Below are 55843 nucleotides of genomic sequence, written 5' to 3' on the forward strand. Positions count from 1 at the left end.
AATGTTTAACTTTGAAGTAAATCGCCAGTTCTACTCGAAACACAAATTCGATCAACTGGGGAATAACAAATAATTTTCGTCTGTCAGCCGAAGACAATTAATTGATGAAACTTTCTCCATTTTCCAACTTTGAAAATCTTTGTGTTCCCTTTAACGTACCAGCAGGTTTTTCCAGAATAAGGCAAAAAACCGGTCGTCTGATGGTTTCTCGGGAAAGCAGGACGACTGTCTCCATCAAGTTTCGTAAGTTGTATAAGATTGAATTTAAGCGGCAGTATGTGCATTTATTTTGTTACATCCAGCATATCTTTACTTATGTATTAATTTATAAAACCTTGAATACAAAGGCTTAGTCACAAATAGTTACAATGAAAAGATCATGGAAAAGATCTCGTAGCGCTCTTCTTCTCATTGCGTATATAAATAATTTTTTTGGCCAGGAGTATTGAGTATGATATTTGATATTCGCGAGATATATTAAGTCAGGATTCTTAGTAGTTTTGAATCATTTAAAGATTTTAATTTTTAATTATACATATAATATAAATGATATAATATTTTTTAATATTTTAATATTTTTGACTGTTGTCATAAAATTGTTAACAAAGTTAAATGTATATATTTTTGCTTACTGAAAAAAACTCGTTACTACCATATCTTTCCAACGACGTTTCACTGATTCCTCCTCGCTATCATCGATCGGTTTCGAGGACGTGTCGATACACGAGTCGCACGATTCATTCATGAAATCTTGCGACACGCTTGCGCCGCGTTACATGCTCGATTACATAAAGGCGTCCTAAACGAGTGCTTCGCATAGGTGCGTTTGTTCGTTACAACTACCCACACACACACACACACACACTAGCAATGGTAGCGCACTATGGTACGGTGATAGTGAGTGTGGCGGCGATGTGTACGATGGTGGTGGGCGCGCAAGTAGGACAGCACTTTCCCTGAGTAGATTGCTCGACTCATTCCTTAAGCAGGATTCGCACTGACAAATTCGAGAATTATACAGACGTAAGAAGCATGTAAAAAGTAAGTCTCGAATAAACGCCAAGAAAAAAATTTATCAAGTTCCGAAAACGAAAAAAACTTTAAGTAAATAGAAAATAAACTGCTCACAAAGATGTTAAAATAATTTTAGCAATATATTAATATAATTTAAAGAAATATTTACAAAATTACATTTATATAAATTTCATATGTCATTTAGATAATAATTATATTTTTATAGCGTAATATTTTAAAAATGTAAAATTTTTATTTCTGCTTATTTTAACGATAAATAATTTTTACGATACACACTACATTTAGGTGCCTCATCCATATACACATGGATATTTCAAATCCGATAGTTTTTTAATTTATTTAAATTGATTCAAAAAATCTGTAAAAATTCGTGAAAATACTTTCAAGTTTTTGGAATAAATATCCATAATTTATTTTGGAAAAAAGGAGATAAGAAACGGGCCGCGCTTAGAAGTTTTAAGAAATTTTAATGGATAGAAATCGATCGGACACGAATGAGTACATAAATAGTATTTATATTTTTTGTTAGGTACATAAATTAATTTTACATTCTACATAAAAATATAACATTTATTCTCAAATAAATTAAAATAAGAAAATGATTAGAAAAGAAAATCTCTCTTGTATGAATGCACCTTTAAATTCGTTTGCTCGTTTCGTCTCGAGTATTCACATACACGCATCGACACACGCGTGTGATTGTGGATAAACACACGTACATAGAGCGAGAACGAGAGTTGCTTTAAAGCTCGAGCGAGTTCGATGTAATCGACCCTTCGTCGTGGGAAACGGTTACTTTTCCTTCCGACTGGCTGAACACAACTTTGACCGGGAAACCATTTTCATTGCTCAACCCGTACGCGCCATTAACTGCCTCGTTCCATATCTCGGTAAATGAATTGACGAAAGGCGAGCGCTTTGTCTCGGTCGCGTGCTAATGTGAATTAAACGCGCATAAACCGCTTCTCGATCCTACAAGTATCATGTGCTGCAGACCGTTAACTTATGATTTTAATTAAATTTAACACAATGGGCAGTTTAATTACAAAAACTGAAACATTTGGTGAATTCGTTGCAAAATAGTTACAAAATTAATTGAATTTATTGCTCAGTTATATACAGATATAAGATTGCGTTTTACAGAGAAAGAGTATTAAATTTAGATACCTACATTACTAAATTTTTCGGGTTATCATGAATGCTGAGCAAGAACATTGACCGAAGGATCGAATTGATTTCTAGACGTATACTTTCGTTTGATTTCGCAAGATTTTCACTGCCGTTTCCGCTCTAATTCTACGCGTATCACTCGGTATATTGTGTTTAACTTTTCGCATCGTTAAACTCGAGTATTGAGATTTCGGCCCAATTTCGATGAATCTTATGTGTCTCATATCTATCACATAATCTCGTATTAAAGAGAAAAAAATTAAAGAGACTAATTATATATATTAATATAATTTAAATAACAGCTAAATATATTTTTCTTGCAGAGGTTTTGCAACTTTATTTCACGAAATGTTAACTTATCACTGTTATTTATAATATTTGAAATAAATAATATCTCTGTTTACTTGTAACAATAGTTCTAGAATTGGTGATCTCGCAATTATATCAAATTTGATTAGAATTGACAAATCATTTGATTTTTCTCCTTCGAAGATAAGAAATTAATACAATGAGTTTGTTTATATAATCGTGCGAGAGAGACTTGTTGATATTGCAGAATATAAAAAGATTCATCGCTATTCAAAAAATAAAAAAATTTAACTTATAGTAATAAGCTGTCAACGCGCGAATTATTAAGCTTCGAATATAAAATTCGCATGAGCGGGGCACAATTGTGACATCATCTTTGATTGCATTTTTTCGTCGCATTTCTTTCGCAATACGTCGATTAATTTCGTCTCTCTCAATTGACATAATCGCCACGTCGATAAATGACTGTTTGATATTTTCTCAATGTTTTGTCTTTTTCTCTTTCTTTTTTCCCTCCACTACGTCATTTGGATTTCGATCGATAAACATGCATAATATATTAGCGCATGACAGGGTGATATCGGCGATGCGGACGATGGATACAATTAAGCATGATCGATGATTTGAACGATCGAACGGCCAAGCGGATCCAGAAGTACTTAACTGCTCGACGAGAAGGCTATGTGTTGTTTTGAAGCTGCTCGACAGACCGCCTCGATCGACTCGAATTAAATCTGAGAAGTGTATCGACGTCACATCGGCGTTATTTTTTCACATGTGCAATCTCGTTTGCTTTGATCAAAAAATAAACGATCTTTATTGATATATAACGAATCTCCTTCAATTCCATTGCGTATTGTCACTCGTTCAATTTCAAACATTGTGTATTAGAAATAATTGTTACAGAGATTATAAATAAAATTGTTTCCTTCGAAAATAGCATTATGATAAATGATACTCGTGTGGAATTGATTCCTGAAATATGCTAACTGCACTAATGATTTTAATGATATTTTATAGACGTTTTTACATACATTCTATTTATGATACCTAATATCATGATCACAAAATAAATTTAAAAGCAGTGAATATATTATTAAGATGTGGTTAAAAATAAGATATGATTTCATGGGTTTATACAGTTGCTTATTGCAAAATGATTATTTTTCAATCTTTAATTTATGTTCTAGAAAATTATTTTTGTATGCATCTTTTACGTTTTACTCCAAAAGATTAATTAACACATAATTTCATCGTCAAATATCCGTTGACGAAAAAAGCAAACGGTCATAAAATACATATGCTACGATAAATGGAAGGAAGGACGAAGTTTTGAGTTTAACTTCATTCACGCCTGTTGGCAACGCAGTCGAACAAAGCGAGATTATTTATAAAGTGAGCAAAGTCAAATTCTGTCGTTCTTATAAACGAAGTTATTTTCGAAAGTGACTTTGGGGGTCCCCTTCGAACTTCGAACTAAACGTGCCGAAGTGAGCCTCATGAAATCCCATGAAATCCTTCCAGGCTGTTTCAAATTTCTCTGTTAGAGACAATTATTTTTGTAACTGTGTAAGAAGAAATGTCGCTTGACGTTGCGTGCAATCAATCTCAGGCGCCGACAATATTGTAAGTTTCTCTTTCGCATGAAAGTAAATTTTATGATCGCTGAATATTTCAATTCTGCCGCGATGTCTCGAGGTTATTCCGTTTCATATTTCGCAGTGTTTAGCATTTTTTAACAACAACTTTTTAAACGTAAATAATAAACCGCGCGGTACGATTAGTATTTATCATACGTATATTTGCACATTTTAAAACATTTATTCATCTCAATGTTTGTGAAACATTATGAAGCAAACATTAGCGATAAAAAGTGAAAATTTTACAGATTACTATTTTTTTTTTTGTCAACTTAATATTTATTTGAAAATGCTAGAAGACGCTAATTTTTTAATTTTATATATATTCGATAATTTTTTTATAGTTTAGTTTATACCTCTAGTACTACATTTATAAATTATATTTTTTAGGTTAAATTCAATAATTAATAAATAATAAATAAATTCAATAATATATAATATATAATCAATAATACATTCATTTATATAATTTATTTATATTTATTTATATATATTAAATATTTAATGTTTTTTTAATTAAATTAAATATTTGCAAGAATTATTATATATATAATGGTATTGCCACAATACAAACCTTCAACTCTAGGCCAAAGAAAGCAAGCGAAGCGGAAGTGATTATTGATACCGTATGTGTCTCTAAAATTCTACATCATTTGCGGAAGGAAGTCACGTTCTCAGGAAGTAAACCCAGCCGGAAAGAGGTGCTCGATGCAAAAAGAGCTCGATTAAAACAGCTTCTCGAATGCGATGCAATCAAATTAGAAAATTCGCTACGCGAACTGGGATACGCTTTCATTCCCACACAACCTTGACCTTTTTCGTCGCATTTTTTTCGGTTCCTTTTACAACCTTGAGATTTAACGAATCAGAATTAAATGACTGTGCTTTTAATTTAAAATGAACTTGGCATCGTATTTCTCTCATCGTATTGCGCATCAAAAAATCGCCGTTTAAATATTTATGACGAATTCGAAATTTTTCCAGCGTTTATTTTAATGGCCAACGTTCATTTTAATGAATAAAATAAAATAGTTTAGCGTTGAAAAAACTGTAATGTTGAACTTTTCAACAATAATTAAAATAAATAAAAATTAAAACCTTTATTAATGAAAAGATAATTTCGTTTAAAAGATGATCCGTTATTATATCAGTTCTCTGAAATTTATAATTAAACAAAATTCAAAATTGTAATATAAATTAATTTTGAATATAAGTGATACAAAAATATTTCTCGGATCTACAATCATAATCAGTTTTAATTATTGTGGACTAATTTAAGTGAATTTAAGTTAACTGCGTAATAAATTAATTAATTAAATATTTTAAGAATTAGTGAAATTTTTCTATTTAACGTGAACGTTTCTATGAACGTTTTTAATCTAGACTTCGTAGACATTGAAGAATATCAGTTTGTAATTTGAAATTCTTTTTAAATATTTGCAAAAGTAATTTCCTTACGATTTCTTTAAGATTTAATATAAATATGCAGATGAAAACAATTTTAGAGCATAATATATAAATAATTATAATAAAATTTTAGATAATTAGCATAATAAAATAATTAAATTCGATCTAGTTAAATATAAGTGAAGTAAATATAAACTAATAGTATCAATGAAGAGACTCTAGATTGATATGTTATTTTAAATGATGTTACGAAACAACAGATCTATTCAATTTCTGCTATCAATCTGCAGTCTGCAGTTTTTATCAATAGAATACTAACTTATTGCCGACATAATTAATGTCAATCTGCTACAATTTATTGATTGAATCTACGGCCATATACTGTTAATATATTGCAAACTTTTTACCATGTGGGTATAAAACTGCCTTAATATTTTGTATAACTCTTATATTATGTTATAATACTGTAAAATTCGTTATTCCTTTTTATATTACTTTATATTACTTTCAAATTAGACGTCTTATGACGTCTTGAAGATGATTTATTATCTATTGACGGTACATACATAATATATACGCATACACGTACATCTTACCATGACATAAATAAAATATATCGATATATCTTACACGCTGATGATGAGTGAAAATAAAGTGATTATCCTCTCTTTTGTTTTATTACACTTTGGTAAAATAGTTTATGCCAAAAAGGGGGAAAAGCAGAGAAGGTATTGTATATACATTCGTCATACAAGCTCGAAAAGTACATCTCTTTTTTTTTTATCGTCAATTTTATTTTTTTTCCTTTTTCTATGCAACTCAGTCTGTTTCAATCATCAGTACTGTTTCGACTTGTGACAGTTTCGCCGCATCGAAAGCATATATCGAATTACGAATTATGCTGCGTACATTTCCTATTGGACGGTATATTACGGCACTGTAAATCGTTCCTTTTTGTAATATTTTTCGAGTAGCCATTTCGGGTCTTTTCCATGGGAAAGAACCCGAACCTTCCGCATGAAAAGGTTTTCATGCTTTTGACCATGGAAAATCTTGGTCCTTCGTTCACGATGAGTTGCTTTCGTACGTTCCCTTCGCAGAAGCGTACACTTCTCTGCTCGACATTCATCATCGGATCTTTTGTGACATCGCATATTGCGCGCGTAGACATATTTAAGATATTTAGTTTGATTTTAAGGATATTACGCATATATAGGTACACGCACACAAGTATATCGCCTATAATTATTTATAATCATTTATATTCGATCGTTTATACAATGATGAAACGAAGTAAAATTTTTTTAATAAGAACAAAAATTATAATAAAAGATCAATTACAAAACTATTAATTAAAAAAACCTTTTACTGATTCACGACCGATTATGATATGTGATTATATTGTACATATGTAACGTTCTAATTATTATTTGCATATCATTGAAGAGATCCTAGAAAGAGGGATCGAAAGGTAATTATATTTTGTTATAATAATGTAATTGTATTTTGTTTTTTAATAGAATATAGACTCACTCGCGCTTACATTTGTTGTTTGGTTCTGGTACTGGTCGTTTATTATAATTTTTGTTCTGATTGATATCATTTGATTATGCAAAGTTTTTTCTTTTTCTTTTTTAAATAAATCTATAATTTCAGAGTAGTCCATTCTCTCTCTCGCTTTAGTGTTACATATATATATATATATATATATATATATATATATATATATATATGTATATGTATATATACAGGATGATTCGTATAAAGACCAACGTAAATATTTACAAAAATTCAGGATACATGAAAAAATATGCAAAAAAATATTTAATACGGAAGATGTCATATGATGAAAACGATTTTTTTACACGTGGAAGCATTAAAGAAATCAAGGTCACCTTAATTTTTTTAAACCACTCTGATCCACTTCATTTTTTTTTTTTATATATAAATTGATTCCTCGCAATATATTCGTAAAAAATTATAATAGCCAAAAATTTAAGTTAATGAGATATTTTAATTTGACATAATTTTACATAAACTATGAAATATTTAATAAAATATTCATTTTTCAATTATCTTATCTCAATGCTTTTATACAGAGTTAATTGGTGTAAAAAAACACATTGGCCAGATAAATGAGCGCTGGGTTTATCATTAAAATTTGATCGTACTTCTAAATGTGTTTTTATACACGTGTTCGTATATATTTAGAGACATATTTATTAATGATAGTTATTTTAAAAAAAAAGTACACGAATCACCCTGTGATATATGAAATAAAATAGAGAAACTTTTAAACAAACATATGTTTAATTTTATGTTTTAAATAAAATTTAATCGTATCTCTTGCCTTGATATTTTATATAACTTTTATGTTTCAAAATCTATACTCACTGATTATGCGACATACTGCATACGTGCACGCATACTTTCATAAAAAAAAATACATCTATTTACGTATTATTTGGAAACATTCAAAGATCATTCGCTAGGAGCTCTGTGTAACTACACAAAATTAACTAAAAATAAAATCGAATATTATTTTGCGTTTCTGTGCTGACAATTTTCAGAATTATTGTCAATCAGTATCAAGAAAAGAAAATTTTTGGTACAAAAATATCAGAGTAGCATTTCATTTGCAAAAAAAAAAAAAAAAAAAAAGAAGACTACATGTAAAGATAAATCAGTAAAGTGTCGTATGTAAGAATTTTTGTTTGGATTAATAAAATTAACAAAAATTGTCATAATATTTTAACCAAAAATACGTTGCTCCATTGTTCTCAGAGTTAATTAACCATGTTGATCGTGCAGAGGCACTTGTCCATTAATGTTGTGCATGTCAAACACAATGGTATGAGAAATATTACATATTAGTGCTATCACATACACTGATACGAGAAGGATACGCATTCGCACACATGGAGCATTGAGATGTTGAAAAATGTATGAATGAAAATATATATGTATGAAAACATATTTGAATATTTTTCACCTGATGACAAAAATATCATTCAGCAATCAAGGCGTGAATTGATTCCATCTTCAAAAGATAGAATCTGCTTAAAAAACAGCAGTGTTCATCACGATTAAGCAAATCGTGCAGCGGACGGTATCCTGATGTTGGAAAATCGAAACGTCAGGATAATTCTATTTTTCATCTTTTTAAGAACATAGACGCTACAATGTCTTATCGTCGCAATTAAGTAGATCGTGCGATATCTTCAATTCTAAGCGGCGACATTCTTTTCTCTTCTTTGACTTTGAAGTGCACTTGTAGGAATTATTCGCTCCGGACGGTTTGCTTAATTAACTATCCATTGGAGAACGCTAGTATCAGCGCCGCCAGTCGATACCAATCGGGAATCATCTTGCAAAAATGAGACGTTTGTCACGTGACTCGAGTGACCACCATAAGAATGGTACAGTGACTGAAAAAAATATTCCAATTTATTTAAAAGAATAATGCATATATATTTATTAATGTAGTTCATGTGTCTAACAATTTCGAGATCAGTAAAGCATACAAGTACTAAGATTTACGAGCACATAATATAAAATAAATTAAATACACTACCTTCGGCTGACATGCTGGATGAGAAAATAATTTAACTTTTCCAAAATCGTCGCCTGTAGCTAAGAGCTTGCCGTCGCCACTTCGTGTGCAATTATTCACGTCAGTACCATCGGCACCCTCCGGCCAAATGCCTATCGTCTCGAACGATATTACGCAAGTATGGGTTGCCCAATCAACGTTTCTTAACATTGAAGATTGCGGTATTTGACGACACACGCCTGGATTCCCTGTAAATTATAGAAATTTACCTTATTTATTAAATTTATTTCAAATATGCATAATTAAGTAAACATTGTATTTCTCTCTTCTTAAATTAAAACGATATGATTACCGGTCGATGAATTTATTTTTTCCTATTCTTGTATGTAGTAGATATTATATATTATATTATATATAATACCTATAAAAACTTTTAGAATAATGCAACAGATGAATCTGTGAGAAATTTAAATTATCCAAGCGGGAAGGATCTGCATGGAAATAAAACATTTCAAAGGAGATCTTTCGAGGTACAATAATGCAATAATTGGAGGAAAAAATTAAATCTTTTTAACAATAGGTTTTGCTAATTTCAGAAATATATAAAATATATACCCTTCAATAGCATTCTACATATCAAACATCAATGATTACTTTCCTTGTTTTACTAGCCGACTTCTATCGTTATTTTCCTTCTTTTTTATTTTTGTTAATTTATTATGAATTATGCTTAATTCGATAAATTATTAAAAATAATTTTACTTACAATAGAGCAATTCATAGTCTCCACTGTTACTACGTAGGTACTGACCATCCACGGACCAGTCTAAATGAGTTATAAAACTCGAGTGTCCCTGAAATGAAAAAAAACACATACGTTTATACACGCTATCATATATACATATTATTATAATAAATTGCGAGCATATGTCTTGCGTTCTTTTACCGCTATAAAATACTACATAATTGATGCTATAAAAAATATTAATATTACATAATGTTATACGATAAATTAATACGGTATAATTCTATTACATAATCTATTACATAATCATAATATTTTATGCATAAGCAGTGGCTAAAGATGCGTGCGGGTGCTAGGAAACTAGAAAGTTTAGCTACATAAATGAAATTATTATATTCGTATGTGAAAATAAATAAGTGCATCGCGTTGCGCTGTTTTACGAAAAATTGCAAATATATTTGAAGCGATTTTCATTGCATAAACAACGCGATGTACTTTCTACATTTTCAAGTGGCCGTAACACAAGTCTTACTCCGTGCCTTCGAATCCTCTTTGGCTAAAAATGGAAAAGAATTCAGTATCATTAAAGCTACGTAAGATTTGTGAATCAATTTGCTGATAAAACATATTCGTCATATTTGTATAACTAGTTCTAATAATTATATTAACAGATAATGCTACATATATTTATAGTATTTGTAACAATTATTTACAAATAATTCTTTATTAACACAATTTGACGTAATATATACAATCTAGGATAGAAAAAAAGGCTTATTTTGTAATGAAAGCAAATATAATCGATAATAATATATCTTGTTATATCTTTGTTAACGTTGTTTTGTTAAAGTTATTTTATCAATTTTAAGCTAACGAGTAAGAAAGATTTAGTGATTTATTATTTATTATATAAAAAGTTAAGTACGTGCTGACATTTAATTTTCTTATTTACAACACATATAACAAGTAGTATCAAATATTTTATAATAAAATAAAAAAAAATAAATTTAAAATTAAGATAAGATATATTACAATTTTATAGAATAAAAGAGATTAAAAAAATTTTTTTTAAATAACAATTTTTTTATAATAATACTAGAAACTATAAAACAACATTATTAAAATAAAAAATTAATTTTACTTGAAATATGACATTAAACTTACAAACGATGTGATTATTATCTTTAATATTTAAATTGTTTGATTAAAAAATATTTTATTTATAGAAAAGTTTTATTGATATAACAAGATACATAGGACACATCATTAAAAACTTACCATACACCGTCCAACCCGGCTATACTTGGTCGCATCTTCATTCACCTGATAAATATAAATGTAATTATCTCTGGAACCGAGTGCGAGGAGAGTACCATCGGGTGAGAATTGAACGACCTAAAAAAATCACAATGTGAAATAAGAATACGAAAATGATTTCCCACCATAAGGTTCAATTATATCACATTACATTCATTATGCTCGTATATGTATGTATACGTGAATTAAAAACATGATCAAGTTATTTTCACAGAAATTGATTTCGAATTTTTAAATTGTAATGAGGCATTGTACCTGAATAGGCTCCGAACCATCACTGTGATGTGTGTATAATTCCCGTGTCTCACTATCAATAGCCAGCCATTTTCCGGACATACAGCCGACAACTATGATATTGCCATCCGGTGAGAATGCAATACTTTGTGCTTGTTCCTACATAAAGGATAAAAAGAACAATTAAAGCGATTTTATTTTTATTATATTTTATTTTACTTATTGCTTTTAATTAAAAAAATATTTTACATTATAACTAAACTATATGTTTTTAAAATCTTAATTATTTCCATGGCAAAGATTTTCGTTTCTTGAGAAGAAATAAGAATTAGAGAGAAATGTCTTTTACTCTATTTTATTAAATCGTAATTTATTTTATATATATATTAATTAAAATATATTTTTATATTTTTAAGTTGTTTTGAAACGTGTTTTCTATTTCTATTAAATAAATAAACATTATCTACCCCAATGTCTTTGCTCCACACTACGGTGTGACTCAGACTATCCCACATCTGCAATAATCTGTCATGTCCCGCGGTTGCAAATTGTGGCAAAGTTGGATGAGCCGCGAGTCCCCAGACTTCTTCGGCATGACCTAACATAGCTGGATTGAAACCCATTTCAATGTCGCCGACGAGAATGCAATTTCTCGTCGTGCCGACTAACAACTGAGTACCCCTTCCTTCCGAGAGCGTTCGAATTCCTCCAAAGTGATCTTCAATCTATCAAATAAATCTCGTTTTTCATTTTATATTTTATCAGAAAATATCTTGTATCAAGAAAGCTGAATAAATATTCATGTTACGTTAAATTTAAATTTCTCTGACTTACCTGAGCATTTTCTCCAGTCAAAGTCAAGGATGCGTCAAAATATTGAATCCGACCGTCCTTTCCGCCTCCCGTGATAATGTTGCCATTCTTCAGAACACATATTGAGAAAATTGATCCTTCATGGAGATTCCTCACTAGCCTTGAGATTGTATTAGTGCCTATATATAACATGAAACAAATATCATAAAATGAAATGAAACTTAAGACTTCATATAAATATGCAGAGATATTATTAAAAAATTATCTTTATTTTGAAAGAAAAAAAAACAAATTTAACTATTGCACAAGATTTTTTATGTTTATATTCCTAACATTTTTGAAACCAGGATATCTTTTTTTTCTAAAAAGAAATTAATAAGGATTATTAAGAAATTACCTCGAGCCCAAACGATGATGCTGCCATTGCTGTCGCCGGTGAGAACGTCGCCGTTTTGATTGAAGGCGACACACGTGACGTACCTAGGTTTATCCCTGCTCTCGAAGACGCCCATACGTTTGTACAGCATACCACCATTGTCCAAGGACCAGAACGACACGTGTCCTTTTCCGCAGGAGACGATCTGATTTCGTTCCAACGGATGCCATTCGGCGCAAACCACCGTATCGACAGAGCACTGCAATTGGCAGTCATTGGCCGTTAAATGGCCTGCTTCCGGCCAGAATATACACGAATCGTGATTATTCGCGATATTGTGGATAGGTATATATGTACATGTGTGTGTGTGTGTCACAAGAATTTTTTATCACGTTATTATAATCATTACGTGCGTGTCGAATTGTTGCCTGTTTGTCGCGTACCTTCGTTTCCGTCACTTTGGTGCCACGGTCACTCTTCTGCCAGTCCCAAATCGATATATTGTGATCGGAGGTTTCGTCGATGGCGCATAAATAACTTCCACCGTCAGCCTTGGAAAATGAGAGGCAGCAAATCGACCCATCGAATTCGCCATTGCCGATTACGCTGAGAGTTGTTAGACTGACAGAGTTCCATATTCTGATGTGTGGCTAAAATTCCAGATGTTGATATTATTATTGTATTATAATTTAGACAAATTACATATAAAATTAGAATGTTATTTAATTATTTTATTTATTTATACTTGGTAATATTTTACCATAGCATCTCGACGATCCGTTCCACACACCTGTCCCGTCGCAACGACTAATTTGTTAGGATGAATCGCTAAACTGTAAAAAATATCAAATTAATATTATTTAATATAGATTGCCAGAAAATATCTCTTTTCACATGCACAGATTAATAAAGAATTTAATGTGTATTTCAATTTTTTAACATCAAAAAGAAAGAAAGAAACACTAAATATATCTTTCTTTTGAAATATGAAACTCTTAAACTCACAAAGAAAATAATTTAAAATATAAAATATATAAAATATATAAAGAAGAATATATATAAAATAATATACATATATTAAGAATTCTATATAAAATATATTTGTTATTTTTTTAAAGACCTGTCGACAAATCATGACGACAAATATCTTAATCATTCACATAACATTTATCGCATACTTTTTAATTTCTCACCACTTAACGTCATCCGTATGACCTAAATAATGCCTCTGACTATGTTCTTCCATGTTGTACAAAACAACGACCGCCGCGACAAAGTATACGATCTCGCCAGTCGGCAGCAGGTGTAAATTACTACGGCAGTCCCGGCCTCGGTATCCGTAGACCCAGTCGAGCTTCAATTTACTCTGCGGCGGTGTACTAACTTTGTGAAGATCGTAGGATTCTATCATGGGCGTAGGGACGTAAAGGACGACCGGTCGGCCGCGCAAATACATGCGAACGGTGCCCTCCTCCTCGTTGTACTGCATATCTCTGGTGCTGCGAAAAGATCGTTCATTTTTACATTGGTCTTTCGCTTATTCTTACTTACTTTAGTCTAGTTTTATCTTAGGATCGATTATCTCAAGTTTTAATTTTAATTGCGTCTCAATGAAAAATATAAAATGCAAAGATATTTTTCACAGAGAAATTTTTTCACCAAGAGAAACGAATTCTTGAATAAAATGTGACTCGATTAATGGATTTGCTTCAAATCAGATTTTGCAAGTAAAATTTGGAGAGATTCCTTTTTCTTCATATGATTTCTAACTCATACGTCGTTGCAAGAACGTGATCCCAGGAAACGAAAGCCGGCAGCCTGTTTTTTTTCTCACGTTTTATTGCAAACAGCGGCGACCTGTTCTTCACTCCGTGCGAATTCCCACGAGAGAGCTTCGCGATCGTGTTCGAAAATTCGCAGACCGACCGTACTCTTTGATCGCACTGCTCGCGCTATACTGAGAGAATCCGTCAGACTTTCCGTGTCGATGTGGTCTGGTAAACACGACGAATGACTCATTCCAGCAGTGATGTCGGCATTATTACTTCGCGAAGCGTGTTGCGCCGCTTTACATCGGTTTGCATTCTTTTTTGATTCTTTTGATATCACACCCGTGTCTGCTCGTTACGAGTATGATTAATTCAAGGTCTTTCAGACCTCGTTTTAACGAGCGACTCGATTGGGAACGAGGAGGCCCGCTTCATAAAACTGCGAGTATACAAGCGTCCCTTTCGTGCAAATTTCTAATTAATTTCAATGTTTAGTTCATAAAACGCGTTTCTACGAATTTCGTTTACAATTTCTATTCTGACGGCAACGATCTTGTTTCTCCACGTATTTTCGTAGCACAAAGCATGTACTTGAAGAAAAGATGCAGCAATAGATGAGCAAGCGAGTCATTGCGATGCAAAACTGAAGAAACGAAGGACCTTGACCGAATTTTTCTTCTTTAAATGAGAATTTAATGCCTTCGTTGCTTTTGTCTTTATTGTAATGTTTGCACGAATATAGTTATATAAAATATAGTTATATAAAGTCTTTTATTAATTGACACTTTTAATCATTATTTGTGATGTCAGAAAATGTCATATATATGTATGAGAAAAATTCAAACTGTTCATTATATAAGACTGGAAGACAATATTTTCTCTGATTATATAATTCTAATATTAAAAAGAAGCATATTTTTAGGATGAATCACATTTTTAAAACTAGTCCTAGAAACACACTTTTATAAACTTTTATAGTATGATATCTATGATTTGATCTGATCGATATATTCAAATGAAGTTCGTGTCGTGTTCGCTCGCAATAATGCAACAAGCGGATAAGGGACAAAGTACTCCGGAATACATTTTTGACATTGAACGATGCAAGAAGGCAACAGGTATGATAGACGGATCACGTAGCTCATTTAGCGTTCTAGTGCGAAGCCCGCTATTGTGTTAACGAAGAAAGTGAATCGCAATTCTCGCTGTTGCACAACCATGTGTGTTGCGTTTCCTGGTGCGTACACGACGTCACGGTGTCACGAACACACCGGAAATGTCGACAAAAAAAAAGACGTCGCTTGAAATTGCTCACGAAAATTCTACAATCCATGAATAAATCGTATCAATATGTATATTATATATTACAAGTTTTGCTGGATTATCAAAATTCTATTCTTTTTAGAAAGCATTTATTTTTCATAATTTTTTAAGTAAGTTTTTTAGTAATATGAATTAATAATATATACATAAGAAACTGGAGTAGTTGCACAAAATTGTCATCATAGGTATAGTATCAATAATGAATAATTATTTTAATAAATTATAAAATTGATTTATACACGTAATACTAAAATAAATAAGAGTTACAGAGATAAATCCACTAATATGTATTAAATCTGTTTAATTCATGGAAAATATACACATATATCTCCACATATATCTCCTGTATATAGTATGAAATCATATCAAAATTGCTATTGCTATTTTATTCTCCTTTTCAAAGCAATTCCTATGTAATATTATAGCTTTAATTTGATTTTTGAAATTATATCTCAAAGAGCCTTCATTTGTAATTAATTATTATGTATAGTAATTTAATAATAATATTATTATAATAAGCTTTATTCTGCGTCAATTCTATTCCCAAGAGAAATATCGCAACTACAATATAACACAATTTTACACATATTAATTTTTTACAATAAAATAATTGATTGAATAATTATATCCATATTTTATAGAAATATAGTTAAAATATCAAATAGCCATATCAGTTCTATGAGAATGCGTTTAGAATGTGATTAGTTTCGACCGCGATCCAGATAGGACATGAGACAATTTCAGGCGAGGCATTTAAATTTAAAATGTAGCTTTCACACTTCGCATCAGATATGCACGCCCCTTTGAACTGATGTACTTTTGACGAGCTAAAGGTTCCACAGTCTCATAAGAAAACTCATGCATCATACCAGCGTGATGTTTGCATGCATGAGATCGAAGGTTGGAAGTAACACGTATCGTGATAATTAGCGGCATGCCACTACAGTGATAACACGTGCTATACTACGTACATGCAAACGCGTGTGGCACGGTAACTCCCCGTTTAACGGGCATCTCTCACTACACGTTCGACGAATTGGCAAGCAAATTAGAAATTAGTATTCGTTAGCATAAGCAAATTTTTTACTATTTATATCGTACCAATTATAAATGCGATAAACATTTATTGATTTATTTTTATACAACTTTAAAGAATCTTCCTTTTATCTACAAAAATAATGTGCACGGTATGAATCTTATTTATAAATACTTTAAATATATACAAAGATTTCAATAAAAACTTAACGAAATACTCAGATAGAATCTAGTTACGGCAATAATTTTATGCTAAAAATTAGGGAAGATTTTGCAATAATTAGTATTCAATAATGTTATTACTTAAGTTTATGAATTCTTCTTTGCAACATGCCGTAAAATTCCGGTGTATTTATTATATAAATAGATAATCGCGATTTATTCTACGAGCTTAGGATTAATCGCCGCCGATCGTACATATATTCTACAGAGTATACATGTATGTCTAATGTATATTATATGATAAAGTCTACAGGAAATACTACACATGCGTTTAATTTTCGTCCGTTTTAAGTGAGATTTTACCGTCCGCGCTCACCTGCTTAAAGGCAAAATTACATCTTAAAGCTGTCCTGGTGCGCACGTGGATTGGCAAGTGAGCGCGTGAGTCACTTAAATGTAAGTGCATAAAGCCAAAGAAAAGTACGAAAAAAAAAGTATATATACGTATATATATATATATATATATATATATATATATATATATATATATTTCATCTAAAGTATATATTATACTTGGTATTATTTACCCGTGCTTGACGTTGTTCATCGTCGGTGGCTTGAACAGGTTGAACAGGGACTTGGTGGACGCAGACAATCTATAATGAATGAAAATGCAAACGAAAACCATGCGGTGCAAAAAACAAAACAAGAAAGAAAAAGAGAGAAAAGGAGAGATAGAAAACTGTGTTTTAATGGATTGACATTTTCTTGCTCTGATTGACGGATTGACAAAAAGAGAATTGCTTGAACCGCAATTCGACTGATTCAGAGGCAAATTAATTTTAAAGAACTATGATACTAAATCTTGTTTTTTTCCTAGCAAAATATGCGTTAAGTCTTATTAGATTGCAATTGCAAGTATGAGTTAAATTTATACTTTGCAAATATCATGTTTTAGATATGGTATCAAATTTTAGACTTTGCATATTGTAAAAGCTTATTTTTGCATTTTAAAACCTTTAATTAGGAATTATCATTGAATTGCTCTGCGAGATATTTACAAATTTTATTTTTCACGTATTTTCATGAGCGTACTATTAGCGACTACTACGAAAAAACAATATTCAATAATTTCAATGTATTGCATATATTATGCAAAAAAGAGCGTAATAATTTGTAAAAGACAAGGCAATACATAGTAATTTGTTGGTCAATGAAACACAAGAGGTGGCCGATGGCTTTGACGGGAAAGCGCGCTCAATCACGCGAGAAAGAAAGCAAGAAAACTATGTTTAACAAAAAATTTAACTCGTGTGTAATCAGTGGGATGTGAACAAAATCACAAATAGCAAGCAAACGGTGCGTTTTACTGTTACATCATTAGCCGCGAGCTAACCTGGTGCCGACGAGCTGGGAATTGCTTCCCTGGGTTTGCGGAGAATGTGTAAAATCGCCGGTAGACGACCATCTCTTCGCTCTTCTTAAGCTACTTTGCGGCGGTCCGTTTGATCTTGCCGTGGGCGATCTAAGACATCGAATTCTGTTCTCGTACAACAGCGTCATGCATAACATTTACGCATCGCATAACATCGTAATAACTACATCGAAATATATCAGTACTAATTAATAGAGGTTCATTACTGGTGGCAATGATATTAAAGCACAGACATACATGCGTATACTTATTGCGATACACGCAACATACAATTAATATATAGAAGTGCAAAATTATAATAACCATTAATATAATTTAAGTTGCTGCACAATATCGAATTGAAATTGATTTATGTAAATAGATTTATATACATTTACATTCGGAATTCCTTGGTTTCTACTTTACATAATACGTAACATAATAATAATTTAATTTTTACGATGAATTTACATATTTATGTCAACTTTTAAACTTAGATTCCTCACCTGGCTACAGGCAGTGGTGTAGCTCTAGGGCTTGGCGATGGCACCGGAGAAACACTACTACTACTCGGACTATCCGAATGCAAAGAGCCCGTTGACTGATAATGGACGGATCTCCTGAAACAAGGGATAATTAAAAATTAATTAAAAAGATATTTAATCTTAAAAAATATAACTAAAATATGAAAGATAATTGATAAATAAAATTTTCATTAATCTTTATAAAAAAAGGAAACAGTTGCCTTCTCTTAATCTGTTTGCTATCTAAAAAACTCAATTCATTGTCAGTTTGACATCTCTTGAAAAATTGACTTTTAGGTCAAATACAATTTATAAAATGTATTAATATAGATCACCTTTGAGGAAGTTGTGAGGGATGCACATAACTGGCAGGCCGTCTCGGACTGGACGTCGCGTCGCGGACATCCTGCGACGATCCCGAAGAAGTGGAATTTCTCAGGCCGCCAGTCTGGCGTATCCTCAAATCCTTTTGTGGCACCGAATTTTGACTACCTAAAAAATACCTTTCTCTTTCATTCGGAGCATTTCAGGCAACTGAAAGATATTCTGCCTTATTTGAAACTTTCAAACTTATGTTAGTATTAGTGACATTTTTACATACATATATGCTCATATGTTCTAGCATATTAATGTCTCATTTCTCAAGCACCACGTTATACATATTTCATAGGATCTTTTATGATCTGAAGAGAGAACACGGAATGACGTTCTTCTTTTGAATATTGATTTGTTTATAATATAAATATATTTTCGTTGTATATATACATTGACTTCTAGTTCTCGCGTTAACTTGGAATATTGCAAAAATAACGCGTAACGTGGCTGCGAAACGCAAAACGCATAATTGAGTTTCAATAGCAGTATAACGGTGCGTGATATTTAAAATGTCTTCCGCGTGTATTACTTTCCTGCGTTCATCAATCGCTAAGAGCTAAGAGTGCTGTCGACGTCGTAATTTATGCACGTCAGCAGGTCTCGGTTTCATTTCCTGCAGATCATCTGACAGAAGGCTAGAAGAATATTCACATTGCTTTCGATCTGTGTTGTAGAAATGCATACAACACAGAGAATAATTAGAAAACTATTCATGTTTGCGAGCAGGTAACTTAATTGCACGAGAAAATTAATGAACGTCAAACAACGATTCTTCCGTTTCGTTTTCAATCACACTGCTTTCCCCATCTTAACTATGTTAGCAAAACTTGATTTAGAAGTAAAAATCAAATAATATATAATATAGATATATTACAAAAAATGTTTTACAAAATCATTTTATATTTTTGCAGTGTACATAAAAATTAATCATATATTTATATGACATTTTTATATATATATATATATACATATGTATATATATATATATATATATATATATATATATATATAATATATTTATTTATGTATAATAGAAAGAAAGAGAAAATAGCTTTCTAAAAATTGAAAAGTTTTAAAAAAATATCTACAATAAATTTTCTATGAATTTGAAGAGTAATTAAAGAATATTAAATAAATATAAATTAAACATTACAGATACATTCATTTCACTTTAAAAATTATTTTTTCAACGTTATTACAATCATTGTTAGCTTTGTAAACGTGACTTGCCTATTACTGTATGTCTGCTAGAATTACACTTTTTAATTTAAAATGTGTTTTATAATAATATTCACGAAGTTTATGTTAACTCTTGGAAGAATGAAATATCAATCTTGTCTTAAACTTTTTTCCATACTTTAAAATTACAGAAAAATATTTTAACATTCTATTTCTATTAAAATGTGTTTTAATAGACGAAGGATTAACAAATAATATTTATTTTATTATTATTTTTTATAATATTCGAAATATACATCGAATACTGTCAATGTAATAACGACATTTAATTTAATATATATTATATGTTTCTTCTTTTCATCTCGCCTACAAATTCAAATTCCGATCCGAATATTTTACCTTTTCCCAAGGTTTGCACGAGTGGCGAAGACTGACAAACAATTACGAATCCATTCACGTTTATGAGTGAACTTCTCGACTGCGCTGGACGAAACTGAACGTGACCTTAAAGCCGTCGCGTGCCAACAGGTACAATACGTCGGGCTTGTTACCAGACAATCTCGCAAGGCTTCCTCGCGCCCGCGATTTTTGTCTTAACGATCGAAACTTTAGAAGTACTAACGCGTACAAGTCCGTTAGAAATGCACGCTTGACTTAGGTTGCATGTCGTAGGTATGCGATCGGTGCTCGCACTTACGCTGGCATATTAATTCGCGTCTCGCAACATTGTAATACGTCCGTTTCGTGATCTCGCGAAACCCAATACGACAACACATGTCAAAATAAAATAGTATATTTTTCCGTTGCAGATAAAATCAAGTGAGAGGAAAAAATACATGTCAAAATAAATAGTTTATTTTTTCGTGTAGATAAAATTAAAAGAAGAAAAGGAACAATATTATTCGGATTTTGGACATAAACAAGAAAAAGCATACTTTAAATTTATAGAGAAAAAATAGTAGATATTCTTAACTGAAAGAATAAAATCCAAAATAATTCTCTAGCTCAATAATTATTAAAGTAATAATTATTACAGATGACAAAGTCTTATTGTATAAATCTAATTTTATTAGTAATCTGATTTCTAAAATTAGCAATTATTGATAAAAAGATTTAGTATATAATAATTATCATATCAAACTGTATTATATTCGGTTTTTGTTACTGTGTTTAACTATAATGTAATGCATTAATAAAATAACTGAAATATTCATTTAACGATTATTATGAGACATGAAGTACGCCTTTGTGGCCTGGATATCAGCAAAGGTGCGGTTAATCCGATGTTGTTTACGAGTCACGCATCAATCAATCGAATCAACTTTCCTTTCGTTATTGTGAACGAAACATACGCTTTTAGTCATGCTTGTCAATCATTATCGATTCAAGTTGTGGAGATAAATTCGATGATCAATGTAACTTTTTTTAGCAGAGATTATCAGAAAGACGAAAATAAAATAAGTCATCAGAGTGAAAAATTACTCACTCCAGCAGAGAAGTATTTTAATACTTTATAATAAAATACGATTTTATAGGTAAAATAAAATTAAAAGTTGATAGTATTTCATGTGTGCTTCCAATTTTAAAAAAATTTTATTATATTATTTAGTAACGTTGAAACTTGTTAGAAGAATATGAAATTTTAAGATATATCTTAATATATATTCTCTTCAATAAATCAATATGTATTATCACTCATAAATAATAATTTTAGTTGTGGTTTTAACAGAAATTCACAGAATTATATTCATAATGTAAAACTGCAAATAATGAAATCTAATTATTAGCTAATGTGGTTGATTTTCAAGAAAATTTTATTGCCATAATCAGTAAAACATTGAATAGAAGAAATAAAATTATTACTCATGAACGAATTTTAGTTGTAATTTTAGTCGTAATTCATAGAATTATATTTGTAGCAGAGAACTGCAAATACCTCATAATTATTATAGTTAGTGACATGATACTCAACTGATTTTGAATGAAATTTTATTGTCATAAAACATTGAATAGAGAAGCAAATGAAATATTCACTAATTTTCAATGAAATTGTTGCTTTAATCAGTGACATTTACACTGATTCAGCTTAAGAGAATAAGTTTGAATTATTTTATATTCACACACACACACACATGGAAAGTATTGCAGAAAATATTCATGGACGCGAAAAAAGGATTAAGGCATTTCAACATCAGGCTTCTGTAATCGATGCAACTTTGCCAACTTACTTCTGAGAGGTACATGGCCGTTCCTTAGAGGCGAGGACACCATCCTCTCGTTTCTCCTCTCGTTTCTATCATCCTCCCGCTTCTCTCTTGCTTCGAGCTGGGCGATTCGTCTTAACGCGTCCGCGAGAGTGGCGCGAAGACATACTATCTCGTCCCTCTGCGCCAAGGATTGCCTCTCGAGATCCGCCACTCTGCCCAAAAGAGATCCGGTCTCGCACTCCAGCATCTCATCTGTAAAAGAGGATTGCTATTTACCATATCGCAAAGACGCGGCAATTTGGCTTCAAACCATTTTTTCTTGCTGGATTGATCCCTGGCTAAATCCTTTTAATCTTTCTTCAGAACCAGAATTTCTCAGAACTATTGTTATCAATAAAAGTTAAAAAATACAAATAATTTTGTTTCTATAGAGCAAGAATTTGATAAGAGTAAAATTAATTTGTCAATTATGTTTGACTAAATCAATAGGCTTCTGTCAAGTTGTAAAATAGTAAGCAATTTTAGACGATAATAGAAAAAATATTATATACAAGATTTGTCACTTTTAGGTATAAGAATTACGTGGTACATTATATTTATACATAACACATGTTAATAAGAAAAAGAAATTGTTAATATAACTCATATAATTATTCTCTTTTTGGTGCATGTAATTTTTTGCGTTTACTTTTTCGTATACTTATTCATCAATATGAAGAAATCATATTATTACAAATAGCGAAAATATTTCTTTTCTCTATCACTAGTGTCGCAAAGTAAGAACATTAGCATTGAGCTAAACGCGTTTCGATATCATTCTTATCAATCGCATGACATATATACTAACCAAACCTTGCGCGAATAACATGATGACATTTATAATTTACAATGCCTTGTACGTAGATAGGCTTGAATATTATGGCGTTCACGCAATTCAGTTGGCAAGCGGCAAGCACGCGATTTACTTGATTTTAACTAGCGTGTCAAAAATGTACGCGTTTACGAACTTCTTCATATATTTATATCTATAAATAGAGAGAACTGGGTCATGGTTTCCACGAGTTCTGTCAAGATAAAAATTAAACTCTTTTTTCCGATGTGTCGAGCGAGATACCAGATGAACCACGTGGTACCGACTCATGAATTGTACATGCGTGTGTCGAGCGTTAATTTCGCATGTCTATCGGTCGAATCTTTTATACTTTATACTTTGTGAACAGTGCTAGTAATAAGAAAAAAAACTTTGTCGCACGATTTACTGCCCCGTACTGTGTTGTCTGATGATTTGAAATTCATGGAATATATTAAACGAAAGTTATTGGGATCCATAAGTCAAGAATAAATCATTCCGTTTACGTATTCGCATTTTTATATCGGCAATTAATCATTGCTACAATACATACATATAAATCGACTTATCAGAATGTCGTCTATAACTCCAAACATTATAGAAAACTCATAGAAATTTTGTAAAGTCAAAGATAAATCTTAAAAGAGAGAGAATCTTTAATTATGTTTCATGTTTATACATATTGTATAAAAATTTTACTTTTTTTATAGCGTTATTTGAAAAGTTAAATCGAAAGAGAGTGCTTTTTTCTATTAAATTTATTACGCGTATATAATGATATTAGTTTTCCCCGCGGAAGTCTACTCTAGATTTCACTGATTTCGTCGAAGAATTCATCGTGATTTTTTCGCAGTCTGAAGAGGCGGTATCTAAAAAAAAAGAAAAAAAAACGTCGAATTATTTTTGTACTCACGCCACGCTTGTTCCGCCTCGTCGATGGTATCCATCGTCTCCGGCGTGGACATTGCGATTAACCCTCGCGATGACCCCGGAGTATTAATACGTTATTCAATTGAACTGATTAACGAGCACAAACAGAACCAATACACTCTCCACTAACATGTCTCTTTCGCCGCAATTTCAGCGATTCTTCTTCGAAACAACTAATATCCAGTTCGCTTAGCGCCTTCTTTTAATCTCGACGACTTAGCTCATTCGCTCGCGGGCTATAATGCCTATCTATGTATGTTGCGTATCTATAAGTAAATAAAAGTCGGTAAGATTTGTGAACAGAGATGCGTCTGTCACGCAAAATTTACATGATACAAGGACGAAAGAAATAATGGGAAGATTTCGTATCTAAAGAAATACACGAAACACATATTAAGTTTGGTTCAGTTACGGAAATTCTACAGTGTTTTAAACAAAAGTGAAACATCCTAGACATATTCAATCGATTTATTATTTTTTTATTTCAATAAAAAATAGAAATTTTATTTATAGTTTAAATATAACAATCATTTTTTATATTTTTTTAATCAGAAAGCAGAAGAAATTCTTTAATTGTAAGATTATAAGGTTATATATTTTTTTCGTAAATTTGTAATACACATAACACAACTTGAACAAAGGATAAAAAATTTGGAATATTAATCATAATCTTTTACACACATGTACAATTTTACAACACTAAACACCATCATTAATATAAACATCATCGTTAATTATCAATTGCAGCGTCAATTAACGTTTCGTAATTAGCACGTAGAAGTATTAATGTCATCGAATTAACACGTAGTGACAAGAGCAGAAAAAAATTAAGGTAAGCGCGAGACAGATATTTTGCACGTCATTTCTCACTGCAGATATTGTCGAAACTGAAATGTAGTCGCGAACAGCCAGAATTCGAACATGTTAAGCGTATCACGTGAACTCAGCATGTAGGCATATCTGTAGTTACTAACGTTTTACGCATTTTAAAAGACGTATTCTAAAAGTAAAATAAAAATTTACATTCACGTACGTTTTTATCTAAAAAAAAAGGTATAAAAAATGTATATCACGTTCTATCTATAAATGTGAATTTTCATGTAGATAAAAAAAAGTATAAAGAATATATGCGCTAAAGAACTATCGCGTTTTTTAAATTAAGAAATCTTTGACCAATCGATTTTGGTCGATTTGAATACAATAACATTTTTAATTTGAATAAACAAAAATTGCAATGTCTACAAATACGGATTTATATTAATATGTAGTTTACTATAATAATGCAATAACTAGTATGCCTTTTATATTTAATAAATACAATAAAGGTAATGAAGATATATAGGAAATGAGTATGTATTTAATGATTCAAAGCTATTTCATTTTACGAAACGCGTGATATATGCAAAAATATTGTAAAAATTATGTAGGCGTATCTCTATCCTATTGCCTGAAGAAAAGAACGTGGAATTTCTACTCCTCTCTTCCTTCGCATCAATGCTTTTCTCACTGAAAGATGCGATAACCACTCAGCGAGATAATCGACCGTAAGCTCTTTACCCTCGCATTTACACGACCACTTCTCTTTGTGTCTCGTACCTTCAACGTTTTGTAGAAAAAATGCTTATGATCGATAGACTATTAATACGGAAGTGACTTTTTTTTATAACAAGATATACATTAATGGAAATATCTGCTATATATTTTCAATGTAAAGTATAAGCGAACACTCAAATGAGTTTATTTGCGGAGTTTTGTGATTAAAGAAAAATGTTATCACACGAGAAATTATTATACACAGTCTTTATGCACTTTATGTGCTAATCCCATGCATACATCACATGCATGATGTGATGTTTACTTAACTGGTCTCACATATAAATATTTTACGAGACACATCACAGCTTTGTGGGTGGTGACAGCTGCGTGCGCTGATAAAATTATCCATGACTAGTGTAATATTGCTTACCGATAATTTCTCAAAATTACTGATCAGCACAATTTATATAAAATATAATATCAAAATATTCTCAACAAACGTGGACATAAAAATTAGATTGACGCTAATTAAGCAAAATGTAAAAAATGGAACACATTTGATACACTAATATTTAACAATCTTTAGAAACCAGCCACCCACACCGAAGCCACTTCCGTGGTAAACGACATAGCAGAATTAACCCTGATAACTGCACGACCTTTCACTTATCACATGGATGATAAAAAGCATAAAACGGGGTGAAACGTGCCTAGTCGATGAGCAAAATTTATTTTCACAAACGTTCAACTATTATAGAAGTTAATAAAATCGAGTGGGATTCATCGACGGCGGGAATTTCCGCGACGTGTCTCGCAACCGACGGAAGCGCCGTCGAGATGCTTCCGCCTCGGAAAAACTGTCCGGAAATCATTTATATGAGATTCATACGATCAATATGTATTCACTAGGTTTCAATGATTTTCTTTGTTCATCGAAAGGAACGCCGATTTCGACTCCATCGTGACCGCTACTCGTGTAACACGTGTGTTTTCCGTACGGCCGCCCCAACGTTACTGTCAGAGTACGGCTACAGCTGCTTTGGCCGCGATCAATACGGTCTAGATAGTCAAGATGATCCAGATGACGGCAGGCTACGCCATGCCATTGACTGTGGATAGGACGTACGTACATAGTGCGAGATTGGCCCCGGGTGATAAGCGGTTTGTCAGATTACTCGGCGGAAATCAATCGTCATTTAATTGCAAGTATGGTATTAGACGTTAGATTTTCAATGGATTTATTGTGTCTCTAGATTTTAATTCTCTCCGTATGTATTTTATCATATCTTTATTTTTAAAAGAAATATTTGAATTTCTGTTTTTTTTTTTTTTAAATGTGAATTATTGTTGTGTGATTATAGAATATTTAAAAATTTTTAATAAATTTTTAAAGCATAATGGTATAATAATTAAGATGAATATGCATGAATGTATTTAGACACACACGCGTATGTGTATATTTTCAGAAAATAAGTTTTGTTTCCGCGGATATTTTTTTATTAAACATTTTAAAAAAATATAATAATTTTTAACTTGAAATTATTTTTCAGTTTTTAATTGGACATTGTCTTTTTTCTTTTATTATCTCATCATAATCATCTTCAATATTTTATGCAAACATTTTTTCTCTCGATAAATATGAAACTTTATGTTACATATATTCATATTTATGTTATTTTTAAGTTTTTTTCATATTTTAGTGCATTAATATAATCTTCTTCCGATAAATTTTCTAAAAATTATATTCATGATTTATCAAGATTCGAAACATAAGATGACCATATGGGTTATCTATTAGTTTTAGTTTCGTTCGATTCTCCCTTCGCAAACATAAATGATGATCGTGTCCTCTATAACGGCGCACCCTCGCAATTCTTCGAAATGGATCTATGCTATATTGTATATGGAACTAGCCTTAAAAACATTGCCGTTACATCATCTGTAGGTACGATGTTGGTCGATAAATTGACGCGATATATTATTGCCAGGTGGGGCCTAGGCCTTTGTCACAAAATTGCATTGTATTTGGAGAGAATGATACACTAGAAGAGCGCAAAAATAAGAAATAGGAAAGTAGAAACAAATGACATTTTGTTAATTATCCCTTAAAAAATTCAGAGGAAGAGAATATTATAATAGCGTTATTATTTATAACGTTATATGTATATAATTTTTCGACTGAATTTCAGCGGAGAGATTGAAACATTATTTGTAATGAGAAGCGTCGATGCAAATCTATCCGTTCTTTCCACGATTACTTTAAAACTTTCGGAATAACAAATTATTTGGAAGACAATGCGGTCTTAATTACAACGAGCTACACACAAGCATCTTAATCAATCCTATCTCTTTGGCGCGCTATCGGCTTTCACAAACTTTCAGACTATACAATGATTGCATGCATTATTACGAAAGAGTAAAACTAACAATAAGTAACAAAGCACAGTAATAAATTTTTTGATAAAATATTAATTGTGTTGTGTTAAAAGATAATTTTTTATATTATTTTAACCTAATGTTTATAGTTGAAAAATGTAAACTTATATAGCAAGAACTTTGTATACTTTACATATATAACCATTACATACACATCTCTCTTCTTCTCATATTTTTTAGATCATCTATCAATAATTATTTAACAATAAGTAAAATAATTATGTCATTAATAATTCTACTTTGCGTATTAATGCTGATAAATTATTAGTTATAAATCCGGTTGGTATACTGTATTTTATTTTGTATTTTGTTTTCAAACAAATTACTTTCATTAATTTAAATAATGGTTGGAAGATAGATTACTATTGATATTTTTAGATAGAACTTACAACAGGTGATACGTAGGCGTTCAAGTGCAGCTTAGAATAAAGTTGACAACAGAAAGAACTAAATTGATGATTGTTACGCATAAATTATATTCCATTACTTACTTCCGCAATATGTTAAATTATTATTTTCAGACAATTTTTTTTATATTTGATCAAGCCTAACAATTTTATGTGATGAATAGTTTATGATAATATCTATTTGATCTTCAATTTTTATTGAGTTTCTGAACTTTTTTATCACTTCTTATGTACAACAATCTGTAAATCGAATTATAAATTTTCAAAAATACATTACATTAGTTTTAATTTTTGATTTATAAAATTTAATATTTATTTATTTTATAAATCTAATATATAAATAAATTATATATATATAATATTTAAAAAATGTAATATATTTAATATCAAATATGTGTTTCATCTATTTGATCTTAATCCTCTGCTTTATCAAGTTTAAAATCAACTTTTCACAAAAATATATTCAGAATCGCAATTGTGTGTTTAGCGAAACAATTTTCTGTCGAAAAATCGATTGGCATTTTGCTTGAATAGCTCAACTAATACTAAGCAATGTATGTAATTCTGTGGTATGCGAAGCTATTTGCTGTGCGGAAAATTGAGCCAAAGGAGAAGGCAAGGAATTTCGTGAAATTCCAGAAGGCACCGTTAACTGCGCTTCTCAGAAACAGCAGAGAAGCCGCGCGCGCCGAGGATCGTTATTAATGAAAGAACAGGATGAGCTCTCGGCGCACCTTCGAGTAACGTCATCGTGCCACCTTGAATGGCTTATATAACAAGTGCCATCGTGCCGTAGACAATATGCGCTACGTGACTCGTATGCGAGCATGCACATTGTCTCGTTTCGTCGCAATTTTTTCATCGCCACGCGTCCTTGTACGCGAGGATTCCATCTCGAATACGATATAATGTACTACACCTATGTTTCAATCCGAAGCAATTTGTCATTCGATTAAAAATTGACATATAAATCTCGTGAAAAAAAAAGAGTAGATCTTATTCAATGATTTTTTCCAATTGTTATTTTTTATTTTACATTCTATTCGGTACGTTCGAAGAAAACGTAAAGTGAGATTTTTTTTTAAAACAACAATCTTAGGCCACCTTTCAATTAAATGTGCCTAATAAAAAAAATTTTTATTAATGATTTTTTTCTTTTTCTTCTACATATATTGTAGATCTTATTATGATAAAAAAAGTGCTGAAATAGAAATGCCCTAATTGTTGCGACAAATAAAGCTTCGTAACTTTGTTGCCATTTTTATATACGCGATTCGTTACGATAGTGTTGTTATTGTGGAAAGCATAATCTTACCCATTTCTTGCGTCGCACTGTGTTCTGAATGCCCGTTTACGCGCATCGTCGACTCCGGACTTTCCTTTTCATACTTATGTAGCACCTTGATTGAAGATCCCGCGTCTACAAAAGAAAAACTATTGAAATATATATTTATAGATTATGTGTATTGTGCATCGGATGCACTTGCACTGCGCGCACGTCATATCCCGTTGCACCAAAATATCACACGCGCTACTTCCTGCGTTTCCTTATTAATTGTTTCCGTAATTACCGGAATGGGATACGCTATTGTTTGAAGATAATGATCTTAGCTAAGGATGCAATCGGTGATTATCGATAGTTGAAATTATCAAGCTTGGAAATTATTATTTTATTAAGAACTTTGCTATGCATTAAAAAATCAATTTAATGGTAAATAAATTGAAAGCTAACAATAATTCAATAACTATTACATATATGTTTTGCTTTTTCAGTAATTTAATATTTATGAAGAATATTATTATACATAATATTTATAAAATAATTATAATATTATATAAAATTCAAAATTCTAAATATAATGAAAAATTATTGTATTTAAAATGTATTCCCTCTTAATTTATTTATATTGAAATGATGTAATAATAAAATTTTTATTATAGGAGATTTTACATGTCGTGTAAAATTCCAATATTTTTTACTTCATTAAGTCGACTTTCGAAAATATTGCACATATAAAAATTTGTACACATATGTCTCTCTCTCTCTCTCTCTCTCTCTCTCTCTCTTTCTTTCATACATCATGTCTGTAATTCTCGATTCTCGATACAGACTTTCTGGCAAAAGGCTAACGGGCGTGTTCGGCCTTTACGTAAGCATCGATCGCGGCCATAAGCAACAAATCTCATAACTTTTAAACGCGCGCACGTTTTCCGCACCGGGTTTTTTGCCCGCGAGCGTGAATTGTCGGCAATTTTGTTCCGAACGAGGAACATGAACGTAAAACGACCTTGGTCAATGAAAACGAATTGCGAGACGTGATGGTGTGAGTGCATAAAGAATTACCAGGGAATGTAGGACGCGTTGCACCTTTCATGTTTACAGCTGCTGTAAGAGAAAAGGCAGCGAACTCTTTTATCAATAATTGAATTCCGAAAGTGAAGAATGCAAGTAAGATTTATGCTTCATAAATTCTGTTATGAACGCGATCAAGTACCACGTACATATACATAAACTTATTATTATTGGATATGTATTGGATATATGGATTAATAAAAGAAGAAATTTTTACAAAACACGTTTGCACGGTTTGAAATATTGCTGTAAAAATTGTTCGTGTGAAAAGATAATTATTATCAAATAATATTAATTTGGATACATTGTTTTTACAAATAAATAATTCTTAATTATAAATTTAGTATTAATATATTACGTCCGAAATTTTCCTACGAATTCTCCGAATAATTTTCTTTGATATTTCGCAGAATGGAAACAGATAAATAAAGGTAAATATATTGGCATGTGTTTTTGCACATATTCTTTGTCACGTTCCGCTTTCGCGCAATTTCTCAATTGCTCGAAAGACATCATCTCATCTTGACGTCGTCATCATCGTAGCCGGCTCCATTTTTACGTCTTATGCGCTCTGCTTTTACGCGTTTGCGACTATCAATATCTACTTCGTTCGAGCGAATGTGTGTCGGAAACGCAAAGAGATCTGAAGAGCATTATCGCGAACTGGGACACGGTGAGTATATTACTCAGCGAATATGGCCAGGATATGTGGCAGACTCGGTTTACAATCTCACTTGATGCAGCCTGACACCGACTATCTTGAATCAAAGAAGCTGCTACAAACTCTGAGTCGTCTGTGTGTAATAATAATATATATAGGAGACGTTCATTTTAGGAATCAAGAGTTTTCAGTGCGATTTATTTACTCATAGGATATTTGAGTTTCTCTAAAACAATTTGTTCTTACTAATTATATTATTACTATAATATTGTAAAAATTATTTTCTGCTTTTTCATCATTAAATTTGAATTAACCGATGATGCAGCATCTTCTTTTGAATTTTATATTAAAATTTAGCCATTTACGGTGCAAATTCACATTATTTTTGACATCTTACCACTATAATTAAAATAAAAAATTTTTCTTTTCGGACAAATCGTTTTAACAGCTACATTATATAAATCTGTGATTTCAGAGTTATACATATATTTTTTCATGAGACTAAAGAAGTTGAAAAAATATTCCAAATTCTATAGAAAAGAGTTAAAATTTCCAAATTCTCTTTCTAGATTAATTGTTTCGATATAATTCTACTTCCTCGAAAAAAAAATGAGTGATCTATCAAAAAATATACCAAGTCTATTTTCGGAAAAGGAAAGGCAAAGGAACGGGAGCGCAAAAGGAGTTCTCGAAGGAGCGATTCGAAACAAAACCAGTAAGCATTGACCCGGCCAGAACACTGCCTTATTGGTACGTAAGACTGGACCCCACTGGTGCTTATTTTACGCGATATCGTTTGTGGCACACACACTGAATGTTGTTCGTCGTAAGCACGCCATATATACGCATTATACATATTACACACGACATGGATAATTGGTTCACTGTTCCATCCGTAGGTAGTCCCCCGTGTTGTTGAGAGCTAATGTTAAGACTCTCTCGAGCTGGTCAAGTGACATTAGACTTACATAAATAGTCGCGCCTACGGTCTTATTATATACATATCGTTTTACGATATCTCTCTTGTCCCTCTGTGTCCAGGTAAACGCCGTTAACTTAACCCCATCGAATCGCAAATAATTACACGATGATTGCATTGGGTTGGCGAAATACCGTTATGTTGCAATTATCTACCATTTAATAAATCGTAGAAATTAGCATAAAGAGTAAGAGTCCACATGTGAGTTACGATCGAGAACTGTGAATACGTCTACATAATGTATGATTGGAAGTGAAACGGTATTTAATTTTTATAACACTTTGGTAATCTACAAAAGCTGCATTCTGTGTGTGCAGCGTATTTCTAATAAATTTGAAATATAAAATAGATCTTTTTGAAAACTATCTGTCAAATTAATCATAATATAAAAGAAAGTAATGGACAATCAAATTACAGTAAATTGTGTAACAGTCTGTGTTTTATAAAATTAAATAAGTTCAGAGAGAGAGAGAGAGAGAGAGAGAGAGAGAGGGAGAGATAGAGAGTTATTAATGTAAATAGATGACACATACAAAAGCAATTTAATAAATAAAATAAGATATATTACATACAGTTATTAAGTTAGACTATTTATTGAATTATCCCTGTATTATATATATTTCAATTATTATTATACAGATTGCACGATGGAAAGAGCGAACTAAACTTTCTATTGTGAGAACATTTTTGCAGCTGTATCCGTTAAATTGAATATACACGGCTTGCTCGCGGCAGAATACCTAATAGGGATATGCACGGGTTGCGGAAATAACGACAAGTCAGGAATGCCTTTCGTAGGTGAGGGCGATTGCGCGTTTTACGCGCTATGACAATGCGAAACGAATTTGCATACACGCGAATTAATGCCATGAGACGGCGAACCAACGACGTCCGGGTGGCGATAGAGCTTAGTTGACTCGAATGAGACTCGTTAAACACAGCTGGTAGTTAACAGACAGTCAGCCGACAAAAGTGGACCAACGTTAGATTTATGGCGATGGGAATACTTGAGGTTTCGCAATATTAACCATTTTATGTCTGTCTTCACACAAAGTAGTTCAAAGTAAAATGTTATAAATCTAGTTAAGCTATCTTTCTTGTATTATAGCGCTATTATAGTGTAATTATAAAGTTTTGCTGTACTATTATTTTGTAATAATATGTTGGATAATCTAGATAGAGATACTTGCGTAAGAGATGATTTGCATTACTATTTTTACAAAATTTACGCATGTAATTCATTAATAATTGATAATTATAATCACGATGGATAGAAAGTATCATGTGATAGCCGATTCGTATCTTGGGTAATTATACGATTCTACTGCGAGGTTGGCGCAACACATCACATGGACGCATTACGTCTAACGAAATGACTAGTTAATTAATCTAGGACATCTTATATAAGCGATATGACTCTGTTAAATTGAACATTCTTAATTAGCCTCTTCAAGAACAACAACGTATAAATGAATAAAATATCATTAAGCAAAATAAACGTCAAATATTTCCATATATATTTATTTACATATTTGCCAAGACTGCTCAGAGATTAATAAATATTTATCAATTTCAGTGTTAACAAATATATACATAAAATACAAAAAATTTTTTATTAAAATAATTTAATTATTTTTCTACTTATATATAATTTCATTTTTCTTCAAATGTTTAATAAAAATTTAAGTATATAAAATTGCATATAATAATAATACTATATAATAATATTAAATGTAATTAATATTCTAAATTGAAACAAAATGAATAATAAATTAATAATTTATTATAAATTTTTGTGAAAAAAATATTAAGTAAGTTAGTGTATGTATGTCATAAAATGTATTTTTATAAGCACGGGAAAAATAAAAACATGATAAACTTAATTTTAATATAACATTTTACACACTCTCACAATCTCACAATCAAAACTGCGAAGATGTTTAACTGCAAGGTAGAACTGCTTTACTTTCTCATAGCGCTACAAGGTACCGCAATTCCGTGTGTTTCCCATCTTGTGTTCGCGTTAATTAATTGCGTGCAATGCACTTTCGCGTCAAACATTCCTTTCGCAATTTATAAATAACTCGTTAGAATATTTTACATCATTAATTATACGTAAATGAATAACATTTTTAAGAACAATAAAAGTAGAATAATGGTATTAAAATGGTAATTAATGAAAAAATAAATTGTTATATGGAGCATAAAAATATATAAGTATGAACATTCTGTACCCCTATTACTAGTAAAAAAGATCTGAAAACAGAGTCTATTAATTAAATCTTGTTTAAAAAATATGTGTTACATTATATTTGTAATAATTTGATGTTGTTGTAGATATGTAGTCAGTGACAAAAACTGCAGGAATAAATCGTCAAATATATTGAAAACAAAGACGTATATTATACTCGGAATAATCGATTCATCGCAACTTCTTTGACTTTGACGAGCCTGGTAATAAGTAGCTTCTCGTTTGTGAACTATATAAAATTCAATTTCCGCAGAAATATATTATTTACATACCTATGTATGATCTCTCTCTCGCTCTCTCTCTCTATATATATATATATGTATATAATCTATATCACTTTGTTTTTTTTATTTTTAACGTTTTTAAGTTTATGTAAATTTCACTATGTGTATATATGCAATTTATAATTATTTCTTCTAAAATAAGAGCTTCTAAAATAAATTAGATGAAGTCTATATCTCTAATCTATTCAAAAATATGTAGACTGTACCTATAATAATATAATATATATAAAATAATAAGAATTGATAAATTATTAAGAATTTTAATATTATTTGCGCAAATATTTTTTAGTTTACTTAACTAATAAAAAATAAATTTGTCTGAATTATTATTGGATGAAAGTATATTATATATGAACGCAAAAATTTTACCAGATTACTCTGTCGCAGTTATCAAATTGTGCGGACGATATTATGTAACTTCATTGCTAAGCATTAAGATAATCTCTTCGGCGTACTCACTGAAGTTTCCTTCCAGTAATATGTAGGTAGATGTTATGTAAATTTCGGCAGCTTATCCACAAAGCGCTAATGTCTATGCGCCTAGTCAGCGCTAAATAAAATGATTATGCACATAGAATCCGCGTCTTTTCAGTTTCTAATCACGCATTTCCCCTTTACGCATGCTGCATCCTTGAGAAATATACTGACGATCTTAACTCTAAATTTGACAACGTACATTATATAAAAAAATATATAAACTTTGCTGATTAAAATTATTAAAATATATTATAATTATGAAAATTATATTTTAAATTATTAGATATTTTTTAAATAATTATTAAATATTTTTTTTAAGTACTAATTATTAAATATTTTAATTTTACTTTCTTTCTTTTACGTGATTTATTGTTATAATTATTTTCTATAAATAATGCATTTCAGAAAATGTCATATTAGAGGATTAAAAAGTCATATTAAAAAAAAAGTCACACGAGAAAAAAATACTAAATCAAATTTTTTTAAAAATATTTTTGAAGCTATCATATATCTTCTTTCCATTTTTTTATTGTAAAATCATTATATATTTAAATATTGTTTTATTTCTTTATTTATATTTCTTAATACATTTCTAATAATAATAATGATAAAAAATTGCATTTAAAAATTTCTTAACATTAAAACTTTAATTTTAATTAATACAACTGCTTAATTTTAAAATGCAGAAATTGAAAATAAATAAAATATACGTAATTGTTGCGATTTAATCTCAATCGGCAAATACGAGTACATATTATGGCAATCACATTAAACCATTCGCGTCTCGTGTTTAGAGTTGTTTCCAGTTAACAAGACGTGGGCGGGTATTATGCAAATTTTGGCACAGCATCCTTCGCGTTAATGGTTAGATCGTGAGGGCATGTGAATAGCGTCGAGATAAATAAATAGGAACAGGCACGGACTATTGTTGATTGTTACTGTAAGAAAGTAAAAAACAGCAACAAAAGAAAACAAAATAGAATATGTATATTAATCGATTAATTTTTAAAATAAATAATTTATATGTTTATAAATATCATTAAATTGTTAAATATCTTCAATTGTTGACTTTGTCACTTAAAATTATTTTGAAAATTCTGTTTACTAATCTAAATATTTGTGAAAATATGTTTAATTATCTAAATATTCTTCATTATAAACTCACGGATGATCGCGCAGCAATTAAAAAATGAAAGATTGCAAGACCTGCTGTGATTTATAAAAATGACACGATCGATGTTATCAGCCCGTTGGGATCCCGTTGTGGAGATTCTCCCGTTCCTGTTAGACGTTAAATCTCGTTCTAGATAACGAGCTACAGCATGATATTATGTAGAAAATTTCGCGTTGTACTTTTTTATGCAAATTCACATTCGCGCAGCAGGTATAGCCTTTTCTTATTTGTCGAACAATGCGGAAAAATTAGTTAGCAAAGATAAGCATTTCTGTAGATAATTATATATTAAAAATTCAAATTATGATTAAGATGTAATTTCATGAATTGAATGGTTTCGAAATTACGTCACATCTCGTCTGGACATTTTCTGAAACGCAAAAATAGCGAGTATTCTTCGCGCATCGATAAATTTAACATTTATATATGAATGCAATTATTTACTTTAAATAAATTCATTATATTTTAATGTCAAGGTCGTACAATATTTATTTTGAGACTCCTTGTATAATAATCACAGATGAATGAATGAGAAAGTAAGTCTCTCTCAAATTTTATAAATAGAAAACTCACTCATGCATATACTTCCATTCATTTTAGTTTACTATTTAAACTGCTTTTACAAACATTAGTTAAAGTTGACTGACTGAACAGAAAACTGGTTTAACCATGTATAACTTTAACTAATGTTTATGAAAACAACTATATATCATCTGTTTTAATCACTTGGAAATAGGCTTATGGTCGGTCATTATATTTTCCCCAAGGCATCAATTCTGGATTTTAATCCAGTTTATCTTTCAGGCCTATTCACGTACTTTGTTGTATACATATTAATACATTGCGTTAAGTAATATATACCAATCAGCGAATATAATCTTAGTTATTCCATGCTCGAAATTATGGCTATTTAATGCTTGCTTGTAAAGTATGAATGTTTAATCCATTACTACAGAGTTAATTTGCAATCGTAATTCCCTTTCTGATTTCGTGTGTTATTTTTAATAGTTTTAATTCTTAATTGTTTTAATCAATATTTTTGATAAAAATAAAATAAAAATATATATTTATGGAAAAATAATTATATATCTTTTTATACATGTATTAATTGAGTACATTAATAATAAAATATATAATTACTAAAATTATCATTAATATTTTTCAATAGTTTTAGTTAGTGACAAATTGAAACTAACACTGTAAACAGTAGTCGAATAAAATGCGTTTTTGATAGGAAATGCATTGAAGTGTTATTCGTACAAGTTGTTTATGAGCTGCGCGAATTAATATCGAGAAAGTCGTGACAGTCGTGTAGAAAAGGTTTACGTGTCAATCTCGCACATGCAAACGCATACCTTACATCGTATTGCAGTTGATTGACCTCTTTGTTCACTGATTCACTCTTTCTGCACAGCGTAGTATAAGTATTTGCATCTATCAAACTCGTGCAATTTATGTGTAAGATTTACAACTCTATGTAATACAGTTTTTTATATGCTATATGATTATTTTTACACGTTATATAATTTCTGTAAATTTATACTCAATTACATCATACTATTTCGTTTATAAAAATAATGAAAATATATACCCAAAGTAAGTAATTAAATTTTTGAGTCTACTTATGTGATTTTACTTTATTCCTATTGTAATAATACATATATATGTTACATCCTTGAATTAATAAATTAAATTTCCTTCATATTTCTTAAAATTAGACTACTTGTTTTTCATGCATTAATTATTACGTTATTAACAGAATTTTTTATAGTCTGTTTATTTATATAATCAATTTTATTATAATATAAAAAATGTATGTTGTATATGTGTGGAATCTCTGTGTAGAAATTCGTGCGCACAATTTCTAAGAATATTTTGTTTCTGTTTGAGATCGAGTCAGTTTAAAGGTGAGTGGTGTTGTGTATCAGACAAGAATTTCCTTGTAAAAGAAAATAAAAGTGCTCATTAATAGTCAGGGTCATTAAATTATAACCATGTTAGGTTATATTTAGAATGGAGGTCGAGAATATTTTGCCAAAAGTTTTCTTCTCTTCACTGTATCATGATCATCTTCTCATCATATTAAATCGACTTGACATTATATAAAAATGCATTGCCTATTTTTAAAAAATTATATTTTTTATTTTATGTAAAATTTTATTAATATGATGTCAACAATTTTTAATAACATGCTATATTTTTCTCGGCATCAAAATGTAACTATTGAAAATGTTTTATAGTTTAAGTAGTATATTTAATTTCTAATTACAAGTTTTACAAAATTGAATAATTGCATTAACTTACAAGCAAATGTATAAATTGTTAAATTATCAAACTATATAGGTATATTGTAGATTCGTTCTATTTTTTATATGCATAATTTATCCGTTATTTGATTTATTTTTTTCTAGTTTTTGCATAAGAATTTGCAAAAAATTCCTTCATTCTACGTAAAGAAATAATCAATGCATCTCTAATATTTTTTCCGCTCAAATTCCGACTAATAATAAGTGCAACTAGTTTTTTAACATTTCAATCTTTTTCGAAATCGGCACGTCTAAATCACGGCGATAATTAAGTGCTGCGAACTTTTGACAGAATCCACGACGACCTTGACATTTATGGCAGGCAGATAATGAGCTTCGACACGAAAATGTGCATCTCTTTTTGTTTGAAATTCCCCCTATGTACGATAAGGAAGCGTGATATCACGTCACGATTTCCTCGTAACTTCCGCCGAGCTAATCGCGATCCCGTGGGAACCTCTGCACCCTATCCTGCGAAATAAATTCATAGGTGGCTGTTAAAGTCCACTACGTACACAACAGAACTGGGGAGAAATAAATTTCTTATCTCAAACATCGTCAGCTTTGTTGCACGGTTATGATCAATATACAATTTATTATTTACTTTTGTTACATATTTTTTCTCATATATATTGTGAAATAAAATTTAATAGAACGTTTGTTATAAAAACAGGATGCACACAGTGCGCAAATGAATGTACAACGTTGGTGAAATTGGTGAAAATATTAATTCACAAATTGGTGGAATTATACAATCTCGTTTCATAAATCTATTAATGCAACATTGCACAAATTTTCATTAATTTTACAAAACCGTAACTCAAGTTTATATACTATTAAGTATAGTATTTTTTTTATAGTATTAACAGTATTTTTACTATTATCACCTTTAATTTATACACAATCTCTCTCTCTTTTTCTCTGTATTAGCAATACACAAACAACTTTTAAACAATCAATTGCATTTTACCGATAATATATAAAAATTTTTCTTGCTTTTAAAGCATCTCTAAAATTTTTTTCAAACATAAGCAATTAAACTTGTTTTCCATCTTCGACCATGGTTGTTGTTGTGTAAGGCTAGAAAGCCAGAAGATTACAAGATATCTCGTTGCAGTCTTAAAACGCAAGAACAAATTTATCAAATCGCTATTTCATTTTCTTGTATATAATCGAGATTCACGGATATAAGGTATTTATAACTAAAATACAAGTAAGAGATATCTTCTTAAGAAAATGCCACATTTTTATAATCTGCTATTCAACTTTAACATAATTGTAGCGAATTTGACATCTGATTGAGTCTCGCATTCGTAGACTGAATCGAATTTGTAAATGCAACCAATCACCATTTATTATATTCGATTTGCAACAGTAATGATATTAACTGGTCGAAATTTATCTATTATACTATTTTCTAACAGTATAATCTAACAGTAATAATTCTTATCCACTTAATCTACCGATGTAATTAAAACCGCAAAAATATATAACTATTGATTACAGGAAACTGAAGAAGCTTGAGTACTTCGAATGATAGACAATAAAAAAATCTAAAGAGAGACTTAAGAAAGACAAAAAGAAAAAAATGGGAAAATCTGAAATTTAAATAGACAATGTAATTTGATGAGAAAGAAACTTTTTATATAATTTCAAAGTTTCCTAGATGAAACATTTTTGAAGTAACTTAAAGTTTCTAAAATTTTTATGTAACGTGATATTATTAACATTGGCATTTTCTCAAAACGTGTGGCAAGTGCCAATTGTTTAAAATAGACTAAAGGATAAATCTTTCGTGCTTATGTGATAGAATCGCCTAACCAACTGTAGCACAGTTGTTATATGTCGCTACTAGGACTTTATTAGTTTTCTCTTTTTATTAGTTTTCTCTCGCGACAAGAACGTCATAAACATGTTGTCTGTCGCGTCATTCGCATCATTCCAGCTCGCTCACGCGAACGACACGATGCAAGCATATTGAAAACACGTTTTCCTATCGTCATTCGTACGGTCACTAGCTATAATTAGTCGTTTCGCACGTCGCGTTATCTTGCGCGAGAGCGCGAATAACCGACGTGATTGCGTCGCGTCGCAATGACGAGATAGCTATTTCCGTCGTCGATAACGAAAATCGAGCTTCTTTCGGAATTACGGTAGTGACGTGACCATTTTTCCTCCGGTAAACCGTTATGTTCCGCTTTTTCGTCGCCTCGTGAGAGTCTCATTCTCCGCACGTCACGATTTAGACAATGGCGAGAGAAATTACGCCGATGAATGTTGTGAGAAACCCGGTGAGTGGTGTTGGCTCATTGTCAGAGTAGATCGCATAAATTGGCTCGAGATCTTTGGTTCCGTTTTAATCCTGAATACGCCAAATACGCAAGTGCGAGTTAGGACAATTTGAAACTAGAAAACGCGCGCGATTTCTCCGCAAAAACACATCCGCGTGACCCCTATTTCACCTAATTTTATAGAATTGAAGAAGCGCCAGAAAATAACATTTATGTGTCGACACATTCAGAATTGTGAGCTATAATGGAATGTCATATTTTTTTTGTGTATAAGAGAAAGAACGAAAGATATATTTGTTTGTTTACAAATCCTTTTACACGGACATTTGCGGACTTTATTCTAAAAACAAGGTTCATTGCATTTGCGTAAACAGTTTGCATTTTATTTTACCGCTTATCTGATAAGAAATAAGATAATTGTGCTACAACAGACTTGTCGAAAATATGAATAAATTTTTTTATTATATAATTTTTCTTTCAAGAGTCTGTTTCTTAAAGAATTTAAAAGAAAATTATTATGTTACGAATAATTTATGGGAAATGTTTACTTAAGAAAATTTACTTTATGTGTTTTAACTTTATGTAAAAAGGACTTACCGTTACATTTTCCATCAAAATATTAGCGGAATAATTATTAAAGGGAGGCTATATTGTTTCCCGTAAAGCATTTCGTAACGCTCGCGTGAACAGCTGAGTTTTCTCCTCAGTCTTATCGAATTATCGCGTCGACAGTTTGTAACAACTTTAAAACTCCATCTCATGCAAAGTTTTGCTAAACGATTTCGTGTAAAGAAGAATGCGGCATGCGCAAAGTGCGCAATATGTTAATAATACATATTCGTGATAGAAATAAAATTTTTCATGCTTGTATAATTCCAGATTAAATGTATGTATATAAATTCAATATAATTTGGCGATAAAATCGCAACGTAACGATTTTTTAACATATAATTGTAAATAAATGCAATATTGTGAATAATGAAATAAAATAAAACAATCGATGGAACTTTATATATTTAATGATATTTAAATATTTTTTAAATATTTTTTAATAGAGAGAGAACCAGAAAGAAAGAGAGAGAAGCTGTTCCTCTCTTTCTCTCTTTTTCTCTTTCTCTAGAAAAATTGATTCATAGATAATTCACAGACACGGTAGATCTATATCATTGATATTATTGTATACATATGTATATAGAATACATGTTTTGATATATTTTAGAATTTTTGATTAATGTAAATAAAAAGTTTGCGAAAAGTTAAAAGACTTTTTTATCGAGCGACATGATCAACTTTCTACGATTAACAGCATTGCTGATGCATTACCTGTAATTATCTATGTATATGTACTGCTATAACATCTTGAGGTAGAAACAGTTATTAATCGCAAAGAAAGCACTGTATTATTTTAAATAAATGTGATTAAATATGTTTGGATTTTCTGATGCTTTTTAGCAAGTTTTGATATAAATTATAATTATATACAAAATACAATATTGAAAATCACATCTAAAAAGACTTTCAGTTACAAATTCTTTTATTAATTTTGAAGATAACTTTTTCTTTCAGTTTAGAGTTTCAATCTATTTAATAAAAAATTTAATTTACGATTAGTTAACACAAAATATTTAATAATAAAGATTAAATTATTGCAATTAAAAATAATTTTAAATTGAAAACTTCTATTCAAAGAAATTCAACACTAAATTCAGGAAACAATTTATCATTAGAAAAAAATGTGCATTTTAGATAGATTATTCGTATACATAGCAATTAATTAATTTACATTACCTCATTAAATAACAATTAAAATTGTAAAAATATTTAATAATGAGGATTATAAATCGCATTTAATCATGTTTCCTAATTGCATTTTTGTTATAGAGAGTTCCGTTAGGAAATTTGTCACTAGGAGAAAGTACATTTTTTTCATATCATGTTATCTATGTACACAAACATCGCGTTACCTTCTATAAATTGAATCACCTTTCAAATTCAAACTTATCGCATAAGATCTACTTAAAATATATCAGTTGAATCTCGCTTCTATAAGCCACAGGCGATCTCTTTTTCCATTCTCGTTTCTAATGCTCCAATAAATAGATCATTATACGAGCGATCGGGTTCTCACGCGCGCGACTATCGATCTCGCCTGTCTCTTGCGAAAACGCGCAAATACACGAAGGCAAATTGCGAGAGCAATTTCCACATACGATCGACATACGTACCTGGTTAGAATCGCGAAAATCCACGCGAGCGAAGATTCCTCCTCGGGGAACCGAGGCGACCGAGTTCTCCTGGCCAGCAGCGATCCGCGCGAGGATATTTCCGCGAGTTATTTGCATACAATCCGGAGACGGCGGTTCAGGAATCCGCGGAAAGCGCGACCGACCGGTTAGCTTCCCCGCCTTCCTTCCTTCCTTCCTTCTTCCCTCCTCTTCGTCTCCGTCTGGTGCGGAGCGTCCTGTTTCTCCAGGTCGAGGGCGAGGGGGCCCCGTTTGGAGGATCCCTTCCTTCCGGTTTCTCCTCCCGGATGTAACAGAATTCCTTGACAAGGATGAAACGGAGAATTGGCGAAAATCGTCGACTAGACGCGCGGGCGCGTGAGTGGAAGAATACTTGGAGAACGGAAAGTTGTCGTCGCTTCGTCGGCAACGACGGGCGAAAGGTGCCGCACGGTCGAGAACCCAGCAAGTACTGCTGAGGCCAACAGGTGAGCCATGCCAGCGGTTTACGGCCAGTGGTGTATCACGCTGGTATCCTGCCGAGGGCAAGGTGCGATGCCAGGAGCGTAATCTGCCGCTCTAAACTTCACCTGGCACGTCGCGTCGTTTGCCTGTTTACTGCTTCCGATCGAATTGACAAGAATGAGAGAGGACAGCGTATAAAAGTTGCATTTCTATATCTGAGAAGCAGAAACATGCATGTTTGAAAATCTATTTAGAAGTTTTCAAAATTATGGAATCATATTGTAGATATTGATATTTCAAACAAATTACATAAAATACAAAGATTATGCGCTTTGTGCATTTAGTCTGTGATTGAATTTTATAAATTAATATAATATTTATTAATAATGCAAAAATAATTTCACACAGAAACCATAATCAAATTCAGAAATAAATTAAAAAAAACTAAGATTTCTGGCCATGATCTTTTTTACAATTAAAATTATAAGGAGAAGTTATTTTGAATCGTAACATTTTTATTTATACTTGTATACAATATACTTGTATACAATATAAAATACTTGTCGAATTTGTAAGCTTAAGAGATTAACAAGAATGACAAATAATCAATAAAGACTGACATAATAGGTATATTGAATAATTATGAAATATTATAAAATATTGCAATCCTTGTTGAATCGATCTTGAATTAAGTTGTAGAGCTTTACGGAAGAGAACCGGTTCTCTTCGAATCCGGAAGAAACATATGTCGAACAAATGTTCCCGCATAATTCACTGACGCTCCGCCGGTTCTCATAAATATCGACGCGATCACGATTTCCGACACGAAGTTTCTGCATCCGCATTTCTATATGACACGCGTAGTTTACATTCATTCGCGCGTAGCAAATACGCGGCTACGAATTTTGTTTGTCAAAATTTTCGCGAAACAACATCGCCAAGATTCTAGAAATAAAGAACCAAAGTCGAAGTAATAACAATTGCAAAATCAATAATAAATTATATCAAAATCTTGTAATTTTTTTTGTATTTTACATTTCAAATGGATGTTATGTAAACAACTTACCGATCTTTTGTCACTATTGTGATTTATCAAGTTATTATAGTGCATTGAAATACGAAATTAAATTTGTAGTTATATTTTAATTTACAATAGTAATTAATGCCATCTTACTGTCACTACTTAAGTATTTATTTGAAAACTATAACTTTTTTGTATTCATGAGACTAGACTCCCTGACGGCATTAAAGGCGGCGAAGAATGCGAGTTATTGCGTTTTTTTAACTAATATGCACATTCTATAGTTAATTTAATGCACCAGCTACTGCCTCATTATGTATTTTATAGCCGCGTCGTAATCTACTATTAATGTCCCATGAATGGAATTCCACGGATAAAATTTTTCATAGAAAAATTAATGCATATATACTTTTAAGCACAAATCCTCTATCTTATTTGATTATTAAAATAAATATGTAATAAAATATCAGATTTACTTATTTAACTATAATAATAAAAAATAATAGTTTCTTTATAAATAGAATTTGTTCATAATGCATTCACGACAGTTATTTGGAATATTTTTCTTTCATATAGATATTATTTAATATACAAATTATAAAATTACGACGAAAATAACATATCTACTCAACATAAAATTGCTTAAAATCCTTAATCGATCATTTATTGTTTCAATATACGCAAGCAAATATATTTAAAGATTAAAATAAAAGGCAACAGGAGATCTAAATATATAATACATATTAAAATACTTTACAATAAACAAAATTTGTTATATCGAATGTATGTAGTCTAGCACTTAACATTGCCTGACTTCCTTTAATGGCTTTCTTTCTCGTGCAAAGTAAAAGTGCTCGTAGCGTCGAAAAACGTCCGGCCGCTTTTGCACAACCTTCTTATTCAAATCACCTAGCCGATTTCGCATTCCGAAAGTGCTTCACGGAGCCATCACTTTATTATCCCGCAAGTTGATCCTTTCGACCCGCCCACGCCTTCCGTATAATTTTCACAAGTCGTTTCTATTTCTTGCGGTGATTATAGCATTCGAATGACATAATCAAAGCGTGAAGACCGTCACGTTTTTTACGCGTGGGAATGGTCCATTCTTCTATGGCGCCTATGTACATTTTTTAATATGTAATATTATATACTTAATATGTACATAAAATGTTTTGCAATCTTTTAAATATCAAGATATAATGAGTAAGCATAAAGAAAATAATCTTCAATATCTTCTGTCAATAATACATCAAAGAAAGCTGTTATATATGTTGTCAATTTTTAAAACAACATATATTCAAAGTTATTATTATATTATATATAATATTTAAGAATATATAGGCAGATTAATTTCAATTTATTTAAAACTAGACAGTATGATCTTAAATTCTTATCACGTTGGCGTATCCATATCGGAGCAGACTTATCTTATATCTGTTTGCGTCATAATCTCGCTGACGCAATTTATGTCATTATGAATTATATCGATATTATAAAAATAATCTATTACAAGTTAAATTATTGTTATCTCCTTATCACAAACAAACTTTAAAAAAATAATTGTTATTGCTTTACATTATCTGTATTATGTGTATAATATTTGGAATACATCATTATTTTTAATGTACGCGCAGAATCATTAACGTTATGCTTTATTTTATTTTATTTGATGTTACAATACACATTAATGAAAATTACATATTATATTAAAATACAGATAAATTAACTTAAAATATCATTCGAAATATCGTTGTGAAAATTGACATATGAAGATTAATGACATATAAAGTTATAAATTTTTTAATTTTACATATTATTATTTACATTTATGCTAACTTCTAAATTATGGCTTCTAATTATAAATTATTTATATTATTAATAGAAAGAAAAAACATAATAGGATTCACAAATATCTTGAATTAATTACAAAGCCAATGTATAAAAAGTTTCTACTTATTATTAAATAATTTACATAAACTTTTTAAATGTAAAAACACATTAGCTATTAATAAGAAATTGAAAAATTAAGCAATAAAAAATAAAATTAACTTATATTATGGAAATTATATTTTTTTTACTTAAAATATAATTTTTAAATTATATAATTTAATTTATTTTTTCTTTTCTAAATTATGCATTAGGTATTTCAAAAATATAAGTCTATTTAAAAAACAAATTAATACAAAGTCATCACTCATGTACATATTGTTTTTGCATTAGATTACCGATGGAGAGAGTTTAACAAGAAAAGAAACGTATCATTTATTGATAGTTTCCCGACAGATGCCGCCATCTTAAAAGATTTACAAGAATATATTATTGAATTTTTGAAGCCACTAATACACAGAGACCAATAATTCATCTACCACAGAGATAAAAAAATTAATATATATATATAAATATAACATATGCAATAATATAAATGTATATGATAGATGCTGATTTCAATTTTTCAAGTAAAGTTATATATTGTAATTCTATCTGCATTCTATTCTGCATTTAAAATTTTTAGCAAAAATATTGTAAAAAATCACAATTCTATTTTTATCTTAACAAATTTTTATATACACATATATTTTTGTAATAATTAATATATTTTTTTATGAAATTTATTTGATATCATTAATAAACAAATACATTTTTATATATAGTGTTGTATCAATATATTTTTTCTAAAATAAATTAACATTGTTGTTGGAATGACAAATGTGCTTTATGTACGTTAATACATAATCATGATACCAATAGCTGCGGTGTCCGAGTGGTTAAGGAGTTGGACTCGAAATCCAATGGGCTTTGCCCGCACAGGTTCGAATCCTGTCCGCAGCGTTTATTTTTTTTTCTTTCAATCTTTCTTATATTGCCCTATATAATATTTATGGCATTAATACATTATATATATGTACATAATTATCCTGTCAATATTTTTTATTATTATCGTTTTTAATCGTTTTCTATCGCCTGACACTTTGTATCGTTGCATGGCTAGCTTGTACGCTGTACGTTGTTTAATATAAATTATAAATATTTTTATCTCTCAGTAAAAAGTTATAAAATATTGGTACATGATTATAAAAGTATAAATCTATCATACAATTAAATGAAAACGCTGGTACATTAAAAAAATATTTTAGAATATGCTTAACAATTCATATTTACATGAGAAACAGTATGCGTAGATAATATCCTTTGTGAGATTAGATATAATGGTTTCGATTATCTTTAAGAGAGAATCTTACGAACACAAAAAAAAAAAAAAAATATCAAAATTTAGTTTCTTTCTATTTTACTTCGGATATGAAAGATTATCGTTCGTTACTTATTAGTCATCGGCAATGGGAACGGAAACTGTTAAACGATCTGCTGAAAGAAAAAACACGAGCATGGCGAATAAGTTCCGTTGTGATAAAGACACTATCTTAATTGACCTACGGCCCCTCTACCTTTCCCTCCCGCTTCATTATCTGCCTCTGTGTGGACTGACCCTCACGTCAGTCTTCTTTCACTTAGCTACGAACCATCCATCGAAGATGATCCGCAACACCGCAGTCTTCCTGATCCTGACTGTGTTCGCGGTTTACGCAGAAGTTGTACACTGGACGCCATGTCCTGAAGGTGAGTATCTCTTCTTTACACAAATCGCGAATTACTAATTAAACGGAGAGAGTTCGGTAATAATGTCAAAAAAAATAAAATAGCAGCATATTTTTTTGCTTATGTTAGCATAATATTGTCAACGACTCTTGATCGTACAATTGGCGTCAATCGCGTCGAGAAAGTCGGGGAAAAATATGGGGGTTTAAATCCTTCGACAGATATACGATTGATCACGTGTTTTTTATCGTTCTCGGAGCGACGAACTCTGATTTAACGCGATTACCATATCGAACCGTGCGGGCGCGTAAATAAATCGGGGATATCTAAACCTAAAAATGTGGGACTGTTTGCGACGACTTTTATTCGTGCATTTTTATTTCCAGCTTTAATCCATCTATGTATTTCCGAAATGAGATTATTTGTGAGCTTGATACATTGCCACTGTGAAGTATTCTTTTTATCAATTTCAATGCATGTGCATTATTTGTCTCAAATTTTATTGAGATAATCTCTTTCGAGGCTCTTGTGAGTTCTGAAATTCACTGTCAGTACTGAAATTCTATACGTAACGTGAACTATAGATTTTCAATACTGCCAGTGAATTTCGAAACATAGCCCACGAATACAATACGTTCCAAAAATTATTTCTTATCTCAGAAAAGAATTTAATTAAAAGAGTTAAGAAAACTAAAAAATTTATATTGTATAATATGTATTAGCGCTTATTACTATTTTGACAGAAATTTAATTATTTTAAATTATAAATTTTTTTATAATATTATCCTTAAAAATATCGTTTTGAAGGATTGTTTCATATTTAAATATTGCCAAAAAAATTATGCATAATTGATTTAATTAAATTTTAGATTCGCTATATTTTGCAAAACTTCGAAATATACAATATTCTTGTACAAATATTGTATCGAATATTGTATGGCAATATACGAAATCCTAACATTAATCGTAACATAAATAAATGAATTATTGTAAGATTTTGATTATTGAAGATTTAGAGAATGCATTATTCACATTAAAGATTAAATTATGTTATTACAGCATAGCTATTTTAAACAATAAATGACCTATAAACATGCGAGCGAGCGAGAGAGAAAGACGAAGATTGAAGCAATAATGCCTCTTCTACGCAAACAAAAGAGGGATTGTTAGACTGAAATAGCATCACCTCAATTTTAGTCTTTCTTTTTCATTTATTAATTACGTGAGTTATAAACCTTTCAATAAAATATGCTTAAAGTTTATAATAATTTTGTTCTTTTTTAATAAAAATTTTTAGTAGTTTCATTAAAAAGAAGAAGACATTTTTTAAATGTTTTATGCGTCGTCTACAATGGCAGCAAGCAGTACAGAGTTCAGAATAAGCAGTAAGCAGTACGAAATGGGATTCGTTCATTTCGTCGGGAGTAACGAAATGAACGAATCCCTTTTCATACTGCTTACTACTTACTCTGAACTCTGTACTGCTTGCTGTCATTGTAGACGACGCATTATACTTTTGATTTTATAAAAGATAAATTCTTAATTTTATAGAAAATTTATTTCAAATATTGTTTACTATATTGGAAAAATTAAAAAAGTCGTAATCAATTTAATGACGACAATCAAATGTATATGTATTGAAAAATTTATTCAACACTGTTACAAACATATATCTAGATTGATTGAACTGAATTGAAATATTGACTTTGATACTGACAGAGGAAAAATATATTTAATTCAAAGTTAATTCATATTGTGAAATACTATTGAACCGATAATGAAGTAATGTTTATTTAAAGTTACAGAAAGTGGAACGCATTAAATGATAAATTAATACGATAATAGGATAATACGATAATACAAGAAAAACATTATCATTCCAAGAATAAAACGTTTAAAAGAAATATCGAAGCTAAAAACTTACGCGAAATTCTTCCGCGATAAGTGTTTGATAAAAGCGAGAATTATTACAAATGAAAACAGCGTCAAAGACATGAATTTGTTATATAATTGAATACATTGAATTTGTTAATGTTATTAGTTGAAAAGAGCAGTTAAACAACTTTCCAAATAAAATAGTTTGGGAAAAATTCTGTTAAATCAATGAAACGGCGAAACTTTGATATAGATAAAGGTGATACTTTTTTGGGCTGAAATATAATTTAATAAATTTTCTACAAATATGTATTCACCCCGAATATTGGCAAAAGTTTTTTCCACGTATTGTGTAATTTATAACCGAATTATCCCTACAGAATGAACCAAACATCCGGTATGTCATTTCATAAAAAAAATAAGAAGATTAAGATGCAAAAATCATTTCGCTTCATCTAGACTTATTGTTAGATGGAAACTTCTCGTTGGATCGTTTCAAACTACTTTACGCTGATCCGCAAAAATTGCGCCATTGATGACACGTGCCGCTTGCATATTCTTTTTATGTTTGTTTTGCTACAATTTGTGCAAGCTTATCTCATTAATTCTTATTTACTTCTCTATCTAGAAAGAGAAACAACATTATACGGATTATAAAAAGATACATAAAAATAAGTCAAGAATAAATATAATACCCTCTATTTGATTCATAGCGTAAATAAAATAATATTTTCTTTTTACATATTTTATATAAACTATCTATTTATAAAAGGAACTTAAAATAGAATTTAGAGATAACTTAAAAATTGAATAAAAAATAAAATAATCTGTATTCTAATTCTCATTTAATACTTTTAACATATCTTGATTAGTTTTTATTCTTAATGCCCTATTGTTATTTAAATTATGGGCGATAAATGAAATGTAAGAATTTCAAAAGACATGCATATAACTTTTTAAATATATTTTCTATGAAATCTTATCATCTATGTTTCAGTTGACTATGTCGATAATGACACTTCCGTTTGTACTATACATGAAGTAACTGTAGATCCATGCAGAGAAGCTGAAGAAAGAAAGCCATGTTCCCTAAAAAAGGGTCGTAATGCAAGCATAACTTTTGACTACACTACCCGTAAGTATAATCAAAGCTTTTTTAGACGTTTTATTCATATTATATAAAATAATAAAAATGTATTGCAGGAACATCAATTAGACAATTTCAAACTTTACGCGTTAGAAATAAGCAAATTGGTCATGCTATTCACTTATACAATATGCATATTTTAAATTTAACTTGATATATATGCAGAAGACATATCGAAAAATAAAATATGTAGCAATAACAATAATTAAAAAAATTGTTACAAATAGAAGCAGTAATATGTTCTGATAAAATATTATTAATTACAAAGACTTTTAAAATAATAGTATTAACAAACAAACAAATAGGAAATTAGCGACAACAAGAAAAATCAATGTATTGGTCCTAATATTTCACGTGATAACATTTATAAAAATCAATACTTTGAAATACAAATCAAATATTTTGTAGTAAAAAATAATTTATGTAAACTTAAGAAATGCTCTTAAATCTTTATTTCATTTTTAAAAATATTCTTTACTCTGGATTAAAAAATATCAATCTTAATACTTCAAGGCTATAAGCTACTTTTTAATTTTATTTTTATATGTGTAGATTCTTCGTAAAAATTAGGACCCAATTTGTACAATTTGTTACGGGATCAAGTAAGTAAAAAAAGTATATATAAATCTATATCCGAAAAATTTTTTTATTAAAAAGTTATAAAGTGATAAAATTATTATTCTTTATTAGAAAGTTCAATAATAAGATAATTCAATAATAGCGTGATTATTTACAGTGATTACGGCAGATGTTAAAAAATTTTCCCTTCTGCAGGTTTCCATTTGTCTTACTAATGATTGTCAAACTCTTTCAAATATTTCTATCGTATTGGAAATAGTTGTAGTGTATTTGTAATGCATTTTTTGCTTTTAAAGTTGAGCCTCTCTGTTTCTGTCAGTTGCTCGTAAACTGTTTTGCATAGCCCCAGACAAAACGTGTAAACAATAAGTGTCACACGTGACACCGAGAATTATCTGTTTTTGAGTCAACAATTTTGTCTAACAAGTTATAAAAACATTTTTACTCGTGAATTTTTAAACGGTTATAACTTTTAAATAAAGTATTTTTGGATATTTAAGTTTATATGAACTTTTTTCACCTATTCGATCTCATTAACACACGGCATAATTCTAATCTTTTTTTTCGGACATCCTGTATTACAATGTATTAATAATATATGTATATTTTATTTCAGATTTCAATAGTGAGACGTTACTGAGTAGAGCATATTGGGCTTCGGAAATCGTGGACTTGCCATTTTTAGGCATGCCACTTGATGCTTGCTCATCCAACTGCACTATTTGTCCAACTACGCCTGGTGTAAGACAAACATACACGGTGTTGTTGCCTATCTCTAAGAAATTCCCTTCGGTAAATAATTTTCTAATTTTATTGCAATTATTCGCTATTTATATTTTTATTTTATACTACATTTATATATATATATATATATATATATATATATATATATATATATATATATAATTCTAGACATTTGAAAATGCATACTAATTTATCACAACTATTTTCTTTTCAATTTTATTTTTTATGTAACAGTTTTACGTATATATAATTCATATGAATATTAATTGCATATAGGTTCTTGCATTAAAATCTATTTAAATATGTAAGTTCAATATTTAAATACAAATAACAAATTAATTAGAAATATAAAACCTAAATGTAATTTGAGATGTAGAAAAATGGTTTACAATATATAAATATTTTTTGCGTAGAAAGAAAACAATCAATCTTAAAAAATGTTATTTGAAACATCTTTTTATTACAGCGGACGTATGATCTTAAATGGAAACTGTGGGGTGCCGAAGAAAAACTGTGCTGTTTTATGTTCCAAATTAAATTGGTGAAGTGAAGTTGTTGTTCTTAAATCTAATGTGTCATCCTTGTAATGATTATAATTCGCCGATCAATAATTTAATCAAATAAATGATATATCCGTATAAATAATCTTTCATTATATTTGTCTTTATACTTTGTTATCATGATTCTTTTATCATAATATAATTATTAATAAATAATTTAATAAAAACTTACTATTATTATTTATCGATCATTCTTAACCAATGATTCGCAAAATTGTTTCAGAGAAGTAAAAATTGCATGGTAATTTTTGTTTAATTTTATGCAATCTATTTTTTATTTCTTTTAAAGTTCTTAAAATATTAAAGACTTCTAAATATATAATCAAGCCTATAATACGAATTATATTGCAGAAATCATACATATGTAGAATCCTTCTTTTTCCTCCAAAAAGTCAATCAAATATATAATTTTAAATATTATATTCGATTGATTTTTTAGAGGAAAAAGAAGGGTTTTATATGTGTGTTATTTCTGTATTTAGGCTTTCAATTTTTAACCAGAATTTATAACTATATAAGCATTTGTGAGTTTAATAATTCATATTATAGATTATAAACTTGATTAAAAAATTCTCAAACATTTGGTAACTCAGATATTTCAGGTTCGTCAAGCTCGTACTCACTGCTGTAGGTTCCTAAGGACTAATGGAAACACTTTTATCAGAGAATTGTGTTTTTTATACATCTCTTAAATATTTTTAAATGTGTGATCGCGAAATGCGAAATAAAATTGCTTATACATTCTCTGTCAATTAAGCTACACAATATAATTTACAATTTACATCGAATAAAATATACTAAAAAAAGAAATATATTGATATATTTGTAATATAATACATAATTATTTCGGTTATCCATAAATAGCTCTATCACAAGAGAAATATTTATATTTTTGTGACGTAATACATAATTATTTCAGTTATCTATAAATCTAACATCGTGTGCAATGCGTTATAATAATTGAACATGAAAGAAACAGAATATAAGTATATAACTTTACTTTCTGCGTATTTAAAAGTAAATCCATTTTTATACCAACTAAGCCGTCACTTGGTTTCTGAATGTTTCAAGCGGTAAATGTCCATATTTGAAATGTCATCAGCGGAATCTATATGTTACTAGATGTAAATTGATCGCACCAATTTTAATTTCATAACGAGAAATTATTTATCTACGAGAATCGATCAAACTTTCATGTGATTATAAAAAACTATTCCTATCTAAGAAAATTGCTAAAAATATATAACATATTTTAGAAAATATTATTATTAATTGATATTTTTCTGATATATTTATTAATTTATTTTATTGATATGTGAATAATTTTTTTACATATACAATATATATATATCTTGCGTAATATGTCACCGTGTGTGAATAAATGATCGTCGAACTCTTATATTTTGTTTATCTATCAAAAATACTTTGCATATATATATATATATATATATATATATGTGTGTGTGTGTGTGTATATATATATAATAACTATATACGTATATTTACCAACCATACAAAGTTATAAAGCAGCATCATATTGCGAGCATGTGATTCGGCCTACATGCAAATTATCCTTATGTTGGTAGACAGACAGAATATAAGAGTTCGACGATCGTTCGTTCAGTCACACACGGTGACATACTGTGCGACGCAAAGACCCACAACGTGGCGCGGACTCAGATAGCCAATCAAAGACGAGCCCGCTAGAAAAATAATTGGCCACAATTGTTAAATTGTGCATTTCCTGATAAAAGTGGCCGGAAGACGGTCTCGCCGTCGATTCTGTCAAAATTTAAAATACGTAATCGACGACAACATATAAGTTTATTCATATCGCGGTTCCTTTTTAGGCCACTTTATATTCAATTACTTTCATTTTTTTCGATATAAAAAAAAAAAAGAATGAGTCAAATCTCTTTATACGTGTCAAATATACTATGATAATAGCGTTATTTTCGATCATCAATTAAATTCGCTGATTAAACAATTCTTATTCAGTCAACTTCTATTAGACAATTGTTCCATTTGTCGCTATGATGTTTATAAATTCGGTCGATAGGAGATCGATAGGGAAAGGGAAGAGGAAGGGAGAGGAAGAGAATATCAATTCCATT

General features: G+C 30.3%; 2 protein-coding genes and 1 non-coding gene across 9 annotated transcripts; 2 read left to right on the forward strand and 1 right to left on the reverse strand.

Annotated features, from left to right (window-relative positions):
- Positions 1-6033: 6033 nt before the first annotated feature.
- Positions 6034-44046, reverse strand: LOC140662855 (echinoderm microtubule-associated protein-like 2). Of its 7 annotated transcripts, XM_072886519.1 has the most exons (19): positions 43748-44046; positions 30062-30166; positions 24351-24633; positions 22609-22839; positions 19162-19318; positions 18809-18922; positions 18285-18413; positions 17476-17544; positions 13793-14098; positions 13360-13432; positions 13043-13249; positions 12621-12858; positions 12245-12402; positions 11878-12135; positions 11432-11569; positions 11138-11254; positions 9881-9968; positions 9136-9362; positions 6034-8989 (listed from the first exon to the last, which is right to left on the reverse strand). In XM_072886519.1, exons 3-19 carry the CDS (start codon positions 24400-24402, stop codon positions 8864-8866), a joined length of 2688 nt encoding a protein of 895 aa, XP_072742620.1. In that variant the 5' UTR covers positions 24403-24633; positions 30062-30166; positions 43748-44046; the 3' UTR covers positions 6034-8863. The 7 variants fall into 7 exon arrangements, with proteins under 7 accessions (XP_072742620.1, XP_072742624.1, XP_072742625.1 ...); XM_072886523.1 differs by lacking the exon at positions 24351-24633; XM_072886524.1 differs by lacking the exon at positions 17476-17544.
- Positions 44047-47977: 3931 nt separating this feature from the next.
- Trnas-cga (transfer RNA serine (anticodon CGA)) lies at positions 47978-48059 on the forward strand. The gene has a single exon. It is a non-coding gene; the product is annotated as a tRNA-Ser (tRNA).
- Positions 48060-48550: 491 nt separating this feature from the next.
- Positions 48551-53814, forward strand: LOC140662818 (MD-2-related lipid-recognition protein). Its single transcript, XM_072886472.1, has 4 exons — positions 48551-48845; positions 51697-51834; positions 53042-53217; positions 53636-53814. The coding sequence occupies exons 1-4, from the start codon at positions 48566-48568 to the stop codon at positions 53717-53719; spliced, it is 678 nt and encodes a 225-aa protein (XP_072742573.1). The 5' UTR covers positions 48551-48565; the 3' UTR covers positions 53720-53814.
- Positions 53815-55843: the final 2029 nt, after the last annotated feature.

This window comes from Anoplolepis gracilipes, chromosome 2 (genome assembly GCF_047496725.1).
Source record: "Anoplolepis gracilipes chromosome 2, ASM4749672v1, whole genome shotgun sequence".
In the NCBI taxonomy this organism is placed as follows: domain Eukaryota; kingdom Metazoa; phylum Arthropoda; class Insecta; order Hymenoptera; family Formicidae; genus Anoplolepis; species Anoplolepis gracilipes.

Excerpts from the sequence above, each read along its gene's own strand:
- LOC140662855 (XM_072886519.1), bottom strand. The coding sequence starts at position 24,402 with ATGTCCACGCCGGAGACGATGGATACCATCGACGAGGCGGAACAAGCG. Across the intron at positions 22,840-24,350 it reads CGAGGCGGAACAAGCGTGGC|ATGAGATGCTGGAGTGCGAG; the intron begins GTGAGTACAAAA and ends CCTCTTTTACAG. Across the intron at positions 18,414-18,808 it reads ACACCACTGCCTGTAGCCAG|ATCGCCCACGGCAAGATCAA; the intron begins GTGAGGAATCTA and ends TCGATGTCTTAG.
- LOC140662818 (XM_072886472.1), top strand. The coding sequence starts at position 48,566 with ATGGGAACGGAAACTGTTAAACGATCTGCTGAAAGAAAAAACACGAGC. Across the intron at positions 48,846-51,696 it reads CTGGACGCCATGTCCTGAAG|TTGACTATGTCGATAATGAC; the intron begins GTGAGTATCTCT and ends TCTATGTTTCAG. Across the intron at positions 51,835-53,041 it reads AACTTTTGACTACACTACCC|ATTTCAATAGTGAGACGTTA; the intron begins GTAAGTATAATC and ends ATTTTATTTCAG.